The sequence below is a fragment of the Gastrolobium bilobum genome, unplaced genomic scaffold (assembly GCF_033153095.1).
Source record: "Gastrolobium bilobum isolate Gb01-03AN ecotype WA unplaced genomic scaffold, APGP_CSIRO_Gbil_v1 utg18356, whole genome shotgun sequence".
Taxonomy (NCBI): domain Eukaryota; kingdom Viridiplantae; phylum Streptophyta; class Magnoliopsida; order Fabales; family Fabaceae; genus Gastrolobium; species Gastrolobium bilobum.
In genome coordinates this window covers 148,867-217,405 of record NW_026896303.1, presented here as the reverse complement: position 1 = coordinate 217,405, position 68,539 = coordinate 148,867, and the positions used below count along the sequence as shown (strand labels likewise).

General features: G+C 35.3%; 7 protein-coding genes across 12 annotated transcripts; 5 read left to right on the top strand and 2 right to left on the bottom strand.

The window, feature by feature from the left end:
* The first annotated feature begins 5,551 nt into the window (after nucleotides 1–5,551).
* Nucleotides 5,552–9,661, top strand: LOC133298789 (aldehyde dehydrogenase family 2 member B4, mitochondrial-like). Of its 4 annotated transcripts, none has more exons than XM_061498132.1 (11): nucleotides 5,552–5,715; nucleotides 6,121–6,255; nucleotides 6,487–6,629; nucleotides 6,714–6,867; nucleotides 6,982–7,211; nucleotides 7,455–7,544; nucleotides 7,789–7,962; nucleotides 8,057–8,194; nucleotides 8,415–8,552; nucleotides 8,640–8,701; nucleotides 9,182–9,661. In XM_061498132.1, exons 1-11 carry the CDS (start codon nucleotides 5,649–5,651, stop codon nucleotides 9,453–9,455), a joined length of 1,605 nt encoding a protein of 534 aa, XP_061354116.1. In that variant the 5' UTR covers nucleotides 5,552–5,648; the 3' UTR covers nucleotides 9,456–9,661. The 4 variants fall into 4 exon arrangements, with proteins under 4 accessions (XP_061354116.1, XP_061354117.1, XP_061354118.1 ...); XM_061498133.1 differs by having other exon boundaries at nucleotides 5,553–5,701; nucleotides 6,092–6,255; XM_061498134.1 differs by having other exon boundaries at nucleotides 5,553–5,725; nucleotides 6,125–6,255.
* A 4,829-nt stretch (nucleotides 9,662–14,490) lies between these two features.
* On the bottom strand, nucleotides 14,491–17,507 carry LOC133298775 (uncharacterized). Its single transcript, XM_061498110.1, has 4 exons — nucleotides 17,468–17,507; nucleotides 16,868–16,995; nucleotides 16,031–16,158; nucleotides 14,491–14,829 (listed from the first exon to the last, which is right to left on the bottom strand). The coding sequence occupies exons 1-4, from the start codon at nucleotides 17,505–17,507 to the stop codon at nucleotides 14,745–14,747; spliced, it is 381 nt and encodes a 126-aa protein (XP_061354094.1). The 3' UTR covers nucleotides 14,491–14,744.
* Nucleotides 17,508–18,039: 532 nt separating this feature from the next.
* Nucleotides 18,040–19,587, top strand: LOC133298774 (uncharacterized). Its single transcript, XM_061498109.1, has one exon. The coding sequence runs from the start codon at nucleotides 18,040–18,042 to the stop codon at nucleotides 19,585–19,587; it is 1,548 nt and encodes a 515-aa protein (XP_061354093.1).
* A 9,828-nt stretch (nucleotides 19,588–29,415) lies between these two features.
* LOC133298778 (U-box domain-containing protein 19-like) lies at nucleotides 29,416–32,509 on the top strand. Of its 2 annotated transcripts, XM_061498116.1 has the most exons (2): nucleotides 29,416–31,115; nucleotides 31,200–32,509. In XM_061498116.1, exons 1-2 carry the CDS (start codon nucleotides 29,495–29,497, stop codon nucleotides 31,541–31,543), a joined length of 1,965 nt encoding a protein of 654 aa, XP_061354100.1. In that variant the 5' UTR covers nucleotides 29,416–29,494; the 3' UTR covers nucleotides 31,544–32,509. The 2 variants fall into 2 exon arrangements, with proteins under 2 accessions (XP_061354100.1, XP_061354099.1); XM_061498115.1 differs by having other exon boundaries at nucleotides 29,417–32,508.
* A 9,830-nt stretch (nucleotides 32,510–42,339) lies between these two features.
* LOC133298782 (protein DSS1 HOMOLOG ON CHROMOSOME V-like) lies at nucleotides 42,340–44,854 on the top strand. The gene is made up of 2 exons (XM_061498124.1): nucleotides 42,340–42,543; nucleotides 44,486–44,854. Exons 1-2 carry the CDS (start codon nucleotides 42,453–42,455, stop codon nucleotides 44,614–44,616), a joined length of 222 nt encoding a protein of 73 aa, XP_061354108.1. The 5' UTR covers nucleotides 42,340–42,452; the 3' UTR covers nucleotides 44,617–44,854.
* A 2,003-nt stretch (nucleotides 44,855–46,857) lies between these two features.
* Nucleotides 46,858–48,703, top strand: LOC133298787 (bidirectional sugar transporter SWEET5). The gene is made up of 6 exons (XM_061498129.1): nucleotides 46,858–46,900; nucleotides 47,220–47,256; nucleotides 47,344–47,560; nucleotides 47,671–47,832; nucleotides 47,972–48,091; nucleotides 48,567–48,703. Exons 1-6 carry the CDS (start codon nucleotides 46,858–46,860, stop codon nucleotides 48,681–48,683), a joined length of 696 nt encoding a protein of 231 aa, XP_061354113.1. The 3' UTR covers nucleotides 48,684–48,703.
* Nucleotides 48,704–49,864: 1,161 nt separating this feature from the next.
* LOC133298779 (serine/threonine-protein kinase STY13-like) lies at nucleotides 49,865–54,613 on the bottom strand. Of its 2 annotated transcripts, XM_061498118.1 has the most exons (7): nucleotides 54,243–54,613; nucleotides 54,044–54,158; nucleotides 53,361–53,482; nucleotides 51,211–51,407; nucleotides 50,944–51,118; nucleotides 50,516–50,650; nucleotides 49,865–50,432 (listed from the first exon to the last, which is right to left on the bottom strand). In XM_061498118.1, exons 1-7 carry the CDS (start codon nucleotides 54,369–54,371, stop codon nucleotides 50,226–50,228), a joined length of 1,080 nt encoding a protein of 359 aa, XP_061354102.1. In that variant the 5' UTR covers nucleotides 54,372–54,613; the 3' UTR covers nucleotides 49,865–50,225. The 2 variants fall into 2 exon arrangements, with proteins under 2 accessions (XP_061354102.1, XP_061354101.1); XM_061498117.1 differs by having other exon boundaries at nucleotides 54,044–54,613.
* Between the last annotated feature and the right edge of the window lie 13,926 nt (nucleotides 54,614–68,539).

The window sequence follows — 68,539 nt, the reverse complement described above, 5'->3', positions numbered from 1 at the left end:
CGCATTGTGGGTCTATCAATAAAATAATCATGTGAGGCCCCAACGGATAAGCATGATTGGATTTTATTGGGCCTTAATAATTTCAAAATTTTAATAAAGTATTGTACGTCCCATCGTCGATAATACTAAGTTATTAAAGATGATTTTGAAATTAAACAATGAATTCGACTGGGCTTATGTAAATTCTCAAACAAAAATGTTGAATGGGTGAAGGTTTTAAAAATTAATTAATTTTAAAACCTGCGGGCTCCATTTGTGGGTTTATTAGTGAAATGGTTATCGCTGAAGCCCCATCGGATAAGGATAATCAGATTTCACTAGATTAAATCTTAATAATTTCAAAATTTTAGTAAAGTATTGTACGGCCCATCGTCGGCAATGCTTAGACACTAAGGATAATTTTGAAATTAAACAATGGTTAATTACATTCAACTTTGGTAAAATTGTTAACCCTCCCATCGAGGCTCTGGCAATGGCACTGAAGGCCCAAATAACAATTTTGGTTTTTACAAGTGACTTGCCCATCGGAAGCCTTGTAAAGATAAACTGAAGGATTGTTAACAATAAACAAGAGTAGTTATGAGAATCTACTCGCACTTCGTTTGTTTATTGCATTATTGTTTGTAATTGTGTGCTTTATATGTATTTCAGAAAATATCTTAGAAATGATTTTGAGTCGAAAACCTCTAGATGGTACCAACTATGAATAAGTGAAAAGCAAATCTTTTGATATTGTTCTAAAACATGGAAGCTAAAATTTGTCCTGACAATGCGAGGGCCATAGCAACCTGCAGAGAATACGTCTAAGGAAACTAAGATGCATTTCTCAGATTGGGAAATGGCAGAAATGGTAGTTCGCTGCTATATTATTGTCAGTCTTTCCAAATACTTGCAGAAGCAAGTGTACATGATTAAGAGTGGAGTAAAAATGCTTCAGACTCTTAATGACATGTTTGCTGCGTCTAGCAGCTCTGCTAGACAGAATGCAGTCGGTGCAGGTTTTGCTAAGAGTCTTGTTAAATCCAAAGGGAAACCCAAGGGTGGTAACAAGAACAAAATGACTTGGTTATCAGTTGTCAAACCAGTTGCTATGAAGAAGCCGCAAGGCAAGTTCTTCAAGTGCAGACTGAAGGGACACTGAAAGAAAAATTGCCCAGAGGTGATGAAAAGAACCAGACATGGGTATATTGAGGCCTGATCAGTGAATGAATCATTGATTCAGGAATCACTGATTATGTTTGTTACTCTTTGAAGTAGTTCAAACATGGCATACCTGTCAGCAATGGACATAGATATTTTAAGCTTGAAAATGGGAACTTGTGTCTGCATTTGCAGTAAGACAAGTTATTTATAAGACTATGGTTTTGGGTGACTGTTTATTTGTTCTAGATTTCAAGAGGAATTCAATTTTTGTTAGTTGTTTTGGTTAAAACATGGGTTGACAATGCAATTGATTCCTCAGTTACATTTCGAAGTTCATCTTCGTCTTGTTTGTTCTGGTACATTGTTTAAATAGTCTTTATTACCTATGTCCTATAACCTTTTTAAATTTGTTATGTTGAATGGAAAGGATGATGAACAAGGATTTTCACCAAAGAAATAAAAGTTTCAAATGAAACATAACTTTGGCCTTTGTGATTGAGTCACATTATCTCAAGTAGAAAATATGTTTTAGTTAAAAGAGATACTGAAAGTTCAAGAATCTTTTAACTAACAGCTACATGTTAGTCCTATTTGGAAGGTAAAGTGGCCAAGCAATCCTACAAGGGCCAAAAAGGTTTGCGCAACTATTCAACTGGAACTGGTACATACTAATGTATGTGGACCAATTAGTGTTCAGACCAGAAGAGGTGATGAGTACTTCATTATATGAATGTTTACTCTGGATTTGGACAGATGAACCAAGTGCGCCATAAGTCTAAAGCTTTTGGAAATTTCCAAGAGGTTTAGTCTGAGGCAGAAAAGCATGTAGGTGTTCAAATCAAAACACTTTGGTCTAATAAAGTGTTTGGCTACCTGTCTGGTAATTTCAGGTCTTACTGATTTAAGAGGGGATAGTTTTTGTAACTGTCAACTCTAAGAATGCGTTAGTTGAATGAAGTTGCAGTATTTGAAAATCAAACATTTCTAGACTTGGTGAAGATCATGTTCAGTTATTCATCTTTGTCAATGTTGTTCAAGGGAGATGCATAAGAGAAGGAAATGTACCTTCTTAACTTGATTCCGTCAAAATTTGTTGTAAAGACACCTAAAGAATTATGGAAAGGGTGTAAGCCCAGATCAAACCATATTCGGATTTAGGGTGCTATGGCACACGTCCTACAACAGCAGTCAAATGAGATGGAATCTTGTATGGAAGAGTGCATATGTTTTGGCTACCCTAAGAGTACTAGAGATGATTTCTTATTTAGTCTTAAGGACAAGATAATCTAAGTGAGCACTCACATGATTTTCTTAAAGGAGGACTAGATAAGAAATTATAAGCTCTTAAGTTAGGTTATTCTTGATGAGATTTATCTCAGATCAAGAATTTCCAGAATCTCTAGAAGCTTCATCCACTGTTCCCTTGATTGTTCAAGAGGGGATAGATATATCTCTAAGTGAACAAACAAGAGAACCATGATTGGAAATTCAACATGATAATATATAAGTGAAACTAGTAGAAATATTAGTATCACATGTAAAGGAACAATATCAAGGATAAGCGGATCCTCAAGAAATTGAAGATCCATCATTTGGCCCACTATTTGTTTTACCTATAAATACCCAAGGTCTAGTACAGTACATTCGTAGTGGGAGAGAACCTTGTTAACTCTCAAGTTGTTTCTTGTTGAGTGACATTGATCCTACTAGTTACGATAATGCACTAGAAGATGTTGTTGATCAAGTGTTGCTCAGGCTATGAACAATGAGATGAAATACTTGTATTTCAACTCCGTTCGGTCCTAGTAAAGACACCAAGAAGGGTAAAACCCACAAGGTGCATGTGGACATAAAAGGCAAAGAGAGGATGGACAGAAAGGTGAAAACCTTCAAAGCTAGCTTGGAGGCATTTTTTGCCAGACGCCATGCTTGAGTCTATCCAGATTCTCTTAGTTGCTATAAGTCTCAATTATGAGAATACATTTTGGGAGTTGGATGTCAGGATATCTACATACAACAACCAAAAGGGTTTATAGCAAATGAGTAGGAACACACGGTATGCAAGTTGTGAAAGTCTATTTCATAGACTTAAGCAAGCATCCAGGTCTTGAAACATCAGTTTTGATCAGGTTATCAAAATTTTGATTTTGAGAGAACCTTGATGAATGATGTGTATTTGTATGTAAAGGATACAACGGAAGACAGTAGCTTTTATGGTACTTTATGTAGATGATATGCTCCTTATTAGAAACAATGTGGAGGTAATATCAAGCATAAAGAGTTGGCTAAGTTAGTGTTTTGGTATGGAAGTACTGGGGAAGCCAATTATATTCTTGGTATAAAACTCTTATGAGACCGGAAGAATAAGTTGTTGGCATCACCTCAGGCTACTTACATTGACAAAACCCAAAATTCAACATGAGAATTCTAAGAGAAGAATTATAATTCTCAGATGTGGAATTCATCTTCCTAAGGAGTGACCAAAGACTTCTAAGAAGGAAGAATGCATGAGCAAGATATCTTATGCTTTGGCAAAGGTAGACTCACACATATCATGTTGGGCGTTAAACCAAACATCTGTCACGCAGTGGGAGTAGTGAGATAGTACCATTTTGAACCTAGAGGAATACTAGATTATTGTTAAGCATGTACTCAAGTATCTTTGGAGAACGAGAGATTATATGCTGGTTGGGAGTCTTGAAAAGCTGAGTTTTCAAAAATTCAGTTATTTCAAGTGGATATTGACTCAAGAAAATCAACCTCGAGCTATGAGTTTTTCACTAAACTCAGATAGCATTAGAGGTGGATCTTGCAGACCCAGTTACTAAGAGTTTGCCTGAACTTGTGTTCGAGAGGCATGTTACTTCTTTGGGTCTTACGAGGATCCCAGACTTGCATTAAGCAAGTGGGAGTTATTGGTTTCATTGTGCTCTTGGAGTAAGACAATGAAACAATAAAATAATTTTCTGAATTTCATAAATAAGGTTTTATTTATTTATTTTGCGCACTATTTACAAACATAAAGGTCCGGATCAAATTGTGGAGTATATGATCATATGGATACGTTCATAGAGGACATGATCATAGGTTCTCACAATTGATGAATGGATTCACAGCTGTTAAATAAAGTTGGGCACTTTATTTAGGCTGCAATATTTTATGAAATGGTTTTGTCTGAATCATTGTAAAATATTGGTGTGAGTTAACATTCACATTGAAAGGATCAAGGAGAGATTTGATTAAGGTTGTTTTTCTGTCATAAGGTATCAAATCTCCAGTTAACTATAGTTATGTGATTGCTCTTAATCCTGAGTTTATTATAAATAGGTAATCAAATAGTTTTCATTCTTTGATTTACCAACGGGTGAGGTTCGATCTATTGACGGCCAATAACTCGGTATTTTGGGAGTGAGATTATTTGATTATCGGTATTTATGAGATAAACAACATGGAATTTGTAGGATATGTCCCCTTGATATGTTTCGGTACTTGGATATTAAAGACACTGGCCAGTGCATGTAATCCATTAAAGAAACTATCATAGTCAAGGGAATAAATAATTGATTGAGTTACAGAAAACTTGTCAATCAATTATAGACATTCTACAAAGGGGCGATGCATATTCATGTTATAAGTGTTGTTAATCTTGGAGTTCAAGTTCGGGCTTTTAGTGGAGTAGCACCGAATTAGATAATCATTCGTTGATTATCAGGAGCCTTGATTAATAACAGATGGTAGATCCCCAAGCTAGCTTGAGACAAGGGATGGGGTATTTTTCGGATAGATGATGACTTATGGGTTACATGATCTTGGGTTTTACGACTCAAGTTTGTATCCAAAAGAGCAAGTGGGAGATTGTTGGGTTTGCTCTTTTACTAAAGCCCAAATGGGTTATTAGTATGAGAAGAGCCCAAGGAACCTAGAGCCCAATGAGCTAGGGTTTCTTGGAACCCATATAAATAGTACCTCTTAAGTCATCAGCCTCCAAGGTCTTTTTTGTGAGAAAGAGGCAAGCTCTGAATCTAATCAGTGCCCACACACTTCCCCTTTCTCCTCGAGAGATAGTTTGGAAGATCTGCCACAGTCCAGCTTCAAGGAGGTTGTTCGTGCTGCGACGCTGAGGTGAGCTGTTCGTGAAGAGGAATCCTACAAGGCCTTAATATAAAGACAAGCGATATTGAAATTTTCAACTTCCTCTTCTAGTTATATATATATTTTTTGGTTCCGTTTCAATACTATGTTATCTTTTCAAACCACAAGTTTGGACAAAGTAGCATCCACAAGATGACATTGCTTTCATCATTTGCTTCTTTTTTTAAAAATAAATAAATAATAGTAATAGTGACGTTTACACATAAATAATAAATGGTACTTAGTTATGCAATCATTTTTATCATCAGAACAAAGGGAGGGAGGAGAAGTAGCAGTAGTAGTAGTAGAAGAAGAAGAAGGAGGAGGAGGAGGAGGAGGCAACAATCTTTAACGTTGAGAGACTTGCTTTGACCATGGCAGCTCGCAGAATTTCCTGGCTGCTTTCTCGCTCTCTATCTGCTTCTTTGCTTCATTCACTAGGTGCTCAACCGTGTTTCAGTTTCTTCCTTATCTTTGGCCTGCATGCCTCTGTTCTTGGATGATTTCACTAGCATACTCACTTTTGTTTACCACACCAAATTTTTCTTTGTTTTTGTTTTTAAATTACATTCAACTTTTGATTTTAGACCCAACTTTAGTATTTAAGAGAATCTTCCTTGGGCTACTAGTTATTATCTGCCACTTTTTTTTTTTCTTTTTTTTTTTAAATTTGTTTGTTTATTTTACTTAATTTCTCTTACTGTCTATGTGTAATCTGTAACTCTCTCTCTCTGTTAATTTCTCTTACTGTCTATGTGTAATGTAGGGATTGAAAACTAGATTATCAGAATACATTCTTCAATTCATTGCATAAGAGTTCACATGATTTATCTTGTTTTTCCCCAGGAAGAAACTCTGGAGGGTGGAGAAACATTAACAGATTTAGCACGGCTGCAGCAGTTGAGGAATTAATCACTCCACAGGTTCAAATAAGTTATACACATAATCTGATAAATGGGCAATTTGTGGATGCTGCATCAGGTATGTCTAGTTTGAACAAGGATTCTTATATCATGTTTGGATTATAGATGTGCAAAACTGAGTTTCAATCATAAATAACATGTTTAGCAAAATCATGGTTATATTGTGTTTGAACATGATTTTGGGTCTCAATCCATGATTTGAGTGGAGTTGAAAAAAAGTTAGCTTTTCCCACTTACATAATCATATGGTGGACCTTATAGCCTCATCTGCAATTTCTTTTGGTCTAAGGGAAAACATTTCCAACATATGACCCGCGCACCGGAGAAGTGCTTGCACATGTTGCTGAAAGCGAAGCTGAAGATATCAACCGTGCAGTATCAGCAGCTCGCAAGGCCTTTGATGAAGGACCTTGGCCAAAAATGACTGCTTATGTAGGCATTTTCTGAATCTCCTCCCTTTCTTGCACCACATTCAATTAATTAATGATGATGATGATTTATTAATAACTCCTTCAGGAAAGAAGTCGGATAATGCTGCGCTTTGCTGATTTAGTTGAGAAGCACAACGATGAGCTTGCAGCTCTGGAGACATGGAACAATGGAAAGCCTTATGAACAGGCTGCCAAGACTGAATTACCAATGTTTGTGCGTTTATTTCACTATTATGCTGGTAGGATCAGTAACAACAACTAGATGTTTATTGTGTTGATTCATCAATTTTTTATCTTTTGTTTTAAAACATTTTCTGTTAACACCCCCCATCCGAACCATTATTCGTATGCAGGCTGGGCAGATAAAATTCATGGGCTGACAGTCCCAGCTGATGGCAATTATCACCTCCAGACATTGCATGAACCAATTGGAGTTGCAGGACAAATTATACCTTGGAACTTTCCTCTACTTATGTTTGCTTGGAAAGTTGGACCAGCTCTAGCATGTGGCAATACCATTGTCCTGAAGACAGCTGAGCAAACGCCACTGACTGCTCTCTATGTGGCAAAACTATTTCATGAGGTCAGCTCATAACTCATTACCTATGTCATGTTATCTTTCTCTTCCACCACTATATATTGGATTGCTCAGTACTTTTGGAATAATGTTGCAGAATGTGTTAGTATGTGGTGTCAATTGTCAAACAATTTCTATAGCCTTTAGTTTTTGACCTCATAAGTTAACTTCAATTTGTGTTTGATGACTATTTCAGTTTTAATTGTGTTTCCTGAAGGTTTAACTTGTAATCTTCACCCTTTTGGGCAGGCTGGCCTTCCCCCAGGTGTTCTGAATATAGTTAATGGGTATGGTCCAACTGCTGGTGCACCTCTTGCAAGTCATATGGATGTGGACAAGGTATTTTGGGAAGACTTCTCTTATATGGTATATAGTGTTGTAAAGCATCAAGAATGAACCTGGCTTGTTGTTAAGGATGCTTTTAATATATGGTTATATAGTGTATGATGTCCATTTTGGTGGAATGAAGAATTGAATCCAGTCTCCTAACTTTTCGTTCGTCACCTCCCCTTCTTTTTTACTTAGTTCTCTTTTTTACCATGTATATTATAAAAGTTCAAATTTGTTTCTTCTATTTTTGCAGCTAGCATTCACTGGGTCAACAGATACTGGAAAAATTGTACTTGAATTGGCTGCAAGAAGCAATCTTAAGCCAGTGACATTGGAGCTTGGAGGGAAATCACCTTTCATAATATGTGAGGATGCTGATGTTGACAAGGCTGTTGAAGCTGCACACTTTGCTCTATTCTTTAATCAGGTTTGTTCAATCAGTTTTCAGTTCCACCACTTCCTTGAACCTGGATATGCAAATGTCAAGAAGAAGCTTATCCCTTATGCTGGATGCTTTCTAGGGGCAATGTTGCTGTGCCGGGTCTCGTACCTTTGTGCATGAGCGTATCTATGACGAGTTCTTGGAGAAATCAAAGAAACGGGCTTTGAGACGTGTAGTTGGTGATCCATTCAAGAAGGGTGTTGAACAAGGTCCTCAGGTATTTTTCTTTTTAAAATTTATTGTACTTGCCCCATTGTTCTTTTTTTTCCTCCCTAACAATCATGTGTGCATGAAGTGTTGAGTGTCCCTTTTTTTTTTGGTGAATGTTGAGTATCCTTTTTTATTGGAAAAGTTAACGTTTAACAGAACACCACATTCTTGATCATACTCTGATGTAACAAAATATCACTAATTCATGGCCCTTGCAAAATTTCCAGATTGACGTGGAACAATTTGAGAAAGTCCTTAGGTACATTAGGTCTGGAATTGAAAGCAATGCTACCCTTGAATGTGGGGGTGGGAGATTGGGCTCAAAAGGCTTCTTTGTGGAGCCAACTGTCTTCTCAAATGTTCAGGTATTGATTATTTGCCACAAGTGGTTTGCAGAAATTAATGCAGTAAGATTCTATATTGGAGCATTTTCTAACACACATGCTGATCAGGATAATATGCTGATAGCACAAGATGAAATCTTTGGCCCGGTACAGTCCATCTTGAAATTCAAGTGAGTGAAATTTGAATCCCCATGTGCTTGTTTCTCTTTGCTAAAATCTAAGTATGGATACATTTCTGTTCCAAACTAAAATTTTAAATCAAATAAATCTACATGATGTCAATGGAAAACTGGAATTGCAACATTTTATTAAAATCTTCTCACTGTAAATGTTTGGTATCATCCTATTCTGGGTGGATCCTTCTAAATAAACTGATTTCATCATCATTTGCAAGTGTCTCACATGAAAAAAGAGAACAACATCTTGTAAAATCACAATGCAAGAAGATGGTATAAAATATTAGAGATAGAAAAATATAAAAAACCATTAAAAAAGTCTTCACTTAATAGCTTGAGCTTTTAGGTGAGATGGTTGTTTAATATAGTATCAGAGCATCCGTGACCAAACAAGTAACAACACAATACAGAGCAGGTATACTTTAATGTGGCATTATGGGATTTTTCTAATAATTTGTGCTTTATATGTACTAGGGACATTAATGAAGTAATACGACGGGCAAATGCAACACGTTATGGTCTAGCCGCAGGTGTGTTCACTAAGAACGTGAGCACAGCCAACACTTTGATGAGGGCACTGAGAGCAGGAACAGTGTGGATTAATTGCTTCGATGTTTTTGATGCTGCAATTCCTTTTGGTGGGTACAAGATGAGCGGCATAGGCAGGGAGAAAGGAATCTACAGTCTTCACAACTACCTTCAGGTGAAAGCTGTTGTCTCACCAGTCAACAATCCTGCATGGCTGTAAATAGCTCAACTTATTGGTTTTTTTTGTTCCTTGTGCATTCAATAATAAGAAGTGATAGTACACGAGTTGATTTGTAATTGTGAATTGCCTCGCTTTGGCTGTGATCAGAACTCAATGAACTGAATAGAGCCTCGTGTATTTGATTATGCAAAAAAAGACAGTTTCATCCTCTTAATTTTTTATTTTTTTTCTGAAATTTGTATTTTAACTTATTTTTGAATTGGATATCTAATTTATTAAATTAATACACCGATTTTCTTATTGCCTAACTTCATCTTCTTGAAATTTAACTTTGCTAGTGTTATTATCTTAAGTGATAAAAAAACCACTTACGTGTAATCTGCCTTTGTAATATATACATAGGTGTTATGAAATGTCAAATACATATTTTCATCCTCTTTTGGAAGTTAGGATTCTTACTTCTATATTTCGCTACTAGATTAAGTTGATTATAAATTTTCTTTCTTAAATGTTTTTCAACATATTGTGGCGATTACTTATTTCTTGAAATTTGTTAAAACATAAAACCTTTATCATCGATAGCCATAGAGGCAAGAACTAATTATGTGTTTTAACAATATTTGATTATTTTCTTCTTAAATAAATAACCCCTAAAAATTTTCGTGTCCGACACGTGTCCTACACGGACACACGTTCGACATGAGGTCAATATTTGGGGACACGCGATCAACTCTCCGACACGTTTTTCCGACACGCAGTCAATTTTTTTGGACACGCGGTCAACACTCGGACACGCTGGGACACGTTTTTGTTTTTTAGTCTTAATTTTATTTTATTAACTAAATATAAAAAAATAATTTATAAATTAATTTTTTCTATTATAAAATTTGACATGAAAAATTAACAAAGTACGAAAAATTATCTATATTTATATTTATGTTATGAAATTTAAATATTTGATTGGTTATATGACTTATTATAGACTCTTATTATATGTATTAAATATAAATTATATTATATATATTAAATTTTTTATTTAATATTAAAACGTGTCCCAACGTATCAAAATATGATATTTTTTAGAATTAACGTGTCGGCGTGGCGTGTCGTGTCGTGTCCCGTGTCAGTGTCTGTACATCATAGCTTCTCATGTTCCGTGCTGATATGGGTGTCACACGTGACTTTTTTAACATATAGATCTCACATAATTTTTGTTTATATGACATAAGAAGAGTCATCTCATATAACATAAGAAATATAAAACTCATATTAATTATAAAATTAGAAACAAAATGAGAAATAAAAAGAGTTGGTCTAATGGTAAAAGTTGAAAGCCTCAAACTGAGCCAGGGTATCGGTTCAAGTGCAGAAAAGGGCATTTTTAATTTAAGAATATGTTTAAAATTTTTAAATAATTAAATAATTTTTTTTAAAAATAGAAATATAAAATCTCTAAAAAGTTAATTTCAAAATTAAAAATAGTAACGGTTGCATATTTGAGACCAAGGACCCCAAATACAAAGGTTGCATAATCTCATATCCAATTTGGACATCTCTAACTCACGCCCCACACAGGTCGTTCACCTTAAAAAAGGCGTGACCCAACACATAGAAATGCGGAACAGTGACTAATTTGCCACTGTTCATCATAAAATTTACCAGAATGCCACGCGCATAGTAAAATTTCCCAAACTGCCACGCAGGCTAATTCGCTACACAGTGCAGCGAATTAGGCCTGATGATGTGTCACGTCCTCAGTGGTCCACGTATTTCGCTACACAGGGTAGCGAAATACGTGGTCAAATGGTCAGCCCTGCCAGGCAACTTTTGGACACGTGTCAAGCCACCCGTATTTCGCTAGTCTGTGTAGATCAATGAACAAATGAGATTTGAGTCCAACTGCTTGTGATCTTGGGTAAGAGATTGACTAACACATGTGTGTTCGTTGTTCCATATGCCTATCGCCCATTCGCTGCCGCCTTTTTTTTGGTATGCTCTCATCCTCATTGGACAACCCGCGTTATGATTTTGACAAACCATAATCAACCTTTTCGTATCACTTTTTAGAACGACAGTTGTGCGATGATTTGCCATACAATATTGTTTAATTGCCATCTGTACATCTTGCTTAGTGTCAAACATTTGGTCCTTATATAGCTCGTCGCCGATCTGCCAGTTAGGTATTTGTGCTCCATTCATATCATCCAATTCTTGGTCTGGATATTCCCAATTAACATTCGTGAAATGGCTTACTCCAGACCAAAATGGTACATTATCATTTCCTGCATAACAAGATATCCAAAAACCCAATATATAATGTAAATGTCGTTATATTTGATATTAGATATTTTATTATAAAGCATTAATCCTTACGTACCTGCAACAGGAGGATCTTGCATTCCGACAATGCCTGGCGATGGAATTGGTTGTTCAACTGCAGTAGACGGACAACAATCAAAGTCACCATCGACATCCGTATCTGATGACTCGCTATCTGGAACAAGACCTTCATCACGCTCTTCCTCGGAACTATCCGTACGCCAAGATGGATCGTACATGTCGTTGGCTGGAACCGCTTCATACAAAATTTCTTGGGTTGGTGGTGCAAGCGTTGGGGACGCGACCTCAACTTCCAGATTAACCTCGGGCACCATGTTTATGTCGATGATGTCAGTGCATGGATTGCTCGGTTGACTGCTGTTGGATTGTCCACCGTAGTTGACTTCTGCATACAATTCAATAAATCTTGACTCGCCGTGTTCAGAAGTGTTTGCATCTACTACTAACGTTACATCTTCATCGTCGACAATTTCCACACCAACCCATTGCACCGGGTTACCCGAGGCACATCTAGCGGTCAATCGAGTAACAGTTTGACCACGTTCTAATCTTAACTTCTTGTATATTAACTTCTTCAGCTCGTGAAGATTGCATCTTGGGCTCATGCGAAACATTTTTGCATCACCTTCAAACACTTGTCCGTTTGGACCAAAGTATTTTCTTCCATTATAATAAACAGTTGCTATTAAATCATTCCTACCCTCACTCATCTTACAAAAATAGAAAAAAAACTAAGATTCAACAACAACACAAAAGTAGTAAACCTTAACATAAAAGGAAAAATATGGCACTGGTAGTTGATACCCGAAATGGAGTAATTTATAGCTCATAATTCGCTGAGGGGTAGCAAATTAAGTATCATAATTTCGCTGTACCCCCTAGCGAATTAGTGGGGAGATGACACTTGGCAGATATTACATATTTCGCTACCAGTCATGCCAAAAATAACCACATAATTCGCTACCTAGTACAGCGAATTATGTGGGGAAGTGACACGTGGCCTGACTTTGAGTTGACATGAACTGACCCTTCTGCTGCATAATTCGCTGTACAGGGTAGCGAATTACGTGTTTTACAGGGGTGTGACACGTGTCCAAAAGTTGCCTGGCAGGGCTGACCATTTGACCACGTATTTCGCTACCCTGTGTAGCGAAATACGTGGACCACTGAGGACGTGACACATCATCAGGCCTAATTCGCTGCACTGTGTAGCGAATTATCCTGCGTGGCAGTTTGGGAATTTTTACTGTGCGCGTGACATTCTGGTAAATTTTATGATGAACAGTGACAAATTGGTCACTGTTCCTAGAAATGCTACTCAAGAGTCAAGTCTATTTTCTTTCAAACTAAGAACGGAATAAAGCACTATTTTTTCAAGGAATTGTGTTTATCTTTTTAAATAACATAATTTATATTCTTTTACTCTCTTAAAGAGGTGAGATCCACACTTTTATTTTTTTTGTCAACTCTTTCTCCTCCTTAATTTATCTCTTTCTTTTTCTTAAAATGACACAATTTTACATCTTTTAAAATCGTACACAATTTTTCTCTGTTTTTCAACCTACCCAGAAAGCTACTGAATAAAGAATTGAACAATGTACAAACGGACACACGTCATTGGTTGAATGCGCCCAATTTGACTTTTATGCCTAGCTATACCCAAGTAAATAAAACCCTTCAAAATTATTGGTTATTGGCTGTGGAGTTTTTTTTTAAAAAAAAGAAAAAGAAAAGAGCATTTTATAAAATGAAACTGAAATAAAAAAGTTATGAAAATAAAGAAAAATTCCATGAGCAATTTTTTTTTTGGTTAAATTCCATGAGCAATTATTTATGCCAATAAATTGTTAACTATTTTTTTAAAAAAAAATTATTATGCAGAGTTTGAATATATACTCATGACATGTCGGAGATAATAATAGATTTTTTTATCATTCATTCCAAATGAAAAGGTCAATAAAATAAAATAAACTAAAATTCAGTTTATATAAGTTTGAAATTATTTTTTTAATTTCCATTATTATTTCAGTTTCATTTTTTAAATTCTCTTTTCTTTTAAAAAATATTAATGTTAAATATTTTGTTTGATTAATTTATATTAAAAACTTTTAAATTAATTTTTTTTCAAAGATTATTTATTACTTTAATTATTTGTGAAAGAAAAAGGAGGGCCCCCCTTAATTTTCGAATGAATTATCTCTGACAAGGGTAATTACAAAGGCAATTGTGCCAGCAAGCACGCATATTGCAGAGTCAGTAGCAGAGGACCTACAAATGCTACAATGGAAAGATTTGATTTGAACACTCGATTCTGAATATGATATAAAATTTGAAAGGTGCCGTTGTCAACCATACCAATATTTGATTTTTATCGTTCAGTTAAATTCAGTACCCTACTACCCACCAACACAAAACAAAACAAGATTTAATTTTTATCATTATGAAGGGTTTTATTTTCTTGGGTATAGTTAGGCTTTTTTACCCTTATAATCTTTAATTAATAATTAATTATCAATTTGACCTTCATTTGAAACTAATTCAAAAATTTAACCCTGAAATTTTTTATCTACCCGGGTAGAGAGGGGTGTACCCGGGTAGAGTTCTTGAATCTGGAAAAATGGTTGAATTAGTTACCCGGGTAAGAAGGGTTGTACCCGGGTAAACATCCAGAGTAGCGTTTTTATATAACCGAGATGCTAAAAAGTTTCTTTTTCCAATTCATATTCTCCTCGGATTTATATTTCTATCAGGTTAATGAAAACGCAAAAAATTGAAGCACCTTCTGATTACAGAAAACAAAATGAAATTAGTAAAAAATTAATACAACATTACCATGTAATTGTATCCCCTAGTTTCTCTAATCTTCCTCAACATCATTTGGATTCAGCTTCCAGTATAAGAGACCAAATTCTGCAAAACTCACCATTTTTCTGCAACGTCACAACTAAGTAAAACTATAGATAGATAGAGAGAGAGAGTAATGACCTGCTAATTGGTTGATGGAAACAAATTCATTAGGGCTGTCATGGCGAGGAAGCCTTGGATCTTCGTTGCTATCGTCCATGAACCATGCCTGTCACAGTTTTTTTCATTTATATAAAAACGCTACTCTGGATGTTTACCCGGGTACAACCCTTCTTACCCGGGTAACTAATTCAACCATTTTTCCAGATTCAAGAACTCTACCCGGGTACACCCCTCTCTACCCGGGTAGATAAAAAATTTCAAAAAATACCAGGGTAGGGAGGGGTGTACTCGGGTAGGCTTCATGGTCAACGGTCAAATAGGGGCAGATTAGTGTTATGTTTTCTGAAGGGGTTAAATTTTCGAATTAGTTTCAAATGAAGGTCAAATTGGTAATTAATTATTAATTAAAGGTTATAAGGGTCAAAAAGCCGGTATAGTTAGGCATAAAAGTCAAATCGGGCACATTCAACCAATGGCGTGTGTCCATGTGTACATTATTAAGTAGCTTTTTGTGTAGGTTGAAAAAGTGGTGCTTTATTCAGTTCTTAGTTTGAAAGAAAATAATAGACTTGAGTAGCATTTTTATGTGTTGGGTCAAGCCTTTTCCGGGCGTAAACGGTCATGCCAATTTTAGGCATAAGTGATGTGGCTATCTATGAAGCACGGACACGGACACGAGACACGACACGACATTCCGACACGTTAATTCTAAAAAATGCTAAATTTCGACACGTTGGAACACATTTTAATATTAAATAATATTTTTAATATATATAATATAATTTACATTTAATACATATAACAATTCACAATAACTCATATACTAATCAAATATTTAATATATATAATAAAATTTACATATAATACTAATCAAACAAAAATAAAATTAGTGAGATTGATTTAGTGTATAAAACAGAGCACTTTAAAAATCTGTGATTGCAATGTAGAGTGCAAAATTCTGTTTGCACAAGAGGGTGCAGAATTCTGAAATTGACTAAACTAAAATTTTCAGGATCCATTAAGTTTAGTGACTCTTGTCATTAAGAGAGAACAGGATAGCAGAGGAGTGGCAAAGGTGATAGATCTATACAGAATGCAACAGAGAATCCATGTTCACTCTCATTTAACTTCATTTAAAGATTTCTATAGTTAATTTAATGCAATAGGAAGGTGCTCTTTAGTTGAAGGAGGGACTATTCAGTTACTGTACCCATGTTATAATCTTCAAGTGATTAAAATAAACAAATATATTTAGGAAACTATGGTACAGAATTTTTGGCCATGAATTCATTGGTACTATACCAAACCTTAGCTGCTGAAAAAGTCCAGGAATAACAGATGAAACTGTTAACGGACTGTTTAGTATTGCTAGTTTTGATATCCTGCTTGAGTTCTTCAGGGCCCAAGTTAGTCCATATGAACCTACAAGAAATCCCTTAAGAAGAAGTGTGACCATGTGTTAGTATTTAGTAAGGAGTTCACAAAAACTTAAAATGCAACTTGTCTGTTAAGTGGTGCATACCAGTGATGTGTATGTGAATGTATTACATTATTTCACTCAATTCACCTGTTGTATGTGAATCTATTTGCATAACAGAATTATTAGTTGTATATGAATTTAGTTGAGTAATCTTCAGTTAAAATCTAAGATGACTAGAAATCATATGTTGGGGATTTTCCTAAAGCAACTAGGTTTAATCAATCTATTTATTTTATTTGAAAAAACATAAATCATTCCTCACAGAAAACTAATTGTTCACTTCACTCGTCAACTGTGACATCTTTAGCAAAGGCAGAGGGTTTATCAAAAGAAATTGGTTATATACGAGCACTTGAGACAACCGATCAGATAGAACATATCTTCTTGTCAAATTGATTCATTTGAGTAAGGTGAACCAGAAAAGTAGGAACATAAAATCTCTAATTAATGTGGTACAAAATGATAGGGTTGGATGAAACACGTATTAAGATGAACAGAACTGCCGGTCACCGATAGCTGAAGTGATGGAAAAGTTCAAAACAGGGAGAGAAAAAAAAAAGACATAAAAGGTACTAAGATATGATTCATGACTAAAAAGAAGGATGTTCGATTCACAACCGGAGATGTAGGTTCATGACTAAAAAGAGAATCCAAAGAGACTTACCGGTTTCTGATTATTACCGGAGATGTAGAAGATGACCAACAACCGGAGATGTAGACGACGACCGGCGACGAAGAAGATGAGGACCGGCAGCCTCCAGCGCGAGAGAGGAATGAGGATAGGGTTCCAGACTTTTTGATTTTTATTAAATATTTTTTATTTTTTTTAATTGTAATTTTTTTTCTTTTTTACAAAAAAAAAATGTTAAAACGTGTCTCAAAACATGTCTACATACATTGACCGCGTGTCGGATTCAGTCAAACTCGCGTGTCCCACTAGTCAACGTGTCCAAAAAAGTTGACTGCGTATCTAACGTGTCGGTGTCGGACACGTGTCGGACACGCATTTTTTTCCAAAATTCTCGTGTCCGTGTTTCACATATGGCTATCACCCCTGCATGAGGCATGAGTGGAGACATTCAAATTGGATATGAGATTCTACAATAGATCTGTAAATATTATAAAAATAATTATATATTCATAATTATTTATTTAAATAGTAATATTTTAATTTTTTTTGCCCACGAAAACATCCAACAGAAACACAAGAAAACAGAACACCAAAGGTCATTTATTAGATTTGGTTTTTGGTGTACAAAATCACAAGCATAAGTCTGAAAACAAGTAACCACACAGCCAATCATTGCGTGCAATAATCCTAGGTAGAACATATAAAGAAAGGGCTTTGCATGTCTGTTATCGCTGCAAAATTTTATTGGGAGCAGTAGACACAAGCAAGTAGGTCTCACTTGCTTCTTCTTTTTTTAAAAAAAAGTACCCCAGGATACGGAACCGTATCCTCGTAATGTTGCAAAAAAAATTTTTTTGCAGTGACAGGAAAGCTATATGTTGGAGATTGTTAGGATATCAATATTTGTTAGGATATTATACTGTTAGATATATTATACGGTTAGATTGTTATATTGAAGATTCTTTAGTTTGTTACTAGATAGTTAGATAATTTAGATAGTTGTTTTTATCTCTTATCATTTCTTTGTAACAAAGCTCTGTAACAAATTGTGTATCTGTTTGGCCAATTGCCTATTAAAAGGCTGCACACTTGAATAATATCAAAAAAAGGTTGCATTACCAAGTTTATCTTGGTATCAGAGCGCACCAAAATTAAACAACGCTTCCGCAGTGTGAGGAAAAGTGCGAAAGCTTGCCCTACGGAAGATGGCCAGCAGCAAGATGAAACCCTCGGATCCTGGATCGCCATTTCATCTGGCAGGTTCGGATAATCCGGGAATTTTGCTTACAACTGTAATGCTGCGTGGAGAAGCCAACTATGAGAATTGGGCAAAGCTCATGAAAAACGCACTAAGAGCGAAAAATAAGTTAGGTTTCGTTACTGGAACCGTAAAGAAACCAGAGGAAGATGACGGGGAAGAATGGCGAGCGTGGGAGATGTGCAATTCGATGATCAATGGTTGGATACATAATACCATTGATGCGAAATTGCAGCCATTCATCAAATGTTTTGATGAAGTAAAAGATTTGTGGGATGATTTGAAGGAGAGATATGCCGTGGAAAATTCTCCACGTCAATATCAACTCAAGACCAGTTTAGCTAATATAAAACAACTTGGAAATAGTGTGGGTGAATACTATACCAAGTTAAGAGCTGTGTGGGACGAACTTGAAGGGAGTAAAACCCGCAAGACGTGTGACTGTGGAGACAAGTGTGCTTACGCAAAGGAGATCGAAGAAGAGAAGGAACATGACCGTGTTTATCAATTTCTCATGGGACTTGATGAGGCTGTCTTTGGCAATTTAAGTTCACAGATTTTGAACACCTCACCTTTGCCAAATGTCAACAAAGTGTATGCAATTGTTACGCAAGAAGAAACTCATCGTAACATTGCCCGCCATCAGGAAGAACGAGAAAATGTGGTAGGATATGTAGCTCAGGTTGGATTGAAAGACAAGATGGAAAGTCATGATCAGCACACGATCTCTGGCAAACAAGCCGAGAGAGTGTCGTGTCCTCATTGCGGGAAAACCAACCATGATCCCTCACGTTGTTGGAACGTCATTGGATTTCCAGCAAACAGATTTGGTGGACGGGGACGTGGAAGGGGACGATCAGGAGGAAGACATCAACAAGCTCATGCCATGCAGACTTGGGAAAGCTCTCAACCAGCCGTAGCATCCTATCAAGGTGATGCACTTCAACAAGCTGCAGCAGCAGCTTCTTACCAGAATAATGTGCCCCTGCAGGTCACAGCGAATTCAATGTTGACACCTGAAATTATGAACAAGCTCATTGCCTTGGTTGAACAGCCATCCAATGATAAATTGTCTGGTAAGATTACACACTTTCAATGGCTTATTGATAGCGGAGCCTCTCGCCACATGACGGGATCCTTGAATTTGTTGACTAAAATTAGAAAGATTAATCATTTGTCCGTCACTTTACCAAACGGATCTGTTACTCTTGCAGAAAAAGAAGGAACAATGATGTTTAATGCACAATTCAAACTATCCAATGTGTTATATGTTCCCCAATTGAGATGCAATCTGATTTCTGTTTCACAGCTATTGCGAAATAATAGCAGGATGGTAACCTTTACTGATAAAAATTGCCTTTTGCAGGACCAAATACTGAAGAGGGAGATTGGTTTGGGTGAGCTCAAGGAAGGAGTGTATGTGTTTCAGCCCAAGCATGCTTCGGCTTCAGCAGTTCGAGCAGAAGAATTATGGAGCTGTGGCATAGTAGACTAGGTCATGCATCTTATGATATGTTGTCTTTGATTCCAGGAATTAATATTTCGTTGAATAAAAATGTTACTGGTGCGGCATGTGATGTTTGCCAATGTGCCAAACAAACTCGATCTGTGTTTCCTTTGAGTACTTCACGCAGTAAAGAAAGTTTTTATTTGGTTCATTGTGATACTTGGGGACCCTACAAGTCTCCTTCCTCTTCGGGTGCTTACTATTTCTTAACTATTGTCGATGATTTTAGTAGAAGTGTGTGGGTATATATGATGGCCGAGAAAAGTGAAACTTATGATCGAATGTGTAAATTTATGGCTATGGTGCAGAATCAGTTTGGGAAAAATGTCAAAATAATTCGTTCTGATAATGGAACTGAATTTAAGTCTAATAAAATGATGCAACTCTTGAGTGAAAAAGGCATTTTACAACAAACAACGTGTGTACATACTCCCGAACAAAATGGACGCGTAGAGAGGAGACATAGACACATTCTTAATGTCTCGCGTGCTTTATTATTTCATGCAGGTATGACAGCTGAGTTCTGGGAAGAAAGCATTCTAACAGCTGTACATCTGATCAATAGAACACCTACAAAGGTTCTTGGAGGAAAGTCACCACATGAGATATTGCATGGAACCCCACCAGAATACACTTACTTGAGAACATTTGGATGTTTGTGCTTCGCTAACTTCAGACCCAAACCCAATGACAAATTCGCTCCACGCTCTCGACGATGTATTTTAATTGGATATCCAACAGGACAAAAGGGTTGGAGATTGTTAGATATCGAGACTGGACAGCGTTTTGTGTCAAGAGATGTCAAGTTTCGAGAACAAGAATTTCCATTCTGAGTAAAGAAGAATGAACCTATTGTCCCTCAGCTGCCTACATCATTCCCTGATGAAACTGAAAACGTTGTAGTTGCAGAAAACGCTGAAGAGAAGTCATGTGAAACTGCCACAATAGTGCAACCCACTACGGACGATAGGGGGAGCTCCGATGCTATTTCAATGCCATATTCCTCTCAAGATGTTGTGCCTACAAGACACCAGAGAGCACGAAAACTTCCCACTTATTTGCAAGATTATGCTTGTCACATGGCTGAAACACACTCGCCTCCTCTCATCCGAACCAATGTCACCTCAGGTATTAAGTATCCTATATGCAATTATGTCAGTTTAACTAATTTTTCTAAAGAACATCGATCCTTTGTTGTAGCAATTGACGCCAATCAAGAGCCTCGAAATTTTCGAGAAGCCATGCGAGATACACGGTGGGTGGCTGCCATGAGGAACGAAATCCAAGCTTTGGAAGATAATAAAACTTGGTACATTACAGATTTTCCTCCACACAAACATGCTCTCCCAAGCAAATGGGTGTTTAAAATCAAATACCGTTCTGACGGTACGGTGGAACGTTATAAGGCAAGGTTGGTGATAGCTGGAAATCATCAAATTGCTGGGGAGGATTACAGTGAGACATATGCACCAGTGGCCAAAATGGTGAGTGTTCGTACACTACTTGCTGTAGCAGCTGCCAAAAATTGGGAATTACATCAACTCGACGTCCACAATGCATTCTTGAACGGTGACCTAAGTGAAGAAGTTTACATGCAGTTTCCTCCCGGATTCAGTGACGGATCCAATCACAAAGTATGTCGTCTTACCAAATCCTTGTATGGACTGAGGCAATCACCACGAAACTGGTTCTCCAAACTCAGCTCTTCCTTGACACATTATGGTTTTATACAATCAAGGGCAGATTATACGCTCTTTACTCTCCAAAGAGGGGACGCTTTCCTAGCAGTCCTAGTCTACGTTGATGATATAATAGTGGCAGGGAATGATCCTAATGCATGTAAAGCAGTCAAGGAGTATCTGAACAAATGTTTCAAAATCAAAGACTTAGGTCCGCTGAAGTATTTCCTGGGTATTGAAATTGCTCGTAGCAAGCAAGGCATTTTCCTTTGTCAACGTAAGTGCACTTTGGACCTTCTGTCCGAATCAGGCTTGAGTGGGAGTAAGCCTGCGAACTCTCCCATCGAACAGAATCATCGCCTCGCCTTGGATGATGGCCCTATGTTTGACAATCCTGAACGATATCGAAGACTTATAGGTAAACTCATTTACCTCACCATCACTCGACCTGATTTGAGTTATGCCATTCATATTTTATCACAGTTCATGCAACAACCCAAGCAAGCTCACTTTGAAGCTGTCGTTCGTGTCCTTCGGTATCTCAAAAGGAATCCTGGCCAAGGCTTACTTCTTAAGTCCGATTGTGACTTACAGTTTCATGCTTACTGCGACTCGGATTGGGCATCTTGTCCTCTTACTCGCAAATCCATTACTGGTTTTTTTATTATGCTAGGATCATCCCCAATCTCTTGGAAGACTAAGAAACAAGTCACGGTCTCCCGTTCTTCGGCAGAAGCAGAATACAGATCCATGCCAGCAGCTACCTCGGAGTTAGTTTGGCTCAAATCGTTTCTTACTTCCCTTGGTGTTCCACATTCAGGTCCTATGGAGTTATTTTGTGACAACCAAGCCGCCTTACACATAGCTGCCAACCCCGTCTTCCATGAACGGACAAAACACATCGAAATAGATTGCCATTTCGTGCGAGAACAGATTCTTGCCAACAACATTGTCACTGCTCACGTCCGTTCAAGATCCCAGCTTGCGGACCTGTTTACTAAAGCATTGGGACAACGTCCGTTCTTCGAATTCCTTCCCAAGTTGGGCATTTCATCCTTGCATGCTCCAACTTGAGGGGGAGTGTTGGAGATTGTTAGGATATCAATATTTGTTAGGATATTATACTGTTAGATATATTATACGGTTAGATTGTTATATTGAAGATTCTTTAGTTTGTTACTAGATAGTTAGATAATTTAGATAGTTGTTTTTATCTCTTATCATTTCTCTGTAACAAAGCTCTGTAACAAATTGTGTATCTGTTTGGCCAATTGCCTATTAAAAGGCTGCACACTTGAATAATATCAAAAAAAGGTTGCATTACCAAGTTTATCTCTATAAAACCCATAAAGAAAACTTTACTGAGATGCTATAAAAACCCAACAATCCAGTTTGAACCCTTCGAACAACCACCTCCAGCTCTAGATCCTTATTAGGCTTGCAAGATCGTGAACCAACACCTCTCCTTGTTTTCCTTGGACCAAGATTATATCAAGAATAGCAACAGTATTAGTTTTGCACCAAAAAATGGTTAAAGGAACCAAAATACACCTAATTATACTAGAAACCTCACTCTCTCTCCAACACACATGGATTCAAGTAACCTTATTCCTCTCAAATAGCTGAGTAATCTTTGCTATTTTGTAGGAGAATTAAATTGAATTGGAGCAAGAATTAATCTAGAATGACTTAGAGCGAGCAAAATAAAATCAAGGGAGCCACTGTGTGAGTGTGCTAAAAGCGCCTATCAGCACACTAACAGAGTGCGTCATTATGCAATAGGAGAATTTTCTACGAGAGTGCAAGAGAGTGCAACAATAGCGCGCTAATCGCTTATTTTACAATCAGAGACTTTGACCTTGACCTTCTAAGGACTTTGACCTTGTCACCTGTCTTATTTTCAACGAAGGACTTGTAATCCCTAAAGCTCCCAAAGGTTTGATCCTTGTACTTAAGGAAGAAGGCTCAAACTCTTCTAGAGTGAGAGTACACAATGGACATGAAATAGTGATAGCCTTTGGGACAACAAGTGATTATCAAATGTCGGAATGGACATAATCAAGGATATCATAGGTTGAGCCTCTAGAGGAGTTGAAAGACTGCCTATATGATTATTCTTAAACATACACCTCACAAAACTCTAAGCCTCCAATTCCTCGAACCTAATATTCCATGTTTATTCAGTTCTTGCGGCCTTTGGTTACTTATATGTTCTAGTCTTCTATGCCAATGGAAAGCTTCATCCCTTTCCTTATGACAGCACAAACTTCGAGTAAGATTGTCTCACCCTCAGAAATATACAAGTCATGTGCCATCATCCCTCTCATTACAACTAGAGAACCCTTAAGAACACTAAGAATTCCCCATTTATTATGATATACTAGACCATTTAAGTCAAGCATTCTCAATGAGATCAGATTTCTCCTAAGGGCTGGGACATATATGACATCTTTCAGGGTTTTAAGTGTTTTATCAGCCGATTTAAGTTTCACAAAACCTATTCCAGTAACTTCACATGATTGATCGTTCCCCGTCATAATTGTTCCTCCCTTAATAGACCAAAAGTCACACAACCATTTTTTTTGGGTCATATGGTATGTGCATCCTGAGTTCATCACCCATATTCATATTCAATAGCAACATCAGATGACACCATAAGCATATCCCACTCTCACAACCTGAATGCACATTCGTGCATTCAATTTTAGCTTTTTGGTTTTTAGAGTCACCTTTCTTGTGGAAATTCTTCTTGACAAGCCCTTCTTTATGGCACAGACAACAAATAAACTTGGTCGCTTGTTGCCTGTACTCTTATTATTGTTAAAACTACTATTATTACTATTTTTGTTTAGGTTGTTATTGCTATTCCTTGAATTATAGCTCTTATTTTTATTGTTAAAATGTCCTTTTTAATTTCCTTGTCTTTAATAACCATCTCTTCCCTAGAAAATTTTCTATGGGCAGATATATCCAACTCTTTTACTTTAAGGGCTTCTATTACCTCTTCCAATGTCATATTTGGTCTGTCATACTTGATGACAAACTTAACATCCTTAAAAGACTCGGGGAGTTGAAGAGGACTACAATTTGGTCCTCATCATCATCCTAGCATCCACATTAGCAAAAATCAAGGTGAGTTTCTTAAATTCATTAAGATTCTCATCAAGGGTCTTGCTAATATCCTTTTTGAAATTTATAAACCTTTCTTTAAGGTACATCTTATTTGGCAAGAATTTGACTAAGTACAGAGACTCTAACTTAGACTAGAGTTGGTGAGGGTTTGTTATCTCAGTGACTTGTCTCAAAACATTGTCATTTAGATGAAGCATTATCAGACTACGAACAAGCTAATTCATATTAGCTTTTTCTTCGGTCGTAAGTAATGCTGGATAATCCTTATCTTCCCCAATGGCTTTGACACATTATGGTTGATCAGGACAACTTTCGTCGTGATCTTCCACATGTTGTAGTACACTTTAACATCGAATTTGTCCACCTCGATACGGGTTCCTCCCATCTTGAACAAGATAATTGTAGAGAACACAAGTCGCAACATGAATCGAAATAAGAAGAAGGGTACAAAGAAAGGAAGAAAAAACAGAGCAAGGAAGAGAGAACGGGACCAAGAACCCATGCTCTTGGTACCACTTGCATATTTGAGACCAAGGACCTCAAATACAGAGGTTGAAATGAGCGGAAACATCCAACAGAAAAATAAGAAAATAGAACACCAAGGGTTTTACTTGGTTCGGAACTTGATATTGCTATCAAGATTCCTACATCAAGAGCCAAAGGGAAAACTCTCATGTTCTTGCAATTTATTAGATTTGGTTTTAGCTTTACATAATCACAAGCACAAGTCTGAAAACAAGCAACCACAACCAAACATTACATGCATTAACCCTAGGTAAAAAAGATAAAGAAAACTTGACTAAGATGTTATGTAAACCCAACAACTCGGCTTGAACCCTTCGAATAGCCACCACCAACTCCAGATCCTTATCAAGCTTGTAGGAACTTGAGGGATTTTCACTGGATTGTGAACCAACACCTCTCCTTGTTTGCCTTCGATCAGGAATCTATCAAGAATGACAATAGCAACAATTCTACACTAGAAAAGGGTTAGAGCAACCAAAATACACCTACTCAGACTAGAAACCTCGCTCTCTCTTCAACACACTCAGATCTGAGGAAAAATTGAAAAGAAACCTAATTAATTTTATCCTCTCCATCACACCAGTTACACATGGAGAATTGGAAAGAAAAAAAAAAAACTAAGCCTAGAATCTTCGAGAGAGTAACAAAATGAGTGAATCATAATAATTGATCCAGAAGAGTATGAGTTAAGCCAATTAAAGAGGCAAAATCATAATAGGAAATTAGTACAAGAAATGGCTAAAAAAACCCTTATCAGATATTAACCCAGATCCAAGAGGATCAAGTAAATCATGGGTCTAGACATAAAATTTTAAAATTACCCACACGTTTAGCTGCCCACATACGAAAACAACAGTAACTTTTGAAAAAAATAAAAAATATTTTTTTCAAAGTTGAAATTAAACATGACTACACTGCCTTGATTTATTATTATTATTATTTGGTATTTCACAGCCTTGAACATTGAGTCATGAGTAATTATTGAACCAAAATATCTGCATGGAGGCACCGACCAGTTTCTCATAACAATTCACAAGGACACAAGGCCCGTTGTGTTTGTGGTACAACGAAACTGGGACCCTCCGTCCCTTCCTAGTACGACGTAAGATTATAAAAACCCCTACCAATTGCTCTGGAGGAAGGTCTCACTCTCACTCCTTCTCGAGAGATCAAGAAAATTATCAAAACCAATAAAATAAGAGGAAGTACCGAAAGAAGCAACAATGATCGACCATGTATGTGAAAAGAAAGAATCACTTTATCGGATTAATATGTTATACAATGCTTCACTGTAGTTGGACCAAAGCACTAATGCCAATTTGTCTTTTAAAAAAAATAGAGAATAGCATAGAGATACTTATTATAATCAAGGGAATAACATATGTCATTTTAAAGGATATAAGTTTATATTATTTTAGATCTTAACCGTTAATTTTCGTCTATCGACGATTATAATTTATTGGATCAAAATTATTAATTAATTAATAATAAATTTGACTCATTAAGTTTGACTCAATAAATTATAACCGTTGATGGAGGGAAATCAACGGTTAAGATCTAAAAGAATATAAGCTTATATCCTTTAAAGAGATAGATTTTTTTCCTATAATCAATACTTCATCTATTTTGACATTTTAATCATTCAGAAAAAGTGTTTTATTTTAGTAATCACTTTATAAAATCAATAAAGTATTTTTTTTTTAATTTTTTCTTATTTCTTAGTATGAAAGAAAACTATTAATAAAGTGAGATGATAATTTAATCAAATTTAATTATATTTCTCTAAAATTAATAGTGTTTAATAAATTTATTAATAGTTGTATAAAAATCTTAAGCAACTAATATTTCAATTCGAGAAAATATATATTACTTGTTAAAATGCTAATGACATGCATGAGACCTCAAAAGATAAGCAAGGCTCATCTAAAGATTGTTTAGGTGTACATAATCCCTGAACGCCAACAAATCTTAGCCAATCTTTAAATTTAAAAGCTTTGCAAAGTGATGAGTGTGAATTCTAGTAATATATTAGTAGTTTTATCTTATTTATAACACAATTTCGTGTTATGGTGGCAATCCAAGAAGCTAAGCGTGGAGGAATTAATGTTTGATAATAATAATTATCAACGCGCAGATCGTACATGTCATGACAATGACGACACTGTTTATTATGCGTTAGTGATTTTCGAACTTCCAAGCGTGAATGCAATGTACTCGTTACGATAGATCTCCCAGTGAGCGGTGCAATTAATTTGAAAGAAGCCAAAAAAGATTTCTAATCAAACTGCATATAATTGAAAAAAATTCGTTTTTTTTTCGCATAAATATAATAAAATATTTCTTTTTATATAATGATAATACTAAAATTCCAACTTATAATTTTACGCAAACTATTCAAATATTTTATTATTAACCCACTCCTAAATATTGCTTATCATAAATAAATATTAGTAATATTTTTTTTTTGACATATTCTCTTGTATATTCTTTGCTATCGCGTGTTTTTTATTTGAGTAAATCTCATTAAATAAAAAGTGAGTTCAGATTGTTTAATGAGACTTACATAAAATTTATTTAATTAAAATATTTTTCAAATATAAAAAATATATTCTTAAAAATTCTCAAAATAATAATGTAGTTCGTCCTTAAGAATTTAAGAGAAGCTACTTTGGATTTGCACCTGCTTAACCTGTCTGTTCAGTGTGGACCTTATTTGGTATGACTATTTAGTTATTACCTTTCAAAATGGCAGCTCCCAGCTTGCATCTGTCGAATCAAAATATTAAATTGGTTTGCAAGATCTATCAAAAAGAAAATAAATTATTTTATCTTTGTTGAATTCGTTGTCATTTTTTTGGTGCAAACGTCTCAACCAAATAGACGATGCCTTCTGCTTTCTTTCTTTATTTTAATTTAGATTTGCGAGGAGCAACATTTTCCCTTGTCATATAGTAATTATATCTTATTATTTTCTCCGTTAATCAATTGTGATCTAGGAAGAAAACGCGTTAGATTGGGCATGTTTTGATTGGTCCACGTCAAGCCTTATGCTTTTTCGTCAATATCATAATTTCTTTAGCAAATAATTCAAGAAGTCATTGCATGGATTTGTGACCACAAATAAGATTAGGGTGGGAAAATACGAACTTTGTAATGGATAATCAGATCTCTCGATGCAAGTGACAAGGACCCATTTTCGTTCATGTTTGACCATGTGAATATCAGCATCATATTTGAAGAAAAGTAGAAAAAACCTCTATATATAATTGGTACATACATAAACCTTCAAACAAATTAATCCTCAATTTTCTTCTTTTTTTGCATCTAGTGCCTGTAATCGTTTTTACCTTTTCCATGTTTGCTTTAACCTCATATTGCGTTTATTTACATGTATAGTCACTCAAACCTAGAGGCTGGACTAGAACGAACATTTTGCTGGGAAAGAGTAAAATTTTATAAAAGGTTAAAGTTGATACTTTATAAGGGTATTTTAAAAAGGTTCGTTTTTATCTGCAGTAAGTCCAATATAACGTTATTTTAGGCAAAAATTATGGTGTTTTTGTAATTTTAATTTATTTCAGAGTTATTATAGTCTTTATAATTATAATTTTTAATTTTTCAGTAAATGCAGATAACTTGTATATAGGCGAGTTTATAAATTTTGAAACACGTAATTCGGCCACTGTCCAAACCAATCGAGTCCCTGTTATGTTAATCTATTATGAAGTAGGATATTCCTACTACCTATTTTTTCTACTACCATTCCACTACCACTTTAATCACCATTGGATTCAAATTTTTTTTTTTTTCTCTCTCTTCATTCAACTTTTCCTTTAATCAAATGGTGATTAGAGTGATAGTGAAGTGGTAGTAGAAAAAATAAGTAGTCAGAATATCCTAGCTTATCTATTATATGTTTCACTGCGTATAATTTGAAGTTTTTAAACATAACGTTTGAACTAATGTATATATTTTAAAAATATAAGAGAGCAAGGTTTATGGGATTAAATATTAATTACGGTAAACCTTGATCCCGTGGCGTAAGCACACGTAATTAAACTTTCTGATGCGATTTCAATAATTCAGGTAAGCAAGCAGCTTCGCAAACAGTTACGTTCAAAGTTCCCCGAAGCACACGGCGGCATTTGATTTATCCACCTGTGAGGTCGGTTATAGGGACCCACCATCCATCACTTCAAGCACACTCTGACCCTACGATGCCAACCAAAATCTAAATCCCCTTGCCAATTAGTTCTCATTCTCACTCTCCCAGGTAACCATCCACCATATTATAAAATTTTAAAGTTAAAAAAAATAAAAAATAAAATTAGCAACCATACATTCCCACGTGTCCATTGAATCTTCTCTCCTTAATCTTAGTCAAATCACAACCGATCCAGGTTTCAAATATGCTGCCACGTCTCTATAAGATTCTCTAGTCAGCACGACACATATGTCTCTTCCTATAATAATTGGCCTAATTAACTACCTTTTCCAACTCCAAACGCTCGAGAGAAAAACAAAAAAAATAGAATTGGTGTGCGTTATCTTTTACTTCAATGACTCATATTCCCAATTACAGAGATCGCCGGATTCTAACATTTCCGGCGGTTCATCCTTGCGAAGGTATATCTTCCGTTACCCTTCTTGCTTCTCTCATCACTCTCTCGCAGAATATATGCAATTTCCAACACGAATCGTTCACCACCCAACGACGAAATGCAAGAGAAACAATGCGCCAAATTGGCGTTCTTCTTATATTCCTCCACGAAATTCGAGAACGTGGCTTGGTTATCCCTGACTCCATTCTCCTCTGTTTCTCAGAGCTCCACTTCACCTTCCAAAAGATTCACTTCTTGATACAAGATTGTACTCTCGAAGGTGCTCGCTTATTCATGCTCACCAAATCCCAATACGTTGCAACTCAGTTCCGCTCTCTTATTCGCGCCATGGCCACCGCCCTTGACGTTTTGCCTCTGCAAAGTTTCGAGGTTTGTAGCGAAGTGAAGGAGTTAGTTGAGTTAGTAGCCAAGCAAGCGAGGAAAGCCAAGTTCGAAATCGACCCCAAAGACGAAATCGCAAGCAAAAGAGTTCATTCTATTCTGCGCCAATTCGAGAGGGGAACCGAACCGGACGTGAGTTCCATGCAGGGAATCATGAACTACCTCGAAATCAAAACCTGGAAGGATTGTAACAAAGAGATTAAATTCTTAGAAGACGAGATCAGCTTCAGGTGTTGTGATTGTGACGAGCGAGAGGTTCCACTCTTGAGTAGCTTGGTTGGGTTCTTATGCTATTGTAGGGCAGTGATATTCGAAACTCTAGATAACCAATCCGAAGCCAGGTTCAGCACAGAGATGATGATAACCTACGTGAACCCAGAGGATTTCCGTTGCCCGATTTCCCTTGAGTTGATGACTGAACCGGTGACCGTTTCAACGGGTCAAACCTATGACCGAGCCTCCATTCAGAAATGGCTTAAAGCTGGAAACATGATATGTCCCAAAACAGGTGAGAAGCTAAAAAACACAGAGTTGGTCCCAAACACAACGCTAAAGAGGCTCATCCAACAGTTCTGCGCTGACAACGACATTTCCCTCGCCAAGTCATGTAACCGTAACCGTGACATAACGAGAACAATCGTTCCAGGTAGTTCAGCGGCAGCACATGCCATGCAATTCCTCTCGTGGTTTCTCACGCGGAGGCTTGTGTTCGGAACCCAAGAACAGAAAAACAAGGCTGCTTATGAGATTCGCGTGCTTGCAAGGTCCAGCATTTTCAACCGCACGTGCTTGGTTGAAGTTGGCACGGTGCCTCCTCTGCTTGGTCTTTTGACCACAAATGATAAATCCACGCAAGAGAATGCAATCTCTTCTCTGTTGAAGCTCTCCAAGCATGCCAGTGGCTCTCAAAGCATCATGGATAGCGGTGGTTTAGAACCCATTCTTTTGGTGCTCAAAAAAGGGCTTAGCCTTGAAGCTCGCCAAATCGCAGCTGCTACAATTTTTTATCTTTCTTCGGTGAAAGAATACAGGAAATTAATCGGAGAAAACCCAGTGGCGATTCCGGGTTTAGTAGAGTTGGTCAAGGAAGGAACAACATGTGGGAAAAAGAATGCTGTGGTTGCAATTTTTGGTTTGCTTTTGCTTCCTAGGAATCATCGAAGGGTGCTTGAGGCAGGTGCTGTTCCTGCGCTCGTTGATATTTTGGCTTCCTCCTCGAACAACAATGAACTCATCGCTGAATGTTTAGCTGTTCTTGCAGCCTTGGCTGAGAATGTTGTGGATGGAGCACATGCTATCTTACAAGCCTCCGCGTTGTCGTTAATCATTGGGATGTTGCGATCTGCCACGTCGCGTGCAGGGAAAGAACACTCTGCTTCAATCTTGTTGTCACTTTGCGTCAATGTTGGTGTTGAGGTAGTAGCTGTTCTTGCCAAGGACCCCTCGCTGATGCCTTCGCTTTATTCACTTCTTACCGATGGTACTTCTCATGCCGCCAAAAAAGCACGTTTTCTCATCAAAGTTCTACAAGATTTCAATGAAACAACAATTTCTGGATTGAAGGGTTCCTCAATTCCACAGGAACGATCCCTTCACGTTTGGTGAATGAGTTAGAATCCCTTCAATCTCTGTTTTTTTCTTTTTTTTGCCCCTGTGAATACATATACTTTTTTTCTTTGTGTAAATACTGTAACATTAGCATTAGTTCTAGCCACATTTGATATTTGTGAAATTAGCTCCATGTTTTTTTATCCCCGGCGAGCTAATTTCAATAAGTGAGCTTTAGCTTACACTGTAAACTTTTGTTTACCTTTATCTATTTATTACTTAAAGTGGCGTGAAATTAGATGAAGAAATCATGTTTTTGGTTTCCTTTCTTTCTTTCCTTTTTGCAATTTGCGAAACATTATTTGCTTGCTCGGTGGAGATATTCAGAAACGTGGAATCATTTCTTGGTCACGGAACACGTGTAGAATGTTAAAAAAATGAAAAAGGAACATCAATCGGATGTTTCAGTTTTCACACTTGCTAAACAACACGTACCTCTGAAAAGAATACTTAATAAACAAAAGAAAACTAAGAAACAGATAGAAATAGGTTTAGAGTGTGGTTTTGATACCCCCATTGATTTAAAGCTTTGTACACTACTACTCAATTAAGCATTGCCACATTATTAAAATAGTGGATTTATTTGTGCTGGAGCTAAAGCATTTTGACCTTGTTCTTGGGATGCAATACTGGGACCTATTATCACTGATTACCAGACTCTAACAATGACTTTTTAAGTACAAGAATACTCGGGTCACTTTGCAAGGTGACCGACCGATTTAGACCAATCCTATTTCCTCAGCCTAATTGCAAAAGTTGGTTTCATAGAACTCAGTGGATGCTTGTTTAATGTACTTCACTTCTATTAGCATTTTATATTTCTTATTTTTATTATTTTTCTTTCCGTTGTAATTGCTTCTAGAAGCTGAGCTGTCATTTTTTGCGCTTTTGATATTGTTAGGCCATTTGGTAAGGCTATTCTGTTAGCCATTTTGTAAGGCCATTCTGTTAGGCCATTTTTCTCTCTCTTAGGTAGTTTTTCTATATATTGCCTTTTGTACTCTCTTTTTCAAGTAAGTAAATATAGTACAGATTTCCTTCTCTGAGTTTTCTGAGTTCTTTTCTGAGTTTTCCTAATATGGTATCAGTAGAATTCTTTTCCTGAACCCGAGTCTCCTTCAATGGCTCGTGGTGCCAATAATCCTCGCCCACCACCAGCGGATTCTTCCTCTGGTTCATCTTCTTTCATGGAAGATTCTTCCAGTCCTCATTTTTTGCACAATGGTGATCACCCTGGCCTGGTATTGGTATCCCATTCTCTTACTGGTTCCAATTTTAGTTCCTGGAAGCGTGCTATGCTTCTTGCCCTTACCGCGAAGAACAAACTTGTGTTTGTTGATGGTTCTATTCTTCGCCCTTCTCCCAATGATCTGTTGTTTCCTTCCTGGACTCGTTGCAATTCCATGGTCATATCCTGGATTTTGAATTCTGTTACTAAGGAGATTGCTGATAGCCTCCTTTATTTTACTACTGGATATGAGGTTTGGAATGATTTACAGACCCGTTTTTCCCAGGCAAATGGTCCACGTATTTTTCAACTCAAGCAACACGTTTCATCTTTTTCTCAGGGCTCCCTTGATGTTAATGCCTATTATACAAGGTTGAAATCCTTGTGGGATGAGTTACAGGATCACCTGCCTCTTCCCTCTTGCACATGTGGTGCTCTTCATGCGATTCGCACAGGCAGGGAGCAGGACCACGTCTTGCAATTTCTCATTGGCCTTAATGACTCATTTTCTTCTGTCCGGGCTCAGATTCTCCTCCTTGAACCACTGCCGTCACTTGCGAAAGTCTTCTCCATGATCTTGCAAGAAGAACGCCAACGTCAGCTCTCTATTTCCTTGCCTATTCCGGTTGTTCCTGACTCACCCCTTATCAACTCCGCTGCCCCTCCTTCTCACAACCCACCCACGGCCGCTACTACTTTTCAACGTCGCCCTAGATCTGTTTGCACTTTTTGCAACCTTTCTGGTCACACACGTGACAAATGTTTTAAATTACATGGCTACCCTCCTGGGTATAAACCCAGATCTCCTAGGCCCAACCCGACTCCTCACCAGGCCCAAGCCCATTTTGCCCACTCTCGGCCCTCACCCCCACTTCTCCCTTTACCATCGCCAGCTTCCTCACCTCACCTTACCTCACCGACAGCTACCCACTCCTCTGATGTGCCACTTGCTTTTACCCCAACCCAATATAATCAGCTGCTTGCGTTGCTACATCAAAATTCTGCACCGTCATCTTCGTTCTCCACTTCGTCTGTTACTGATTCCTCACCATCGATAGCAAGTTTCAGTGGTAAGCCACCTCTTGCTCTCCCTCCGTCTTGTTGGATTTTGGACACGGGTGCCACGCACCACGTTTGTCTTTCTGCTACTCTCTTTTCCTCATCTTCCTCATCTGATTCTTTGGTGTCTTTTCCCAATGGGTCTTCTGCAGTGGTCACTGATGTTGGTTCAGTGTCCATTTGTGGTCTTTTTACCCTACACAATGTCCTTTGTGTTCCTTCGTTTTTCTTCAATCTTTTATCCATAAGTGCTTTAACACGTGATTCCCCTATTCTTGCTCATTTCTCTGACTCTCATTGTTCTCTTCAGGACCGTGCTTCGGCAAGGACGATTGGGATTGCTAGAAGACACGGCGATCTTTACATACTTGACACCACACACCTTTTCCCAGCAGATAATGTTCCCCATTCCTTTTGTTTTTCTTTTACTGTAAAAGACCCTTCCCTCTGGCATTCCAGATTAGGGCACCTCTCTGTTTCCGTTTTAAATTCAATGAAATCTTTGCTGGGTTTTTCTGATATTTTGCGTACTGATCATCATTGTTCTGTATGTCCTCTTGCAAAACAAAAACGTCTTCCTTTTATTTTAAATCCCAAGTTATCTGCATCTCCTTTTGATTTGGTTCACTGTGACATATGGGGTCCCTTTCATACAATTTCTGTAGAAGGATCTCGTTATTTTTTAACTATTGTGGATGATGCCACACGTTTTACATGGACTTATTTTTTGAAAAACAAATCTGATTTCTCTTCTGTTTTTCCCATGTTTTATAAACTTGTTTACACACAATATTCTTTGCCTATTAAATCCATCCACTGTGATAATGCCCCTGAGTTTCTCTTAACATCTTTTTTCTCCTCTAAAGGTATTAAACTTTTCCATTCTTGTGTCGATCGTCCTCAACAGAATTCAGTTGTAGAACGCAAGCACCAGCATATCCTTAATGTGGCACGCTCCCTTCAATTTCAGTCCCATATACCACTACCTTATTGGCAAGATTGCATCCTTACTGCTGTCTATCTAATTAACCGCACCCCCTCACCCCTTCTTTCAGCCAAAACACCCTTTGAACTCCTTTGCCATAAACCTCCCACATATTCCCATCTTCGCATTTTTGGCTGCCTTTGTTACAGCTCCACCCTATCCAGAAATCGTCACAAATTCTCCCCCCGCGCCCTGCCGGCTGTTTTTATTGGGTACCCACCTGGCTTCAAAGGTTATAAGCTTCTTGATTTGGAGTCCAACCGTACTTTTATTTCTCGTGATGTTGTGTTTTTTGAGAGCATCTTTCCTTTTTCCATGAAGTCTCCCATTCCCTCTCCACACACAGAATTTACTGTTTTGCCTACTTCATTGCCTACTGCTCCTCCTTCACAGTCTCCTATTTTTGACCAATCCTCTCCATCTCACACTTCACGGCCTAGAAACCCACCCTCATATCTTAGTGATTATGTTTGTTCTTCTTCCACCATCCATCCCCTGTCTAATTATATTTCCACTCATCGTTTTTCTCCTACATATGCAACTTTTATTAATTCTGTTTCTTCACATTTTGAACCCACCTCCTTTTCTGCTGCTTCTCAACTTCCGGAATGGCAAGCTGCAATGCAAGATGAACTTTCAGCCCTTGAGCTCAATAAAACATGGACAGTTGTTTCTCTTCCACCTGGAAAACAGATTGTGGGTTGTCGTTGGGTCTACAAGGTAAAATATAAGTCAGATGGTTCCCTTGAGAGGTACAAGGCTCGTCTAGTGGCCAAGGGGTTTACTCAACAAGAAGGTGTTGATTTCTCAGAAACTTTCTCCCCTGTTGCGAAACTTACAACTGTACGGCTTCTCCTTGCCCTTGCTGCCATTAATAATTGGTCTCTCATCCAGCTTGACGTCAACAATGCCTTCCTTCACGGTGAGTTGTTGGAAGAGGTTTATATGCATTTGCCCCCTGGCTATTCTTCTACTCAATCTTCTCTTCCACCTAATGCTGTTTGTCACCTCCATAAGTCCTTGTATGGCCTTAGACAAGCATCACGACAATGGTTTGCAAAGTTTTCCAATACATTGATTTTACTTGGTTTTAATCAGTCACAATCTGACCATTCCTTATTTGTGCGTTCTTCTGCTTCATGCTTCATTGCTGTTTTAGTCTATTTGGATGATATAATTGTTGCATCTAACAATTCTCTTGAAGTACAACTTCTTATTGATAATCTTCACAGCACCTTTAAGCTCAAGAATCTTGGTCCCTTACGTTATTTTCTTGGGCTTGAGGTAGCCCGTTCTGCCAAAGGTATCTCTATATGTCAACATCATTATGCCTTGGATATTCTTAAGGATTCTGGACTTTCTGGTTGCAAACCTCGCAGCACCCCCCTTGAAGTTGGTCTTAAGCTCTCTGCCTCTGAGGGAGATCTCCTCTCTGACCCTTCCATGTACCGCCGCTTAATTGGACGTTTGATTTACTTAACAATCACAAGACCTGACATCTGCTACACTGTTAATTTTCTCAGTCAATTCATGGCTGCCCCACGCCTTCCTCATCTTCAGACAGCCCACAAATTGCTTGGCTATATCAAGCACACCATTGGTCAGGGCATTTTTTACTCCTCTTCTTCTGCTGTTCAACTTAATGCTTTTTGCGACTCTGATTGGGCCTCTTGTATTGATAGTCGTCGGTCTGTTTCTGGTTTTTGTGTCTTCATTGGGGATTCAATTATTTCTTGGAAATCCAAGAAACAACACACTGTTTCCAGATCCTCCACAGAAGCCGAATATAGGTCTATGGCACTTGTCACATGCGAACTACTCTGGCTGTTTTCTCTTTTGAAGGATTTCAAGGTTCTACATTCTGGTCCTGCTCATTTATTCTGTGACAATCAATCTGCTCTTCATCTTGCTGCTAATCCTGTTTTTCATGAGCGAACAAAACATATCGAGATAGATTGTCATCTGGTTCGCGAACATATCATCAAAGGTAATCTGAAAACATTCCCTGTACCTTCATCAAAGCAACTTGCGGATATTCTCACCAAGGCTCTGCTTCCTTCCAAGTTTTCAACTCTGATATCCAAGATGGGAATTCTGAATCTTTATTCTCCATCTTGAGGGGGCCTATTAGCATTTTATATTTCTTATTTTTATTATTTTTCTTTCCGTTGTAATTGCTTCTAGAAGCTGAGCTGTCATTTTTTGCGCTTCTGATATTGTTAGGCCATTTAGTAAGGCTATTCTGTTAGCCATTTTGAAAGGCCATTCTGTTAGGCCATTTTTCTCTCTCTTAGGTAGTTTTTCTATATATTGCCTTTTGTACTCTCTTTTTCAAGTAAGTAAATATAGTACAGATTTCCTTCTCTGAGTTTTCTGAGTTCTTTTCTGAGTTTTCCTAATAACTTCCAATCCAACCCAACCGAACTCATACCACCGCTAGCTACTCCTCCTGACCAAGCTATTCAAGACCTATTAACCAATTTCATAGACATTTTTTATCCCCCTACCACCCTGTATAAACTTCTCTTCTTCCTCATCAATCTCATCACTTTGACCAAAACCACGAGGGCAAGTTGCTTTACCCTTGCCTCTTGAACTTCCGTCACTCATACTAAAAATGGGTTTTAAAGGAGGAGCAAGAATGAGATACAATCAGAATCTTGCAATGAAGGTTCAAAACCCCTCATACCCAGAAAATAAAATACAGAAACAATGCATACTTGTAGCCGGAAATCGAAGTTCAGAAATACACTAGGACGTGTAAATAATGGCAAGTGAAATTATGAACACAGAATAAATCATAAGAAATAAAGCCAACATTTAAAGAGACAAGAAATACCAGCTTGAAAATGATGAAAGGAGAAGCGCTTGAAGAAGATGAAAGATAAAAAGCCAACTGGGAAGACGAAAGAGAGGAACAATATCAGAAAGTGAAAAAATGAGAATGCGAGGGAATGTAAAGAAAGAAGAAAATGAAATCAAAAGGTTGGACTCGCAAAATGAAAAGGAAGAGGCAAAATTGTAATAGCATAAATAAGACAGGACAGTTGAAATACGTTCTGACAGCTTGCACTAAATGCACATATAAAGTGGTAACGATCGACAACTTATGATGCATATCATACCAATTAGAAAACACCACCTGGAAATGTGTTATCTTTGCCTGGAAGAGATAAAAACGACAAAAGCAAGTTTAATCTAATGATCTGAGATACACAAAAATGTATCATCAATTGCCACCGTGATACGCTCAAGATAATTTGTTCAACTCGGCCAGGCTTGAAGTTGAAGGTGATTTAAAGGTACGCCCCAACATCTCGAGTTATCGAGATGGGGAGCAGCACTATCTTGGCTATATAAGCCCAAAGCTAAAGATGAACTTAAACATGATGCACCCTAATACCTCGAGTACCCAAACTATCGGGCTGAGGGACAACATGAATCAGCATAAGCTAGTACCTCGGCTAAAAAGGGGAGATACTGAAACAACATACTTAATACTCGGATCATGAAGCCCAGTTGATCCTGAACACAATCAGAGACAATAACTACAATGGATGACTCAACTAAGTCAGCCAAGAAGAGCTCCAACTCAAAGAATTTTTTTTGGAAAAAGATAAGTTTATTAACATAAAAACAATAGATATTACACAATGGCAGTCCGAACATTCAGACTACCAGGTTGGGGGCAACTATTATGAACATATATAAGGCCCATATATCTGAAGCTTTAAAAAAAGGCAACTACGTTACAGTAATACAATGGAAATCGGGCCCAAAGATGATTAAAGGCCTATAATTCTTATACCAACAGGTAAACTCTATAAATAAGGGACAAAACCTACAAGTATGACATAATATCTCTCTTACTATTATAGTGTCACTGAGCACACACACTACCCCATTGGCTTACGCCGTTATCAGTTATGTACAATTGATATGTTATCTCAAGTTAACTTATTCATAGATACTTTAGAGAGTACTCGATCCAATATCGATCTACTAGTCCTTGGCTAGACACTTCTGTCACCTAGACAAAATAAATCCAAACTACCAATTCTGAATGTTATCATCAAATGGATCAAACATCTATCGTGGACAGCAACATAATGATCCTCATAAACTACGGTTCTTCCTAGAGAACAAAGAGGTAGTCTTTTGAATCCATAAAAAGAAACAAATAATAGTCATTTTCCAAGTCAATGTGCACATAGTTCCCTAATAAGTTCCTCATCTTTAGTTAGTGATTCAATATGAATTTCATACCTAATATTTTCCTCAACAACTTGACAATGATTGTCTAATTCCAAGGTTTACAGCTGTCCTTGTGCACCAATATAGTAAAATGATAAGATGGACAAAAAGGGTCTTCCTCCTCTCCATGTTGTCTTTCTCCCCCCCAAATATTCTTCCTCTTCTTTGTGTTGCTGCTCCATTCTGTCCACCTCATCAATTTCCTCTTTTTTTCTAATGGTCGTGTTTCTTCTTTCTCGAATTCTTCCTATCTCCTATAAACCATGGAATCATCCATAGTTTGATTTTCCAGCTCTAAACCATTTGCTTTCTCAGTGCTACGATGAAGGAGATCAGTCTCCTTTGGCATAGATTCTCGATTCTTCTTTGCTATTATGTCACTTGTTTCGTTCATTCTCGCATAATATCAATTTTTCCCTGATTCTAATTATAAAAAATCAATTCAACTCAAAAACTACATTATGACATAATAGCATCTTATTTAATTAATAATTAATTAAGTCTTGCGGAGTTTCTTAGCCCATATAGACTGGGTCTGATGCATCATCCATCTTTCAAGCTCAATGGTCTCTCATGTGAAGGGCGTGTTAGAAATATATAAAGTCATTAATGTAATCTCACACAATAGTTTAAGTTTTGGATTGATTTAGTTCTTTACAATAACACTTAGAGCCCGTTTGGATGAACTTTTTTTTCAAGCAAAAAAGCACTTTTTGTTTTTTGTTTTTGTTCGTTTAGATGTCTGCTTTTAAAAAAAGAAGAAGTCATAAAAAAAGCCAAAAATCTACTTTTTTCAGAAGTTAAAAATTTTAACTTCTCCAAAAAGCAGAAGTCAAAAGTCAAATATTTTTTTTAAAATCTAAATATTTTTATAAAAATATAAAAAACTTTAACTTTTGTAAAATGTACTTTTAAAATAAGAAAGTGATAAAAGTTACCTTTTCTAAAAGCTTAAACAAACGACCTCTTATTCATTATCCCATCGTTAACATCATAAAATGATTTTTTTAGTACATAAAAGTTTATGTGAGGTTAGACATCAGTTTCCCATGTGATCAGGGTAAACCCCCAAACCTCTTTGAGAATTACTGGGAGGGAGTATTATATTTAAACTTAAAAATTCTTACATGACTAACATAACTATAACTTTTTATATACCGTTTTTTTTTCTTATCAATGATTTAAGATCCCTTGTATGAATTATATAATTTATAAATTATATGCAACTAATATTGCAAAAAAAAAGTATAACATTTATTATTTTTATTCTTTCCTTTTTATTTGCCAATACTAATGACTAGGGGTGAAAGTCAGCTGGGTTGGGCCGAGCTTTATCCCAAAAGCCTATGCTTATGACAAAAAATTTCAATTTGACCTGATCCGATAGCATATTACGAGTCTAACTGTTAGCCTGGTCTGATCCATTTATAAACAAATGGCTTGGCCCGTTAGCCTGTTAATTTTTAACTTCCAAGCAGAACATGAATCAACTTCACAAAATACTCAAATTTTGTTGTTAAAACAAAAACCACAATTTCAATGTTCAAACAAAACCTTTAATAACAACAACAACTTATCACATTCTGCATTTAAGTCACTTTCATAAGCAAGATGCTTAAACTAAATAACATATATTTCATCATATCCAACAAATCAATCCATACTATGTAAATTAAAATAACTGCATGAATCAAATAAATGCATCATGATGCTTGTAGTAGCCAAAAACTTTTCATCATCTTCTTTTCCCTCCGAATACAATTACAAGGTTACATAAGTTGGCAAATAATTTGTAAATATAGAAAAAAAAAACAAGATTAAAGAATAGAAAAAAAAAGATTAAAAACAAAAACCTTTTTATACCTTATATTTTTTCCTCAAATCATACTTATTACATAATCAATTAATCTCCACTATATATTAAAGTTTGGATGATATCTTCAGCCAAGATAGAACGATAAACATCAATAACTCTTCCTCCAGCACTGAATGTTGATTTTGATGCTAATGTAGAGGTTAATACAAATCTTATGTCATTTCCAAAGGTAGTATTGGTGGGGGATCGAACCTAGGTCCTTCTACCACCTACTCAGCTCACATACACTTACTCAGCTCACATACACCAAGTGAACTATCACCATTTGGTACTACTATAAATAATATTATTTTATTTAAAATAAATAATATAATACAGGCCGACCTATAAGCTTAAAGACCCGACATGTAAAAAAAAGCTTATGGCCTATTTTCTTTTTTTATGGAAATATTTCAATCAGTTCATTGCTTCGCAACTAATCCGATTTGGGGCGGATCTAGGATTAAGGCTTTAAACCCCTCCCAAATGTGGTATTGGAGAGATTCGAACAGATGCTCTCACCCCACCTGCTTAGCTCTCATATATCAACTGAGCTACCAACATTTGGTCCTTATGGCATATTTTCTAAATTGGCTTTTTAAAAAGTTCGAACTTGTTTTATTTGACTATATATAATTGGCTAGGCTGTATGTCCTTGTAGAATGTCCCAACCCACTTTCACCCCTACTAATGACACACAATTTTTTTTTTTAAGATATGATACATGATTCTTTTTTAATTGTACATCTAATTATTATTTCTCAATTTACATATATGATGTCATTCTTTTTTATTTTTAGACAATTTTCTATGTTCTCATTTCAAATATTGCGATATTGTCATTTCGTTTCAATTTAAATGAAGGTAAAAAATTTCATAATTAAATATTTATGAGAAGAATGTGATCAAACTCAAACTCGATACCATTATAATCACTTGGTCATTAATTTTGATACCAATATAAACCATCACTTTATTATTAAAGTTTATTGCTTCTCATGTTATTTGATATAAAGTTATTTCATGCAACACTAAAATTATGTAGTTTTAAGGATTAAGAAAATTAATAAATGATTCTTTAATAAAATTTATATAATAAAGAAACAAATAAAATTATTAAAATACCCCTCATTAATTCTCTTCGCCCTCCAAATGACATAGTTTTAGAAAATAATTTTTCCTTATTATAATTAAGGTTTATAATTTTTTTTTTACTGCAAATTTTTTTTTTCCAGACTTATAAAAGTGAGTGAATTATATTATAAAGAGAAAAAAATATTAGTGAATTATCTGAATGTGGTATAAAAAAAATTTCTGCACCAAAAATAAAAATATTTTTCTAATATTATTACTATTAGTTATTTTATTTTATTTTTAAGTTTAAGGTAATTAGTGATCGGTCCGGAGTGTGAACTCACTGCGCTAAGTAAATTGTATTTGGGGTTTTGCTCTTTCCATTCTAATCACTTCTCATCTTAAGCTTTTTCAATTCCATTTTAGGGTTTTTGAGATTGCGGTTTATCCAATGGCCACCGAACCAAAACCGGTCTCCGAGGACGTCAAGATTGATCTATTCGAAGACGATGACGAGTTCGAAGAGTTCGAAATCAATGAAGGTAACTCCAAATCATTTCACTCTTTAAAACTTTCACCCCTGAAATCATTATTGCAATATATTGCCCGTTCTTTCGATTTAACTTTATGGGAAATCGAATTTGTTCACAAGAAAATCGATCTCAAATGCTTTGCTTAACATTCATTAGTTATATAATAAACCCCCAAATTCATCCATGAAATTTTTGACAACGCTCACTTTAGATGTTGAGAAAGCAAAAGCCTAACTTTGTTCTTAAGAATTACAAGCATCGGTCAGGCTAAAAATTTTGCATTCCCAAATTAATGTGTAAATTTTTCTCAGGAAGAATTGGAGATTTACACTTAGGTTTAGCTTTCATGGAAGATAACCGTCATTCAAACTATATATTGTCTTAATGGTTCACATTCCAAGCTTAGCTTATCTAAATAACTATTTACTTTGCCTTGTGTTATGTATGTCTCTGTGTCATGTCATGACTCATGGATTGGTATTGAGTTGTTGATCGTGTTGTCACTTATAGGGCATAAATCTGGTATTTCTTTTCAGGGAAAAGTGTTTGTTGTTTAAAATGATGTATCACTATGTCCTTTTAAGTGAAACGACTGGATTTCACTTAAAAAAATGCTTCCTTACCCTATCCCTGATAATTCACCCTCACAAGATTGCACTCTCCACTACCCTTTTTAAACCTAATCGATATTTTATCTTGTTTTCCTTACTTTTCTTTCTCTCTCTTTTCTCTCATTCACCTTTATTGCATTAGAGCTCCAGGTTGGGCCTGATACACAGAGCAATCAGCAATGGCATCAACCAACTTTACTATTTCATCTCTGTTAAAAATTACACACATGCGCAAGCGAGCGATTTACTCCCAATTTGGCTTGCTTGGCCTCTGACGTTATAAATATACATAAGCCATCCATCAGTAACTTTACCTTTCTTTGTTCAAAATCTTCATCATAACAAACCATCTTAATTCATCTTCATCTGAAATTGTTTTAGAGAAGAATAATCTCCATTCCATTTCCTTGGGGATTAATGATTAATCTCATACTTCAACGAACGAGGGAAAACCCTAAACCCAAAACTTCAAAAAATCACTCCCTTTTAAAAACCAACTAGCGAGGATTGGGGGGAAGACAATCCTTGTACGCAGTCTTACCTTTGCATATTTGCAAAGAGACTACTTTCTGGATTCAAACTTGTGACCTTTCAGTCACAAAGGAGCAGCTTTACCACAGCTCCAGGCTCGCCTTATTTAAACCCAAAACTTAATTTTAAAAAACTTAATATGAACCCAGAAAATACCAGGTTGAAGCTAGTTGCTATTAGCAATGAGCAAGTGTAGAAAGATGATGATGAAAGCAAGGTCACTGTAAATGCACAGAAGAATATCAGAAGAAGAAAGGCTAACCCTCCAGTAACACAGAGAACCCGGATAGCTTGAACCTGGTAATTTTTTGTCGGTCTTCTCGTTAACAATGGTCAAGGTGCAGTTGAGGTTTGCCGGCGGCAACTGGGCAGAGAGACGGTGAGGGTGGACTTGGTTTTTTTGTTTTAGGAAAAACCAATAAGTGAAGTGTGAAAAAGGGACAAGGGAAAGGGAAAAAATGGTATAGGGAGTTTTTTATAAGTGAAACACTCTATTTCACTTAAAAGGACACACTGTTTTGTCATTGGAAATGACAATCACTTTTCCCTTCTTTTCATGTTTTGTTATTTCTGATGCCAGTATTTCCTCCTCCCCCGCCACCCTAATTTCTTTGCCTTTTTTTAAATTTTTTTTTGTTAAAGCTGGTGTTTCAACATCCTTCTGGTATTAGAGACTGCTTATCCAACTTGGTTTGCTTTTGGGATTGGAAAAAACTGGAACTTGGGTAATTCTGACCATGTTCTCACATTCTGACAGTTCATCCTTTTTTTTGCACTTTGTTATGTCCTTATTGGTATGCAACATGCAGAGTGGGATGACAAGGAGGAAGGGAAAGAGGTGACTCAACAGTGGGAAGACGATTGGGATGACGATGATGTTAGCGATGATTTCTCTCTTCAGCTGAGGAGGGAGCTGGAGGACAATGCTGAGAAGAAATAAACCATGTATGTGACTGAGGTATTTGAGCTTCAGGTGTTTTTTCTCAGAATCTTTGTTGCCTGCAAAAGAAATGAAAACTTTGTCTAGTCAGTATGGAATGTGAGACCTAAACATTGGGACATAATTTTTCTTCTGCTCTGCTCTTTCCTAAAGAACAGCTTTGTAGAATCTGTTAGATGTTTGTACTTGAACTGAATTCTGTTTCACTAAGTGGCATCTGGCTTTAAGATTTCTCTTACCACTTCAAATTATTGTTTGGGAGTTGGATGGGTGTTCTTTTTCTGTAAACAATTGTGGTCAAAGTCTCAAAGGTGCACCTAGTTGCATTTTATCCTTCTTTCTTGTCAATCTGTGGTTCCAAAGACCCAAACGGAAGTCTTTTGCTTGTGATATGAACGTATGCAATTGTGAATCCCAGAGGAATGAATGCCAGTGGCAAGGTAAATAATGCTAATAGCGAGAACAAAATTAGCATATTGCGACTACCAAACAAAAGGAATATGTGTTAATTCGATGTTAAGGTATGAATTTTATATATGATGTTCAGATGAGTGTATATTTATTTGGTCAGTGACTGCCAATAGACTTTCATACCTCTTGTATGATACGAAAGTTCTTTAAGCTGCATTCTATAATTAATCGGAGCTGAAGCAATATTTAGAGTTCTTCTTTATTCCAAAAAAAAAAATAGAGTTCTTCTAATCAAGCGTCTGCTTTCTCTTTTAAGATTCTCAAATTTGATTTCGTTATTGTTATGTTTGAATGAGTTGGAAGAAGGGGAACGGAGGATAAAAGTGATTTAACCCTATGCTTGGAAGATTTTTAAAGAAACAAGCGGAGGGGGAAGTGTTTCCCTTCCCTCCTTGCTTGCTCTAAGCATAGGTAAGCTTTTGTTCCGCGTCTAATTGGTAAATGCATTTTTTCAGTCGCCTCAAGCTAAACTGGGAAAGGGCAAAGTAAGGAAAATTACCGCAGTAACTGCATTTCTGATAAATCATAATAAATCCTTGCATACAAGGTGAAGCTTTGAGTTTTTTTTTTTTTTTCTCCGTTTTTTTTTTTTTTTTTTTTGTCTTCCTTCCATTTCTACTTAAGTCAGAGGGTGCAACCGATACGCTAATACAATGGTCTGTTTGGTTATTTATTAACTGTTAGATTAATCTTTTTGTTAATACAAGCGGTTAGCTCGGTGGTCAAGCTCCAAAGAAGGTGTGATTGCACCTTGACAACGACGTCTTGGGTTTGGATTTTTTAATTCTTCTAAATAAGTAGAACAGATATGAAAATGGAGAATGCATCTTTAAGATCACTTAAAGAGAGTTATTTAATCTCGCAGAAGTTAAATTGATAAAATTTGTTCTTTATTAGTGGTAATTCGAAAGAAACCAAGCAAACTGTTGCACTGGTGTATATTCACTAAACAAAATTATTGCAGTGGTGTGCTCATCGAACATTTATACTCAACCAATTTAAAGATTCTCATTTTACTACGTACTAAAATAGCAATCACAAGTATTCACCCTGGAGGAAAAAAAACAACAATGACAAGTAAACAACCATAAGAACAAATTTTCTTTCGACATAATGAAAGTAGTGCAATTGGTTGATGTTGTACACTCGATTGTAACTCGTTATAATTATGAATGTCGTCAAATATCGGTATAAGGTGAATAAGTTTGGCATAATCTTAAAACTGGGAGTCTGTGACTAAAATGTGTTAGAAGATACTACAGTTATTAGTGGGTGATATGATATGATACCTCACTCGAATGTATTGGAAATGGAGGTTGAGAGTTGAGGGGAGTCACTGAAGAGAAAGGTCAAAAACTCTTAAAACTTATCTCATTTGCTTGGGACGCGTGTCAAGGAGACGTTAGAAGCTATCTATCAAGGGCTTTGCTAAAATTTGTGATTCTGGAAAAGCACGAGTTACTTATGTTCTATGTTATTGTCGGGCTGAGTGTTTTGTGGCTATAGACATTAGACACTAGTGCTGTCCCGTACAAACAGTACCTGCATGTGGCTAAGACGCAAGTTCACAAATCAGCACTTTAAACCAAGTACGTTACCGTAAGAACACTTCACAACCCAAAAATAGTTAAATGTTGGTATAACTATATATAGCATATACCTCAGTACAAATTAATATGAAAATTTTGTTTAGTTAACCATTTTCATTTACTTTCTTCTTAATCAGTTTTCACCCTTTTTTTTTTAGTTTCTTCTTTGAAAGTTGCAGCCATGGTTAACACGGATGCAATAAGAACCGCCATTGGAATAATTGGTTGGTGCAGGAAAATCTCATGCATTTTTCCCGTTTTCTTCCATCTTTCTTTTTTTACTTCCATTTCAGAATTTTTTTTTATTTTATTTATTAGCAAATAAATAACAAGTAGTTCAATTTCTAACATCATGTGACTTCTTTCTAAATATTTTCAAGGTAATCATTTCAAACTAATAGAATTAAGGGAAAAAAAAAAAAGGACATGGAACTATTTAATTTAACTAATACAAACTCAAAACTATATAACCATCTAACCTTTTTGTTTTTGTTTTTGGTGGACGAAGAGTTTCTAATATATTCATTGCTATTTTATTTGCAGGAAATATAATCTCATTTTGTTTATTCATGTCTCCTGTGTAAATCTCTCTCTCTCTCTCTCCCCATTCTTATATTTATATATGGATGGATTAATGCTGACAATGACAAATATTTCTAATTTGTAGGCCTACATTTATGAAAATATGGAAGGCAAAATCAGTGCAAGATTTCAAGCCAGATCCATATGTTGTGACTATACTCAATTGTGCAATGTGGTCATTCTATGGAATGCCCTTTGTAAGTAAACATAACACTCTTGTCGTCACAATAAATGGCTTTGGCTTCTTCCTAGAGATCTTCTACACTTCAATCTTCTTCGCATTCTCAACATGGAATAAGCGTGTGAGAAACACCTCAAACTAGAACCCTATTTTATTCTTTAACTAACTTAATATACTGTAATTATTTTGTCTTAATTGCTGGTTGGATTGAACGAATTTAACCAATTTCAGAAGAAGATCCTCATAGCACTTCTAGCTGAAGTCATCTTCCTTGTGTTGGTGATATTTATAGTCATGTACGCTGTTCACACCCTCAAGCAAAGAACCTTGATTGTTGGACTCATATGCATAGTCTTCAACGTCCTTATGTACTTTTCACCCTTAACTGTCATGGTACATTCTTAATATATGTTTCGTACCGATTTTTTTTTTTTTTTTACTTTGGTTTTATTTTCAGTTTATATAATTATTATTATTATTTTTTTTAATTAACTGTCTTCTTTTTTATTTTGATGGAAAAAACAAAGAGCAGCGTCAAGTAATTAAAACAAAGAGCGTCAAGTACATGCCGTTCTTACTTTCACTCGCTAACTTCGCCAATGGACTCGTCTGGATGGTTTATGCACTCCTTAAATGGGATCCATTCGTTGTGGTAATCTGTTATTACCTATTACTTAATTTTGGTTCTAGTTTGAAAAAAAAAAATACAAGATATAATAGTAAAATTTTCAAAATACTCAACACTATTGATTTTTCTTTCTTCTTTTTTTGGATGAACCATGTGCATTCTCGTCGGGAGATAATCATGTTCGAGCTGAAATATTCATGTTATGGTGTTCAAGGGAGAACTAGCTGTACCATGACGGGAAGTGATTTATTCAAAAAAGAAAGAAAGATAATAGATAGTGTTGAGTATTTTGAAAATTTTACTTTACTCTTTATTAGGCAAAGAATAAAAAAATAAATTCTTTTTTCTTTTTATTTTTTGAAAAAAAAATTAAAAAAAAAGGTGTGCGGTAGAAAGTCATGAAAATAAGGTAAAAAAATAACATTGTGATAAATGTAATGTGAAAAATGAATGATTTTAGGTGGTGATTATGATTTCCAATTAAATCTTTGAATGCTAGATTCCAAATGGCTTGGGAGCACTTTCTGGATTGGTGCAGCTCCTCCTCTATGCCGCTTTCTATCGAACAACAAACTGGGACGAAGATACCTCAACCCCAGATTGCTCAAACGTATGATTTCTGCATGGATTGAAAGGAAGACACAGAAAGTGAAATGAAAAAAAGAAGCTGTTCAATACACCGAAGTCTCTTACTTTTTTTATTTTCTTTTTACAAAATAACTTATTTTGTATTGTTGAAATCATAGGGTTGTCATAACAAAAGTAAAAAATAAAAAATAAAAATCATAGGGTTGTTGTAGAATTACTTTTGATTATTACAGCGGTTGTTGCATTGTTGTAGAGGAAAATACTCATTTGAGCTTTACCGAGATTTGATTTTGAGAATGCAATAAAGCTCTCGGTGTATACGGAGTTTAGGGTAGGATAAGAGCCATTTGTCTAGGGTTATAATAGATATAGTCTTATCTTACATTTATTACATGATTTACACATGAGAATTTTAAAATATATTTATCATTAATAAATATATTTTTTTGTCATATTTTATGAAAGTGTAATCTATGTAACACCGATACGACACATGACACGACACGACACTCCCACACGTCAATCCTAAAAAATTATGAATTTCGACACGTTAAAGACACGTTTTAATATTAAATAATATTTTTAATTTATATAGTGTATATTTCATTTAATATTTAATAGTTTAACAAAAAAATGAAACTAAATTAATAATACTCACGTTATAAAGATGGAAGCTTTAATAAAAAAAATAAGAACTGGGATGAGAAAGAGATATAATATCAGATAGAGAGATCAAATCATATTAGAGAGATCAAAGAGAAGGAGATACAACAAGAGCGTGATAGAAATTGACAACAATGATGCTGAGATGATCTCTTATCTACTTAAGGAGAAAAAAGACAAAAAAATAAAATTGATATGATCGTGTGGAAGATTTATTAATATATTTTAATTTTTTTTTAAAAAAAAAAAATTAAAAAAAATTACAAAAATGCCATTTGACCGTGTCGGACACGGTTAAATTCGCGTGTCGGAATGGTCAACGTGTCGGAAAAAGTTGATCGCGTGTCCGTCACCATGTCGGAGCGTGTCGGACACGACTCTTCCTCTTTTTACAAGTGTTCGTGCTTCCTTGAGTGTAATTAAAGAGGAATGGAGTGAAATATAGATTTTGATTTTGATTTTTTTCTTTCTTTCACTCCACTCTATATTGACAAGTGAACATTCTGAAAGGGAGTAGAGATTAGAATACAAAGCAAATGTATCCAATTTAATCACATAAATTATGATTGCAAGTTTGCAACAGTATAATGAAGATCCTGCTAGAAAGTTACAAGGCCAATCCGGCAACATTGCCAAGCTGAAATTAATACCCACCATACCAACAAAACCCAAACCAAGGAGGGGGAAAAAAGGTAAGGGTAAAAGAAAACCAGAGGTACAGCTTTACACATCCAAGGCTTTTGACATGTCATCAGCACCTCCTACCTATAACCACTACTGTGTATTTCTGTCATGACTCATTATCCATCCAAATTCCTGTTTTCTCACCATAGATACATATTGATTTTTCAAATAGTGAAAAACCACTATAACCAAATTGTTTGCTGGACTAAAGAATATAGTAACTTCAAGGTCCTCTATATTTGCGGAAGCAAAGACAACCTTGCTGTTGATCAAGTGGGATCATACCTCCACCTTTTGATGTGTCAATGGCCTCCAGCATGGAAACTACCTCATCCATCTCTGGCCGCTTATCTGGAGTGGCATCCCAGCATTTCTTCATTACATGTGCTAGAGAATTTGGGCAACATCTTGGTATTTCTGGTCTCAAATTCTAACATTCCAAGAGAAAATTCCACACTGATAAACATGCATTGCTCAAGTGAGACAATAACTCAAAAAGAGTAGCAAATATACCTGGCGAACAACGGCTGAAGTAATTTCTGAGAAACTTAGGTCAGGATATGGCATGTCACAACAATATGTCTCCCATAAACAGATACCAAAACTGTACACATCACATTTCCTGTTATAGGGGTTGCCATTTAAAACCTGTATAAGCCACACCCCCATTGGGAAAACAAAAAAATGAATAGTCAATTACAAAGGCTTTCTCTTTGATCAAATTAAAAACTTTTATCTCATCTTTTTCTTTTCTTATTCACAGTTTCACACATCATTAGCTGCCACTTTTAAGGTCATCATTTATCCTCACTGGAGAAACAGATGAAATATATTTGGACACTGCACGCCTTTGCACTAAAGCTTCCACTATGGCATACATGCTAGTACAATGATTTCTAATTTGTAAAGGTTTTTTTTTTTCATAGGTAGTGACTACACACCTCTGGAGCCATATAACCAAGAGTACCAGTCTCCCCAGTCATATCATTAGGATTTGATGCCTCGACACGTGCAACCCCAAAATCAGCAATTTTTACTGTGCGTGTCTTGTCCAACAGCATGTTCTCTGTCTTTACATCTCTATGGACAATCTTCTGAGAGTGAAGGTAACTCAGCCTGTAAAACCAAGTGAATTCTAGTTACATAGAAGAATCACGGGACAATTATTGTTCCCAACCTGCTAAACCACAATTAAAATAGACAAATACCCTCTTGCAAGATCAAGTGCCAGCTGGATGACAACCTTAAAAGCTAACTTCCTCCTCCTGTTCTTTATTAGATATGATTTCAGCGTACCTCCAGCAAGATACTCCACAACAACACAACAAACATTGCTTGGCATGCTAATTAGACCATTATCAGTTTGTATCTGCAATTCTGAAGACCCCATTGTTGCCCCTATAAACTAAACATGGAAAACATATATAGTTTCAGAATAAAAATGCTTGCATGCAAAAGTGCATTATACCCTCAAATTAACTGCAAAATATCACAAGATAGTACAAGAAAGAGAAAATGTCATGAAGAAAAAGAAAAAAGAGGGCCATGATCATACTTGTTCTCTATACCTATGTGCATCTTTGTCCCAGAAAAGGGTAGGACAAAGAACAAGACACCCCAGCATATCAAATAATGGACTTAGATGTAATGAAGATACAGGATATCTTTTCTTCAATCAGAAACGGTTGGAGTTCATTTAGAGGAGAAAACAGTAATAAACATATCAATTCTTCCAAAGAACAGATTCAACGTAAATTATAGAAACCTGAAGACTTAAAGCTTTCATGATAAGTAAATTTCAAAAAATGTTGGTAGGCTGGCTTATTTATTTACAAGCTTTGTTCAACAGAAGCAGAGACGCTGAACCAAAATGGAAAATGCCTATTCACATCCGTTTTCATCCTCCAACCTAAAAGACTAGTTCAAGTTTAGAGCACTCTGAAGTTGCAATAAATAATGCATTGAATGATAATACCAAAAACGACTATTTTATATAAAGTTATCAGTATTCATTCTTAAGATCAACCGAGTATAACAGATTAGCATGATAAAATTAGAGTTCTATACTTTTATTGGAAAGGCTGTAGTCAAGTTACTTCTCTTATAATCAACTTGTAATGAATAGGCTATAGTCAACAGAGATTTCTACAAAACTGCTTTTTATAAAAAGAAAGAAATAAACTAAATATGTTAAAATACATTCAACTAAGGATCATCTTAAAACTCTTGAATTCAAGCTCTATCTTGTTAATAAGGGAATATTATCTGTAGCCAATGCCGCTAGCTATGCAATGATATTTCTGTGAAGATTCTCTACAGGCAGACTCAGATTAATCTGTTCCAACTTACAAATCACAACAATCTCATTCAATGTCATCTCTTACTGTCAAAATTATTCTAAGGTTCCATATACTAACTAAAAATTAGATTATCAAGAGAGAATCAGAAACAAAAATAGAGAAAAACATATCTAGGACAGTTCAGCTTATGTTGGGAATAATTTTCAATATAATAAGTGTTAGGTGACCATGGAAGCCCATGATAGAGGAAAACTACCACCACCAATGGGTAAGTGAAAATGCACAATAAATAGGCTAACCCAAAACCTCATGACAATGAGTATATAAGTTGTTCACTTATATGGTGATCATACAGTCTATTCTAAATTAATGTGTGCCTCCCTCACACTTGAATTTCCAATAACAAGATTCACTTCTAGATTACTTTCATAAAATATTTGAGTTTCTTATATTTCACAAATAAAAATTTCTAGAATAACATTATAACAGGACAACCTGCACACCTTAAGTTCTTAAAACAATGTCCATGAAGATTAAAAAAAAAATCATAACAATTGCCCTCAACATCGAAAGAAAGAAACCCATTCAACAGTAGCAAGCAAACTTAAGTTGAATGCAAGTGATGGGAGCACAGAGAAGGGGGTTGGGAAGATGGGGACAACACACGAAGGAAATCCCAGAAAAGTTAACCTACATAACTTTGTATCCATGACTATTACAGAATTAGCAAAAGACCTAATCACTTGACACCCTTGAAAGACATTATATGCAAGTAAGCAACAACAAAGATAGTCTAAAACTGAAAGCAGGTACTCATAGACATAATATGCAAAGGTATAGTTATAAAGAAGGACTGAGTTGCATTCTTTTGCAAATGACACCCTCAGCTGATAAGTTCATAGGACCTCAGAAGGCAAAAAGTTCTATGTTTGGATGGATCCCTCCCCACAAATAAAAAATAATATGCAAATAATATTAGCCTGTGTAACATTAAAACCACAAGCTCAACAAGCAATAATAACAACAACACAAACAAATGAAAAGAAATCGAAACTAACCTTTGTGACATTGGGATGATCAAGTTTATGCCAAACAGCAACTTCCTGTATAAATGCTGCCCTTAGGGAAGCAACTTCAGCTTCTGTCCTTTGGCCTTCTTCACCCCAGTCCAGCAATTTAACTGAGCATTAAGTAAGTAGTCACAATAACTGTGATCAGTGAAATGCAGAAAAGGAAAACCACTAATTCTACCAAAAGAATAACCAACGAAACAATAACACCGTATTTAATTATATACACCGCACCATAAGACCAAAACCTGGAATCACATGGATTTTAAGACGCTAAAAACATCATCCAAGTTACAATTATTCCCACAAATTCAACCCCAGACATGAATTAAGGACTGCATAGGAATCGATCCAAAAAAAAAAAAAAAAACGGCCCATCATTGTAAAAGTCAACTCCTTTCAAGAAAATTCAGAAGCTCAAGGGAATTGGCGAAATTGAATTGAAAATTAGGAACTTTTATAACTGCATCCATTAGTTGAAGATAAAAACAAAAACTTTATTTTGAAGAAGAAAGAAAAAAAAAAAAAGAGTTGGAAATCACGAGAAAATATATGTTTAAATAAAATCCCCCTGCTTTAACTTTGGTGGGAGGGGAATTAAGCATCTGAATCTGATGAGTGAAATTGATCCCAAAAACTAAAATTAAAAAAAAAAAAAAAAAAAAACTGACCAGCAACATCTTGGGCATCATAGACACCACGATGAACCGTGCCAAAAGTGCCACGTGCTATAACACTCTTGATGATTAGTTTAGAAGTATCAATCTCCCACTCCTGCTTTTGCTTCTTGAAGGTAACCCCACCAGCACCTTTGAATTTAATGGAAGTTGGTGAAGAAGTAGCACTTGTGTGAACATGAACATGATCAACATCTTCCTCTTCTGTTCGCTTTTTCTTGTCTATGATCAATACCTTGTTGAGGTGTCTCTCAAGCTGTTCATCTATGCTCTTCAGATCAATCTGATCTGCCCTCACAAACCCATCACTGCTTTCCTTCATCTTCTTTTTCAACCTTTCTATATCTTTTCTCTTATGTATATGATTATGTCTCTAGTGTAAAACAACAGAGAAAAATTAGATTTTTTTTATTTTTTTTGGGTTTTGGATGTTTCAGTTGATGTTGTTGTGCTGCCTGTTCTTCATCTTCTTCTTCCTTCTCTAACTCTTTCCCTCATCCATGTGGGCACATGGAATTGCCTGCTCATAACGTGTGCCTCTGACCCACTTGGCTCTTTCCTTTTCTTCCTCTTCTTTCCATATTTAATGTTATTTATTATTATCATACTGTTGTATGTTTCATATATTTTTTACTTAATAATTGACCATATATATATATTATATGGTTTTAATGTTTGTAGAGTAAATGTCAAAAAGATATCGTTTTAGATTTAAAAAATTAAAAAATTATAATGAAAAAAATTATTATAACCCTGAAATAAATTATAATTACAAAAATATATTAATTTCTATTTTAAAACAATATTATTTTGAGCTCAATATAAATAAATTATCTACCTTCACTTCAGAAAAAAGAACTTATATTATATATATAAGGTAGGATCCTTTGACACTGGTGTCAAATTTTAAGTTTGACATCTCATCTGAGAGCCGTTAGATCCAAAAGAATCAATGGTGTCACATGCTTACAAATCAAAGTCATTGATCTTTTTGAATCTAACAGCTCTCAGATGAGATGTCAAATTTCAAATTTGACACTAATATCAAAGATCATATCTCTATATATAAATATACGTACATATATAATTTATCTCCCCATGCTTTTGGAAATTTCAGTTCTCGCCTACCTTTTTTTTGTTTACCGTGCACCTCTACATATCATTGGCATTGCAACGCCACAACTACTTGTCCACGTGTCCTACTCAAACAGGAAAGCAACGTCTAAACTCTGAACTGTTAATGTCGGTAACTCACCGTTGAATTGTACTAAAAGAAACAAAAAAATACTCTGATTCGCTTCATCCAACGGTTAAAAAAATTAGAGATTGTTTAAACAGCAATTCAGTTGACTTAATCCTACGAGGCTAATTAAATATGGAACTGCCAATCATGATTGGAACATTTGGCAACATTTTTTTTTATAAAACAAAATTTACCAAATACATACAGGGCAATGAAATTCTTATGTTGCATTATAAGAATTCTATTCCAGCAGACACAGCCAATAGGGAGTCCTACGAGAGAAAAAAAAAACAAAAAACATGTAGCGCTATTTTTGATAGGAGAGCTAAAGAAAAAAAATCTAATTCCTATTACATAAGATTTAATTTTCCCATACATAAATTACCCTTCGTAACTCTACAATTTTTTGTTTACCGTGCATCTCTACAAAATTAATGAAGGATAATCGGTAAATTGGTTATGTTTTTTTTTTTTTTTTTGGTATCCTAATTATATTTAATCAATCTCACTTACCACTTCTCAAGTAGGTTAATTATTTTAATGATGTAACAATTTATTATCAAAATGGTAGTGTACAAAATTTCACACGAGTAAATCGAAATTAGGTTTTAAGAAAAAAAACACACACCATAAAACTACTTAAATTTAAATATCACTACATTAGTAATTAGAGAATCATACGCAAAGAAAAAAATAATAATAATAATTCATAAAATGTAAATGTGAAATTTATAATGTTTTTAATTTTTATAAGATGATTACTTTTATGCATTACGGTGGACGATAGAATGCAACTTAGATCTAAAGCAACCAATATTATTTAATTAATTTAATGTTAATTTCGTAGTGAAGCAAATTTTTTATGATTACTTGTAATTAGAGGTAGCAAAGTGGGCAGCTCGCCCCGCCCAGCCCAGCCCCACCCGCCCCGCCATCAACCCGCCAAAAAATGAATCAGCTCGTCCCGCTCTGTTTGGCGGGCTAGGTGGGTTGGTCTGTCAGCCCGAGCCTATTTACACTGATCTGTCTATGCCCGCCATCAACAGCCAAAAAACGAGCCCATCCTGCCCTGCCCTGCCCTGGCCCGCTTTTGAGATGGGTTGAAAAACTCATCCCGCCTTGCCCCGTTTAGCTGGTGGGGCGGGTTGGCCCACCGAGCCAATCTCGTTTTGTCGGCTCTACTTGTAATGATGGTAAGCTCGTATTCCATTATATATTAAGTTCAAAATTTCAGATGTTTTGAACTCATATTTTCAAATTCATCTAAATTGAAATGACATATGTCACATTCTCTTAATTTATTATTCCGCAAATTGCTTCAGTATTGAAAGTTGTAATTTGATGTCATTGTAAAAAAGTATACTACTAGCAAATAAAATTACAAAAAAAATTCAAATGAGTTTTACATTTTTTTTCTGACAAGATGAAACAATTTCGGTTTTTGGGTTTTTTTTTTAATGCATGACCCGACCGGGTCATTAGTTTTGACCAGGTCCGATGCATGGCCGATCCGATACTTGACTCAAACTGGTTCGATGACAGGTTCACCGGGTTCCAGGTCAGGTCGGTAGGTTTAGATTTGATAAATTATTTGGGATAATCACTTTTTATTTCAATAAAGATATTAACAGAAAAGCATATTTGGATTTTGTTAAAGGTGTGTTTGGGAATTTGGAAATCTAAGGGCAAAGGAGGGGAAGGAAAATTAAGGGTACCTTCTGTAACATCCCGCTACGTACCAGTATTGCATAGTATTAAGCGCAACGTAATAATAAAATAAATTACTTCTTAAATCATATCTTAAATGAAATATACTTAAAATTTAATTATATATTCAGAAATTGAGTTCAATATTACATTTGAATAGGACTATATTATATCATATCTAATCTGAGAAGAAATGTTTCTATTTCATCAATCACTTCATTGATCTGCGTACAATCTTCAAAGTCTTTCACCATAGTGTTTTACCCTACTCCAAAGCAACACATATTGGCCTGTTTATTCTCTTGAAAAGTTAGCATAAAAACAAACACAAGTGAGATAAATCTCAATCATATTGCGATTTTTAAACTATAACCATTCCAGCCACTTTAGTGAAAAATATCATTCTCTCAAAATATGTTTATAGTAAGAAAACAATATCATGAATAATAAATATAAACTGAGACCTTTATGGGTTCTTGATTCAGACATACACAAACATTTATGGGTTCTACCCAAACCTTTGTGGGTTCTACACACAAACATACTCAAACCTTTGTGGGTTTTTGCATGTATGGTGGAGCTCAAGCCATGATAAGCGTCCTTTATCCTATAACCATTTTAATCCCCTTGTTGGTCAGTCAAATCAGAATTATTCAGTAAAAGATTATATATTCCGTAGTATTCATTTGGTACCAAAAGAATTCCTTAATTCTATATTCTTGGTTCAAGATCGTTCTTATAACTAATTGAATAAATTCATCAAAATCCACAAACTTAAAGATAACAGATAAATCAAAATAGTAGAAGAGATTCAGAAGAAAATATTGGAACATAGTAAGGACACATTCACAGCTTTTAAAGAAATTAATTTAAAATATCAACTTTATATATAAAATAAAAATAATAAAATTAAGAGAATAAGGTTTTCCCCCAATATTATCTTCTTTCTTATTTTCCCCACTTCTTTTCCTCCTTCTCTTTCTTTTTTCCTTCTTTTTTCTCTCTGGTTCCTTTCTCTGTTCTCTTGGTTCTTCTTTCTTTTCCTTTCTTTTTCTTGGTTTTGTCTCTCTCTCATTGTTTTTCTTCTTTCTTTCTTACTCTTACTATACACGAGGAAGTTTATACTTACCACCAATTAAGTTTACCGCTTCTTACCACCAAATCTTAACTGTTGACTTCTTAAGTAAGAAATCCTTATATAATCAAATAAAAATCTAACCAACTAATCATTACATATAGATAAGATTCTAACTAAAAATCTAGTAAGAATTATTTGTTTGCTTTTTGGGTATTCCACGTATTCCTTACTTGTTTTTCTTATTTTTTTTTAGTGGACATATTCTTTACTTGTTATTATCACATTATTTTAATATTTATATATTTATTTTTAATTTTATATTTTATATTCATATTTATTTATTATTATTATTATTATTTTATTTTAATATTTATTTATTTTTTTTTATTATTATTTATTTTTTTTTATTATTATTTATTTTTAATTATTACGTTGTTCTCGTAAATCAGTATTCCATTTATATTGTTTCGGTGCTTCTTGCGCCCTTTCTAGAGCTTCTTGCGCCCTTTCTAGAGCTTCTTGCGTCATTTCGGTGTTTCTTGTGCTATTATAAGACAACATTTGGCGCTTCTTGTGTCGTTTCAACATTTTTTGTGCCAGTGAGCATTACAAATGAATAGTGCATTTTTTTTGTATTTTCCCCTCTTCTAAATAAATTTTTGTCACCAAAACTTCAACATACATTCAAAATTTCTAAATAACTTTGTTCAATTACCTAAAACTCACCTCGCTTCCGCTACATATAAATTGCCTAGATGTTTGTTCTGTACCTACCATAAATCTACATATATTATTTCATGGTAGTGAGTTGGTTAGGCTCAATACTATTAATTCAAAATATGCATGACCTATGACAAAATACCAAGCAACAAATAATATAAGTCATTTATTTCCTTGAATTAGTATGCTCTGATACCATAAAATCTAACACCTTTTTACCTACCGATGTGTTAACATTGCATAGTATTAAGCGCAGCGTAATAATAAAATTAAGTTACTTCTTAAATCATATCTTAAATGAAATATACTTAAAATTTAATTATACATTAGTCGAAAATTGAGTTCACTATTACATATGAAAAGGACTATATTACATCATATCTAATCTGACACGAAATATTTCTATTTCATCAATCACTCCACTGATCTTCATACAGTCTTCAAAATCTTTAACCATAGTGTTTTACCTTACTCCAAAGTTGCACATATTGGCCTGTTTATTCTCTGGAAAGATTAGCATAAAAACAAACACATAAAATAAATCTCAGTAATTTTGAGGTTTTCGAACTATAATCATTCCAACCACTTTAGTGAAAAATATCATTCTCTCTAAATATATTTATAATAAGAAAATAATATCATGAATAATAAATATAAGCCCAGACCTTTGTGGGTTCTTTATTCGAACATACCCAAACCTTTATGGGCTCTACCTAAATCTTTGTGGGTTCGACAAACAAACATATCCAAATCTTTGTGGGTTTCTGCATACAAACATATAAAGGAACTTGTAGTCTTTAACTGAAATAACTAATACCCAAATTCTGTGAGCGTCCAAATTATGTGGTTTTTGTATGTGAAAGTTTTTGTATGGCAGAGCTCAAGCTATGATAAGACGTCTCTTACCATATAACCATTTTGATCCCCTTGTGGGTTAGTCACATCAGAATCATTAATAAAAGATTACATATTTCGTAATATTCATTTGGTAACGAAAGAATTCCTTCATTCAATATTCTTGATTTAAGATCATTCTTATAACTAATATGAATAAATTCACCAAATCCACAAACTCAAAGATAACATATAAATCAAAAGAATATAAAAGATTCAGAAGAAGACATTTAGACAGAGTAACGACACCTTCACAGTTTTTAAAGAAATAACTTTAAAATATCAGCTTTACATATATAAAAAAAAATATGAGAATGAGATTTTCTCCCAATATTACCTTCCTTCTTATTTCCCCCACTTCTTTTCCTCTTTCTCTTTCTTTTTCCTTCTCATTTTTTCTCTCGGGTTCCTTTCTTTGTTCTCTTGGTTCTTCTTTCATTTCCTTTCTATATGAAAAACAAAAAAAATTCCAAAAAAAATTGCTAGAAAATAAACAATAAAAAAAGCTTGAAATCAAGGTTTAGTATATGATCGTAGGGTTCATCAGATAAGAAGAGCATGCAAATTCACCGTTCACTCGAGTATATTTCAGGTGCATTACACTTAGATAGTTAGATTGCATGCAATATTACACATGATAGTGCAAGTGAATATAAATTATTAAATTGACTTGGTATAGTAATTTAAACCATATATCAAGAATAATGTAACTTAATGAAACTGATACTAACATATAAAAAAGCTTATTTTTTTTATTTTCCATGTGGACAATATATACAAAATCTGGCAGAGCTATTACAACAGAATGTGAACTAATAAAACTAACTTAACACAACTTAACTAACTGGTAAATAATTATGTGTATTACTCCCTCTAAAATGGGAGGAAGATGTTTTGAACTTCCATCTTGAAGACAAAATTGGATTGGAGGTAAAGCATTGGTCAATAAGTCATACATGTGGCCTAATAAGCATATGCATAGGCTTACAAGTGGAGAGATGTGTTGAAGAACAAATTTTTTGGGCAAGGAATACTTTTTAAGTAACTGAGGAGGTTATGAACTTCATCAAGATGAGGTGCCAAATGTTTAGATACAAATTGACTCGGTTCATAAACAACATAATTGATGTCAGGTCTAAAAATTGTCATATAGAGAAGTTTGTCAATCAACATTCTATAGAGTGAATTACCAATGAGTAGATCACCATCATTGTTATTAAGTTTTCAATTTGAATCCATAGGCATTGAGGAAGGTTTACTACCTTAGTAACCAACATTTTCTATAAGGAAAATATACATTTTCTTTGTGAGAAGTCAATGTTTCTCTTGTATGGTGCAATTTCTAATCCAAAGTATTATTGTAGCTTCCCAGAGATCGTTAGTTTGAATTGAGACTGCAAATAAGTTAAAAAAGGAAAATAACTTCATGATATTGAACATCCTTTAAAATGAAAAAGGTCATATTCGCGAGATCATACAACTTGTAACCTTTATACCTTTTTTTTTTAATTTCTCTATCTCGATTCCTTGACTAATTCGGTTCAAGCCAGACAAAATTATAAGGGTGGCAGACAAAATTACAAAATATTGAATGAGAAACTTAAAAGCCATGAAAAAGTTAAAAATTATGTATCAAAACATAAATGAGACATGCAAATGTAACAAACAAAAACATAAAATACTAACAAAAACTATACAACACATAATGTCCCTCATATATCCAAACTACACCATTGTGTATTTTAATTATAATCGGGGTCGCCCGCCTCATGGTCTCTTAACCAATCTCTTCGGTAGTTGTGCTTATAGCCCCACAACACATCCTAACCCTAATTCCCTTCTTTCATTCTCTTATAATGTTGCACCTCAAACATTCTCCTATTTAAACTTCAACCTTCTCTTATCACACCCATGCCAAGTGTCCAACTCACCATCTTTTTGCTTTTTTTTGTCCCCACATTTCATCATTAAGTTTTCAACCTGTGACTTGTGTGTCATTCTTATCCTCTAAACCCACAAAACTTATAACTTGAGTGTGTTCTTTTCTTCTGTGACCTTCGATCAGTTTCTCGTCCCTTAGATCAGTGACTTTGTGAGTGACCTATTAATCCTTCATTATCGATCATTCATTGCCACCGTGAGAGAGGCCCACCTGAGATTACCTTTTTTCTTATAGTGTCCTAAATTTCTTGGACCCGTTGTTGCAAGTCTTAAAATATAGTGTTCTATGCCATCAGATTTAAAACCCATGAAGGAGGATAAAGCATTAAAGCATCGGTGATGTTAAATCTAAGAAAGAAGGAATGAAAAATAGCATGAAAGCATCGGTGAAGGGAGAAGGAAAGAAGAGTTTCAAGAAATCGATAAATTATCTACTTGCTTATTCTATGGTTTTCTTTATTACAAATAGCATGAGTGGTTACAATAATATTGACTGAGAAATTTAAAATTTGGGAAAAGTTAAACATTATGTATCAAAACATAAACGACAACATACAATACTATCGTAATATACAACACAGAATGAGTAACATATATACAAACTACACCATTGTGTATCTTAATCCCGCTTGGACTCACCCGCCTCGTGGTCTCTTAATCAATTTCTTAGGATGTGTGCTTGTAGGTCATAATGTATCCTAACCCTAATTCCTTTATTTTTTCACTTATAATGTCGTCACCTTAAACATTCAACTTTCTTAGCCTTCAATCTTCTCTTATCATTTATAATGTCTTCAAATTCGTGTGTCATTCTGTTAATCAAAATCCACCAAACTTCAGACATGTGTGTGTAGTTTTCTTTTGTGATCTTCAATCAATTTCTAATCCCTTAGATCTGCGACTTGGTGAGATACCTACAAATCTCGCACCATCGATCGATCATAGTTACCGTTAGAGATTCCCACTCGAGTTTATCTTTTTTCTTATATTGTCATGAAATTCTTGGACCTGCTACTGCAATTCTAAGAGGTAGTGTTATATACCATTAGATCTAAAACCCAAGAAGGAGGATAACACATTAAATTATTAGTGATGTTAAATTAGATGAAGAGGGAGTGAGAAGGATTGGAGAAGGAAAGAAAAGTTTCGAGAAATCGATAAATTATCTGCTTGCATGTTCCCTGTTTTCCTTTATTATAAATAACATGAGTGGTTACAATAATATTGACTGAGAAACTTAAAATCCAAGAAAAAGTTAAACATTATATATCAAAACATAAACAACAACATACAATACTAACATAATAACATACATAACAAGTAACATACATTCAGACAACACCAGGATGAAGGATAAGGCATGAAAAAGGAATGAGAAGGACAAAAATATTTTGCAAAATCAATAAATTATCTGTTTAACTATTCCATGGTTTCCTTTATTACAAAAAACACGAGTGATTACAACAATATTTACTGGGAAACTTAAGAGTCGAAAAAAAACTTAAATATTATGTATCAAAATGTAAACGACAACACACAAATATAACATAAACAACAACATACAATACTAACATAACATACAACATATAATGCCCCACATATATCCAAACTACACCATTTTGTATCTTAATCCTAATTGGGCTCACCCGCCTCAGGGTCTCTTAACCAATCTTTTAGGTCGTCGTGCTTGTAAGTCCACAACAAATCCTAACTCTAATTACTTTCTTTCATTCTCTTATAATGTCATCACCTCAAACATTCAACTATCTCATCCTTAAACCTTATCTCATCACGCTCATCCTAAGTTTCAAACTAATTATCTTTTTGCCCCAATATTTCATCTTTAAGTCTTCAACCCATGACACATGTGTCATTCTTATTTTCAAAACTCATCATACTTGTGACTTATGTGTTTTGTTTTCTTTTGTGACCTTCGATTAGTTTCTCGTCCCTTATATATGTGACTTTGTGAGACATCTACTAATCCTTCACCACCAATCAATCATCGCTATCGTGAGAGATACCGACCCAAAATTACCTTATTTCTTATAGTGTCATGAATTTCTTGGAACCACTGCTGCAGGTCTCAAAGTATAATGTTTTATTCCATTAGATCGAAAACCCAAGAAGGAGGATAACATATGAAAGCATCGATTATGTTAAATTAGAGGAAGGAGGAATGGGAAGGATTGGAAAAGTATAGAATAGTTTTGAGAAATCAATAAATTATATGCTTGCCTATTCCATGGTTTCCTTTATTACAAATAGCATGTGTGGTTACAACAATATTGACTAATAAACTTAAAAGCCAGGAAAAATTGAATATTATGTATCAAAATCAAAACAACAACATACAAATATAACATAAACGACAACATACAATATTAACATAATAAACAACACATAACGCACAACATATATACAGACTAAACCATTATGTATCCTAATCCTAATTGGGGTCTCTTAACTAGTCTCTTGGGTTGTGTGCTTGTAGGCCCATAATGCATCCTAACCCTAATTCTTTTCTTTCATTCTCTTATAATGTCATCACCTCAAACATTCAACAATCTCAGCCTTCAACCTTCACTCGTCATGACCATAAGACTCTTGAGAAAATTGCAATCAGGAGTCTTTCTTTCTACGCAAAAGTTCATATGGTGATTCATTCTTTGAAACTAGAAAGGGAAATTTGTTGTCACCACAAAAAGAAATGGCTATCCGAGACTGAAACTGAAGGGACCTTGTCACATTGAGAAAATGTTGGTGTTTTCTTTCAACCATAAATTTCTGTTGTGGTCATTCAACGCATGAAAATTGATGACGAGTTCCTTTAGCTACAAAGATATCATATAAGACTAACTTTTTAAACATTGTCAGACCTAAGAGTCTTAATAAACAGACTGAACTGAGGCCCAACAACGAGAAAGAACTCATGGATGATCTTAGTGGCTTCATATTTGCTTGCAACAGAAATGTCCAAGTGAATCGGCAATGATCATTAACCAGTGTGAGAAAATACCATTGGCCAGCATATTTTGGTTAATAGTAAGGACTCCAAATACCATAATGCACCAAATCAAAAGGAACAATTATAAGTTATTGTTAAAAACAAAGGAGGATCTATGTTGTTTGGCTAAAAGTCTTTTAGAACAAAGGCCAGACTTGGAATTAGAACAAGCAAGATTGAATTATTTTGTAAGAGTTCAAAACATCTAACTAGACAAGTGGCCAAGCCTAGAATGTCAAATACAATGCGACACTTTATTGGAAACTGAATTATAAAACGTAGAAGAACCAAAAGATCTTGAGGAGTGTGGAGAATATTGAGTTCCTTAAAAACTTGTCCTATATGATGAAAGACTTGGCAAGGAGAACAATAGAATTAGGATGAAATTTTATTATTTTAATAGAGAGCACATGGAAAACATATTGAACTTGAAAGAAAGAATGTAATACACATCATGCAAAACAAATTTCGTAATAAGATGGGAAATGCCAAGACCTAAAACTGGGACTGGGACTATAATAGGTAAGGTAACAAATGAATTAACTAAAGACTGAAAATTATTGAAATGACATTTGGAAAAATAAATGTGATTTATGGCCCCATAATCTAGAATCTAACAGTTAAGGGAAGAATAGATGTGCATTGTGCAGGTAATTAGATAATACCAGCAACTGTTCTTGGTGAAGGATCTTAGTGCTCCGAGTTAGGATCAATTGTAAGGGATACTGAGTTGAAACTTCAACGCATGGAAAGGAGTTGTTGACACTCTCCAGAAGTGAATGGATGGATGAAATCAAATAATATTTAAAAAAAAAAATCAAAATAAACACATCCAAACAGCTCAAAAGTGTAAAGAGAACTTTATTTTTATATAGCTGTGCATTCTATATATATCTTCTTCCCCGTTTAGGACTAGTTTTTTCACAGGTTATTCAGGTACATTCAAAGCGAATTTATTTGTAAGAGCATAATGTAATTACTAGTGTCACGAATTGTTAGCACTTTAATAATATGAAAGTGATTCATAATTTAAAATGATTTCACACAATTTATCAAGTAACACTAATGAAAATATAAATATTTTCCATTTCCATCTATTTCCACTCTCTTTTTTTAGTGTGTTTGGTTTGTTTTTTATTTTTATTTACAGTTAATATGTTTTATTTATAATTACAAAAATATCAACTGATTTTTATTTGCTTTTATTCTTAATATTTTATGAAGAAAATAGTGATTTTAAGGTGATTTTTTCACAATTTTATTTGAACTTTTTTAAATATTAATTAATTAAAATTAATATGATGCTTATGAAATTATTAATAAAAAAAATATTATCTAAAAAAATCAAATGCCTCTACCATAAAATAAAGGAAAAACTTCATTTTCACCCACTGTGATTTTGTGATTTATCATTTGACGTCCTGTGATTTTAAACTTATCAATTAGACCCACTGTGCTGAGATATTTTGTCATTTAACCCCCTATAGTTTCAAATTTTCACTTAGACCCTTTGTGGTTACAAAAAAATTTTAATTAGAGACCTTGTGGTTTAAAAAATAATATTTAAAATAAACTTTCTCTCTTTTTATTTTATATCCTCAGGTAATGCATTTATGGTTTAAAAAATATTTCAAGTTATTTATTATGAAATTAATTTTTAAATTATCTTATTTTTTAAATATATTTGAAATTAAAAAATATTATTTAAGATAAATTAAATATGTATTATCAAAATAAGATATTTACTTTCTTTAGATAATTTTATAACGATATCGGGAAAAATAATATTTAATTTGAATTTATTTTCTTGATAAAAATAAGTGAATTTTTTAATTTTTATTTTTACTTTTTAAACCCTAAATGCATTAGGTGAGGATTAAAATAAAAAAGAGAGAATATTTATTTTAAATTTTTATTTTTGTAACCATAAGTGGTTTAAGTGAAAAAATTTCTAACCACAAGGTGTCTAAGTGATAAGTTTAAAATCACATGGAGTCGAATGATAAATCACAAAACCACAATGGGTGAAAATGAAGTTTTCCCAAAAAAAAAAAAAAAAAAACCAAATGCACGGGTAATCCTCGACATATACGTTTTCTATCTCTAAGTGGTCGGTCACATAGAAGAACATATATTCAATATCTATAACCATTTATGTAAAATAATTTCATTCAACGATTAATACATGGTTGCTGTATGGATACGCCTAAATTGCATAAGTGTATGGTAGACTTAGGGTTCAATGAATCCTTGTTTGTTTGATGATGATGTTAAATAACAAGAGAAAAGAGATGAACATTTGAAATATTTCACCAGGTCCCATGTGCCATTATGATGAAGGCTGTACAATATATAAACAGACTAATGGGCTAAGCCCAAACCTAATGTAATCTGACCTAATACAAAATAAGGAAACCCTAATTACAAAATAAGAAAACCCTAATTACAATATATTTCTAACACTCCTCCTCAAGCTGAAGCGTATAGGTCATATGCACCAAGCTTGTTACATATAAACTCTATTCGAGGGGCCCTCAAAGATTTTGTAAACAATCTGCTAATTGCTCATTAGAGGGTACAAAACTAGTTTTAATTTCACCAGCAAGAACCTTTTCTCGAACAAAGTGGCAATCTATTTCTATATGCTTGGTTCTTTCATGATACACTGGATTTGATGAAATGTGTAGAGCTGCTTGATTATCACAAATGAGAGTTTCCTGTCCAGTGTCTCCAAACTTAAGTTCTCTGAGAAACTGTTTAAGCCAGATGAGCTCGCAAGTAGTAGTCGCCATGGAGCGATATTCTGCTTCAGCACTTGATCTGGAAACTACGCTTTGTTTCTTACTTTTCCAGGAAATCAAGTTGCCTCCAACAAAGACACAATACCCAGAAGTAGATCTCATATTAGTTGGACAACCAGCCCAATCAGCATCACAATAACCAACCACTTTATCATGACCTTTATCTTCATATTCAAGGCCTTTCCCTAGAGATGCCTTGATATACTTAAGAATACGAATGATTGCATTCCAATGTTCTTGACATGGAGAATTGAGAAATTGACTGACAACACTAACTGCAAAGGAAATATCAGGCCGAGTGACTGTGAGGTAGTTCAATTTTCCAACCAATCTTCTATACTGCCCAGGATATGAAAAAGGCTCCCCTTGATTTGGTAGAAGCTTGATACTTGGATCCATAGGAGTATCAACAGACTTTGAATTTAACAGAGCAGTTTCTTAAAGAATATCCAGAGCATATTTCCTCTGAGATATCACAACACCAGCTTTAGATTGGGCCACCTCGATTCCTAAGAAGTATCGAAGTTTCCCAAGATCCTTAGTCTGAAAATGATGACATAAGTGTTGTTTCAATCGAGTGATCCCATGCTGATCACTGCCTGTGATGACAATATCATCCACATATACCACTAGATAAATAGATCCAGAAGCAGAATGACGATAAAAGAGAGAATGATCAGCTGCACTCCGAGTCATGCCAAATTGTTGAACAACACTGCTAAATTTACCAAACCAAGCTCTTGGAGATTGTTTGAGGCCATAGAGAGACTTACGAAGACGACAAACAAGACCTGACTCCCCCTGAGCAACAAATCCAGGAGGTTGCTCCGTATAAATTTCTTCCTCAAGATCACCATGAAGAAAAGCATTCTTGATATCTAATTGGTAGAGAGGCCAATGGCTAATAGCAGCCATGGCAATGAAAAGGCGAACAGTAGACATTTTCACCACAGGAGAAAAAGTATCAATAAAATCCAAGCCAAAGACCTGAGTGAAACCCTTCGTCACCAAGCGAGCTTTAAGACGATCCACTTGACCATCAGGTCAAACCGTAACAGCGTAAATCCATCTGCAACCAACCACAGATTTTCCAGAAGGA

What these genes read in the sequence shown, in the direction of transcription:
- LOC133298789 (XM_061498133.1), top strand. Translation starts at nt 5,649, where the DNA reads ATGGCAGCTCGCAGAATTTCCTGGCTGCTTTCTCGCTCTCTATCTGCT. An exon ending in CGCTCTCTATCTGCTTCTTT is followed by an intron (nt 5,702 to 6,091) that starts GCTTCATTCACT and finishes ATTGCATAAGAG; the next exon opens with TTCACATGATTTATCTTGTT. An exon ending in CTGTCTTCTCAAATGTTCAG is followed by an intron (nt 8,553 to 8,639) that starts GTATTGATTATT and finishes CATGCTGATCAG; the next exon opens with GATAATATGCTGATAGCACA.
- LOC133298775 (XM_061498110.1), bottom strand. Translation starts at nt 17,507, where the DNA reads ATGATTGGCTGTGTGGTTACTTGTTTTCAGACTTATGCTT. An exon ending in TTGTTTTCAGACTTATGCTT is followed by an intron (nt 16,996 to 17,467) that starts GTGATTTTGTAC and finishes AAAATCAAAAAG; the next exon opens with TCTGGAACCCTATCCTCATT. An exon ending in GGACTTTTTCAGCAGCTAAG is followed by an intron (nt 14,830 to 16,030) that starts GTTTGGTATAGT and finishes AAACTGTGACAG; the next exon opens with GCATGGTTCATGGACGATAG.
- LOC133298774 (XM_061498109.1), top strand. Translation starts at nt 18,040, where the DNA reads ATGGCCAGCAGCAAGATGAAACCCTCGGATCCTGGATCGCCATTTCAT.
- LOC133298778 (XM_061498115.1), top strand. Translation starts at nt 29,495, where the DNA reads ATGACTCATATTCCCAATTACAGAGATCGCCGGATTCTAACATTTCCG.
- LOC133298782 (XM_061498124.1), top strand. Translation starts at nt 42,453, where the DNA reads ATGGCCACCGAACCAAAACCGGTCTCCGAGGACGTCAAGATTGATCTA. An exon ending in AGAGTTCGAAATCAATGAAG is followed by an intron (nt 42,544 to 44,485) that starts GTAACTCCAAAT and finishes TGCAACATGCAG; the next exon opens with AGTGGGATGACAAGGAGGAA.
- LOC133298787 (XM_061498129.1), top strand. Translation starts at nt 46,858, where the DNA reads ATGGTTAACACGGATGCAATAAGAACCGCCATTGGAATAATTG. An exon ending in AACCGCCATTGGAATAATTG is followed by an intron (nt 46,901 to 47,219) that starts GTTGGTGCAGGA and finishes TTTTATTTGCAG; the next exon opens with GAAATATAATCTCATTTTGT. An exon ending in TTTCACCCTTAACTGTCATG is followed by an intron (nt 47,833 to 47,971) that starts GTACATTCTTAA and finishes AACAAAGAGCAG; the next exon opens with CGTCAAGTAATTAAAACAAA.
- LOC133298779 (XM_061498117.1), bottom strand. Translation starts at nt 54,371, where the DNA reads ATGAAGGAAAGCAGTGATGGGTTTGTGAGGGCAGATCAGATTGATCTG. An exon ending in TTGGTTATATGGCTCCAGAG is followed by an intron (nt 50,651 to 50,943) that starts GTGTGTAGTCAC and finishes TGGCTTATACAG; the next exon opens with GTTTTAAATGGCAACCCCTA. An exon ending in CTTCAGCCGTTGTTCGCCAG is followed by an intron (nt 50,433 to 50,515) that starts GTATATTTGCTA and finishes TTGGAATGTTAG; the next exon opens with AATTTGAGACCAGAAATACC.